Raw genomic sequence first — 72,089 nt, 5'->3', positions numbered from 1 at the left:
ATCAAACACATTAAGACCATATATAAACACATCAACACATGTCATTCATTAGCCATCCCAATGGCTAATTACAACCAAACATTACATTGCCATCATTGGTCATATTTAACCTATACATGCCATTACAACCAAAATTAGTTTGCTATATTTATATAGAAAAGTCCGATGGATAGTGTGACATAGCTCCGACCAGCTTCCAACCTTTACGAGCCTCTGAGTACTATAAAACAGAGGAAAGAAAATAGAGTAAGCATTTAATGCTTAGTAAGTTCGTATAACGGGAAATTAACTTACTATTCATTTACATTTAAGGTAAACATGCAAAATTCATCAAAAGAAATTTGACATTTAGCCTAATCACATATAACCTCATTAAAAATGTTAATCATTTACTTTATGTAAATATCAAGAAGCAAGTTGAGCTCATCATATAACCATTTCCATGTAATTCCAGGTAGACACAGATAATATTTCATCCAAAACTTATCTTAGCTTATATCGGAACTTTGCATGTTAACCATATGAAATATCGATGGACATACAGGTAGTACACGCGAAGTGTACGAATCTGAAATTCGTCAATTCATATTCGGGAGGATGCTCCGAAGAGCTATTAACGGAAAGCTCGCAGGAACCGTATTTCAGGAAGCTTGAGAGGGCTAATAACGGGACCCTCTTTCGAGTTGTGGTGTGTCCGCAACATATGCAGGACCACAACCAATTCGAGAACCCTATATCCATCGAATTTCATTTATTCAAACAAGACTTAATACTTATCGGGCATTATTGGATATGTGATCAATTTCATATATATGGCATGTATACAATTCACATATTCAACATTCAATTTTAACATATAAATATACACAATTTAGTTACACGAACTTACCTCGATAAGTGTTCGTGTATGCAATTTCTACTAATCTAATACTTTTTCTTTTCCACGGTCTAATTCAGTATTTGGTCTATCCGGATATATATGAGTAAATTTAACTCAACTTAATACAATTCATAAACAATTCAATTCAATTCACATCCTAGCCAAAATTACCATTTTGCCCCTATACTTTTTATTTAATTACGATTTTATCCCTAAGCTCGGAAAATAAAATTCTTAAAATTTAATTCTTATTCCAAGCCTAAATAATTTTTACATATCACAATAGCAACCCATGTATTTCATAAAATTTAGACTTTTTCCATGAATTTTACGACTTTTCAATTTAGTCCCTAAATCATAATTTTATCAAAATTCACATTACAAAAGTTGTTTATCTATCAACAACCTTTTATTTTCTACCATAAATTTCATAATTCATGCATATTCATCAATGGAAAAATCCTAGTACTTTGATAGTTTTACAAATTACTCCCCAAGATAGCTAAATTAAGCTTTTGCGATCTCGAAAACATAAAAATTACTAAAAACGAGACAATAATTCATATCTAATTGAGCCAAAACAACTTGTTTGAACTCAACGCCAAAAAACTAGGGGTTTCCATGTCTTTTAATTGGGAAAGATGATATAAAATGATGATATTAGATATTTACTTTATTTATCATCTTTTATTTATTTACTTTCCAATTTAGTCCTTTTCTTTTCTTCATTTTCCATGGATGAATCATCATACGTATCTACTAACTCCTCTTAATGGTCTATTTGCCATATAAGGACCTCAAATTTTGAATTCCATAGCTATTTGATACTTATAGCTACTAAAACTCAACTTTTGCATTTCATGCAATTTGATCCTTTTATCAATTAAACATTTAATCGGTAAAATTTTCTTAACGAAATTTTTTATACGATATTCCTATCATACGGCATACCATAAAATAATTTTAAAATAAATTTTCTTTTGGACTCAGATTTGTGGTCTCGAAACTAGTGTTCCGATTTCACTAAAAATGAGTTGTTACACACACGACCGTGTCACCTGGCTGTGTGTCACGCACGGTCGTATCACTTGGCCGTGTGTCACACACGGTTGAGATACACGCCCGTGTCTCTTCCCGTGTGGTGAAAAATAGGTCATTTCCAAGCCACATTTTTCATCCAATTTTGTACCAACCTAAACACAACAATTTGCATGTTAACAAGCCATAAAAAGACATTCAAATCAAGTAAAAATCAAGTCCTAAACATGTATTATCACAACATACAACCAATATGCCCTTAGGCACTTCAAATGGCAAATTAAGAGCATGTCAACCAAATATCCATATTTACCTAGATAACCAAACCAAATGTATATATGCATAATTGTACCAAATATAATCATCAATATACCTAAAAGTTTTCCATCATTCAACCATATCAAACACACATTAAATATGTTAAGACCACATATATAAACACATCAAAATATATCAAACGCAAGCCATTCAAATGGCTTGTCTTAACAAAACATTTATATACCAACATTGGCCAAAATATCTTACACATGCCATTATAACCGGAATTAATTTACTGAAAGTACCAAAAGAGCCGATGAATAGTGTGAAATAGCTCCGACCAGCTTCCAACCCGAATGAGCTTCCGAGTTACTATAAAAAATGGAAAATAACTCAGAGCAAGCATTTAAGCTTAGTAAGTTCGTATAATACAAAATTTAACTTACCATATTTCCATAAAATAGGTAAGTAAACATCATATATCACCAACATATTAGCCATGAAAGTCACATATAAAATCCAACACACATGGTTGAATTCATCAAATAATCATATTTCACGTATTTGATGTATATACCGATAATAGTTCATATCAAACTCATATGATTTCATAACAGAACTGTGCATGTTAAACCATTTAAAATATCATTGGATGCACGGGTAGTACACATGAGGTGTAATGAACTGTAATTTGTCAATTCATGTTCATGTATGCTCATACGAGCTATAAATATTAAGCTTTTTTGAGCTGAATAACGAGAAGCTCATGCGAGCTGAATAACAGGAAGCTCATAAGAGCTATGGTATGTCCGCAACACATGCAGGACCCCAACCAAATCAATAACCCTAATGACACGTCATTTGTATCCCATGAATTTCATAAAGTTCAAACGGGACTCGGTAATCGTAAAATATACAACTGGTATTTTTTCATGGAAATTGTACAATTCAAAAACAATAATTCAATATAACACAATTTAATGTACAATTTAATTACATGAACTTACCTCAACAATGTACGTAGATATGAATGCGACTAATCCGATATTTTTTCCGTACTAGGTCTAATCGAATATATACAAATGAATTTAACTCAATTCAATATAATTCATATTCAATTTAGTCCAAAACATATTTTTGGAAAAATTTCTATTTTGCCCCTATACTTTTAATTCATTGCAATTTAGTCCCTAGGCTCGGAAAATAAAATTCATACAATTTAATCCTTACTCAAGCCTAGTCGATTTTTATACCTATTAATAGCAGCCCATATATTTCATAAAATTTACAAATTTTACCATAAATTTATCATCTTTTCAATTTAATCCCTAATTGATAATTTCATCAAAATTCTCTTTATAAAAGTTGTTTATCTAACAACAACCTTTCATTTTCTATCATAAAACTTCAAAATTCAAGCATACTCATCAATGGAAAAACCCTAATACTTTAACAATTTTGCAAATTAATCCACGAGCTAGCTAGATTAAGCTACTACAATTTCTGAAACATAGAAATCAGTAAAAACGGGACAATAATACATACCTAATTGAGAAAAACAAGCTTGCTAATATTTCAAGCTTCCATGGCTAGGTTTCTTTCTTTTTTTTTTTTGGTGGATGATGATGAGAATAAATTATTTTTACTTTATTTATTTTAACTTAAATCATTAATTTCCAAAATTACTCTTAATAATTCATTAAATTTCCAATTATGACTATTCATGCTTAACCACTAAGCATTTTAATGGTCTTTTACTATATAAGGACCTCAAATTTAAAATTCTATATCTATTAATACCAATAGCTATTAGAATTCAACTTTTACACTTAATGCAATTCAGTCATTTTCATGAAATTAGGTATGTAAACTGTAAAATTTCTTAACGAAAATTTTATACTATATTTCTATCATACAGTTGAACATAAAATAATAACATAAATTTTCTAAAGTCAAATTTTGGTCCCAAAACCACTGTTCTGATTTCGCTTAAAACGGGCTGTTACATGGTTAGTGAAGATGGTTGTGAAGTAGAGTTTTCTTCTAAAAAGGTTTGTTTTACATCTGAGTATATATCGACGGTTGCCAGAGGGTATGCTGATCAGTCGTAATGAAATCTTTTACTAGAATGTCCGTGGGCTGGGGAACCCTCGGGCAGTGCGCAGGCTTCAGCGGATGCTGAGGTTGCATAAACCCCATATGGTCTTCTTGATGAAGATAAAAATTGATAAAAAAATAGTGTTAGTTCATCAACGATGTGGTTTCACATAAGGTTTTAGAATGAGCGCAGTATGAAGTAAAGAGGGGTTGTGTCTTGCTTAGAAGAAGGATATCCAAGTCAAGCTAAGAAGTTTTTCAAGTTCCTTTATTGATGTGCAGATTTGTTGTTCTGATGTTAGTGTTGATTGGCGATTTACTAGTTTTTATGGTTCACCGTATGAGTCAAATAAGGTGGGTTCTTGGAATGATTTACGAAAGTTAAGATTGGACAAGTAGCTACCATGGTTAATATATGGTGATTTTAATGAGGTATTGTATGTTTATGAGAAGAGATGTGGGCTTCCAATGGATGAACAACACATAGAATAGTTTCGTAGTGCTTTAGAAGATTGTGAATTGTTTGATTTCGGTTATTCGGGTCATTGGTTCACCTGAGAGAGGGGAAATTCTATAGTGAACAACATCAGAAAGAGATTGGATAGAGGAGTGGCAAATGGCAAATGGATGGAATGTTTTACTCCAACATCTATTCAGCATTTAACGCATTCTTATTCTGATAATTTTCCTTTGTTAATTCATTCTGCAATTCAATCGGCGTAGGTGAGACCCAACTTTTTCAAGTTTGAAGCTTGGTGGATTTTAGAGCCATGATTTGATGCAGAGGTCGTGGAAATTTGGGGTCAATTTTTGGGATCTCTTCCTTCCAAATTAGAGAGTCTTCGCCTTGGCATTTAAAATTGAGCTCAGAAGAAAAGATTTGAGAATTCGGACAGAAAGAAGGAATTGACGCGATGTCTAAAAGAACTTTTGGAGGTTGAACATGATGATGACATTTTGAGAGAAATTGTTAATATTAAAGTTTATTTAAATTGTGAGATAAAAAAGCAGAACAGGTTCTGGAAGCAAAGGGCAAGGGAGAATTGGTTGAAGTGTGGATATAGGAACATAACTTATTTCATAAGTGTGCATATCAGAGGAGGGGGGTTGATGGCATTAATGCATTGGAAAACAGGGACGGAAGTTTGGTTACTGGTTATGCTCAAATGGCACAAGTCACATTAAGGTATTTTGAGGATCTTTTTACTTCATCAAATAGTTTAGATGATATATCCCACATTCTTTTAGGGGTGGATTGATGTATAATAGATGAGGTTATCTCAGATTTGAATAAGCCTTTTACTGAGTAAAAGGTTTTTGGAGCCTTGAAAGGAATGGGTCCAACGAAGGCTCCGGGTAGATATGGTTTTTCGGTAATATTCTTTTAGAAGTGTTAGCATATTGTGGGGAAGGAGTTAGTAATTTTTGCCTTAAGGTTCTTAATAACGGGATGACCTTGAATGAGTTAAATGCTACAAGTATTGTCTTGATACTGAAAATTGCTAACCCGATAGCAATGGTTAATTTTCGGCCTATTGGTCTATGTAATGTTCTGTATAAAATAATTACTAAAGTTGTTGCTAACTGTTTTAGCAAGTGGTTAGATAAGTGCATAGATAAAGCCCAAAGCGCGTTTGTACTAGGTAAGTTGATTTTGGATAATGTGTTGGTTGCATATGAACTTTTGCATACATTCAAACAAAAGTGGATTAGCAAAAAATGACTCATGGCGTTGAAATTGGACATGAGTAAAGCCTATGATATGGTGGAATGGGTTTTCTTGAGCAGTATGATGGAAAGGATGGGCTTTTGACGTCATGGATAACTTTAGTCATGAAGTGTATAACAACAGTTTTATACTCGGTTAATCTAACTTGAAAAGGAGGCCTTTTTTCCAACCATCAAGAGGCTTGTGGCAAGGGGACCCTCTTAGCCCTTTTCTTTTTCTTATTTGCAGTAAAGGATTATCCTCCCTTATGGGGCTTGTAAAGCGTGATGGACTCTCTCGAGAGGCTAGGGCTAACAAGAATGGGCCGTGTATAACTCATCTCTTGTTTGCGAATAGTTGCATTTTATTTGGTGAAGCTACTCCTAGGTGAGCTAAGGTACTAAAAGATGTCTTGAATGAGTACAAGTTGAATTCGAGACAATTCATTAATTTTGATAAGTCTACAGTATTTTTTAGTACCAATACAATCACAGCAGTTCGGGGATAGATTACGAATGAGTTAGGAGTTCGGGTGTCCAAAAATTCGAAAAGGCATCTAAGCCTGCCCAATTTGGTAGGAAGACAGAAAAAGGCCTCGTTCCAATTGCTAAAGGATCAGATGAAGAAGAAAATTGAAAACTGGAGTACACAGTTTCTATCGCAGGGTGGTAAGGAAGTTTTTATTAAAGCAGTTCGTCAAGCTATCCCTACTTATACTATGGCTTGCTTTCTCCTTCCTAAATCTCTTTGTGATGAGATGGAGAGTATTGTGACTAGGTTTTGGTGACAAAAAGCTCACGGTAAAAGAGTAATTCATTGGTGTAAATGAGGGAAATTGTGTGTCCCCAAGGACGAAAGGGGTTTAGGGTTTAGGAATTTTGCTAGATTTAATGTGGCTTTGTTGGTTAAACAGGGTTGTCGTCTTATTACTAGACTTGATACTTTGTTATTGCAAGTTCTAAAGGCGAAATGCTACCCTACTAGTGATTTTCTTTGTTCAGATTTAAAGGTTGGTGCCTCTTACACTTGGAGAAGTATTTGGGTGACTAAAAAAGTTTTTAAGGATGGGCCATGTTGGCACATAGGAACAGGGGATAGGGTGTCTATTCACAATCATGCATGGATCCCTGGTTCTTTAAATTTTAATTTGATTCATCCAATTATTGATAGTCGATTGGAGTTAGTAGCAGACATTATTGATAGTGACAAAAGAGAATGGAAGAGAGATGTAATTTTCGAATCCCCTTGGCATACTTTCCCCACAATGATGAGTTGGTTTAGAGTTGCGATCAGTCAAGAGAGTTCTCCGTAAAAGGAGCCTATAAAGTATTAAAATTCAGGTATTCTAACCCTAATTTAAATAATTTACAGGCCTCATCTACTATTTTCTACAATAAGCTATGGAAGCTAGATCTACCTACAAAATTTAAGATTATAATCTGGCGTATTTCGAATAATTTTGTTCCAACTATGTGGAATTTAATACGAAAACATTTGGCTTCGGGTGGTGCTGGACCAGAAACCTTGGGGCATGTGTTTTGTCAATGTTCTGTATCAGTAAGTGTTTGCGGGTAGCAGGTATTCAATGGGTTATGTCTGATGGTGCGTGAATGTAGGGAATGGATTACTTGGGTGTTCAAGACTAGATCAATAGTTCAATCTCGAATATTTTGTTGCACCCTATAGTTCCTGTGGACTGAGAGGAATAAAAAAATCAATGAAAAGATAGTCAAAACCAGTAGTGAAATAGCTAGATTTATTACACAGTTCATTATCGAAATAGATAGATGCAAAGAGCAGAGTACTACTAGTATTAGAAGGGCAGAGGACTGGGTTCCACCACCATCAGGGGTGTACAAAGCCAATTTTGATGTAGCTTTCGATCAAGTAAACTCCAGATCTGGCTCTCGGGTGGTCATCCGGAATTCAATGGGTCAGGTTTTAGCCTCTATGGCAATGTTGCATGCGAATATCATCTCTGCATTTGTCGTAGTGGCTCTTGTATGTTTAGATGCAGTAAGAGCGTGCGAAGGATTAGTTTTGAGAAAGGTTATTGTAGAGGGGGATTCCATCACGGTCATAAAATAATGCACATCAGCCCTTAACGACAAATAAGTTATAAGCCCATTTATCAGATATGTTATGTTAGTGAGTAAGTTTAGCAAAATCCAATTTCAACACTCTCATCGGAATACAAATAAATTAGCAGATCGATTAGCTACAGAAAGCCTACAAAGGGATGAGGAGTTTTACCTTCTGGTTTCAATGTCGAGTTTCGCGAAGGCGATTCAGGTCGATAAATCCATCAGAGAACTTGACAAATTCAGAAAATCCATGGATAGAACAGGTTTCTTCCTCGAGGTGATAAGTTTCATGAGAAAACATGGTGAATCTAGCAAATCTAGAGAATAAGGTAAATGAATAGTTTTGTGATAATAGGAAATGAGAACTGTCTGGGAAAAGTTGTTGTAGATCTTGGGTGTGACGGGCTATCCGATTTTCAAGGGAGTAGGCAATGAATGTTAGTTATTATTAAGTTTGTTTCTTTTTAGTTTCCTTTTATTTCTTTGTGTTTTTATTTTAGTCCTAGGTTTATTTGTTTTGCTTTGAGCCTAAGTTTTTTTGGTTACTTTGTTGTATAAGTCCTTACTTTGAATTAATAAAAGCCTTGCTCCTGTTTTATTTAATAAAAAATTAATTTAATCTCATATTTATCTTGATAAGTATTATATTAATTAAATATTAAAATGATTAAGTTTAATCATATTTAAACTCTATAAACTCTCCCTATATAAAGAAAGTCTTGGGTTATTATTTCACACACTCGAATTCAAGAGAAAGTTGTAAAGAGAAAATTATCTAAAGAGATTATTTTAGAAAATTTCTAGAGATATTTTTCTTATTTATAACTTGGCCCAAAAGTTTTGAGAAATTGTGAAATTAACCCATTGGTAATTTTTGTTAAAATTTTTTTGATTCGAAGCAAGCCCACACTCGGTAGACTTGAGCTTGAGGATAGCGGAAAAGACTACTCGGTCGAAGCATTAATCCTAGACGAATAAAAAATGTATAATTTTGATTAAGTGTTTATTAGTTTAGATATCACAACCAAGTTCTTGTTTTGGAAACAACTTTTAAAACTCTGGTTTTTTCCTAAATCTATTTTTCGCTATGTTTTCCAAACCTGATTTTCCAACACAAGCAAGTTATCAATCCTACCTTATTTCATATCAATTCATATGCCATACACATTTCAAGCATATCAATCAAATTATACCGTTTCAACTAGGCATCATCAATGTTAAATCATGCATAATATACTCATTTACCATAAGCAACATAACATACCAAGTTATTCAATTCACCACAACTTATATATTAGGATAACATCAAAACACCTTATAGTTACATGTCACAACCCTAGACTCAAAATGATCACATAACTACCGATTCAGTGATAGGATAGTGCGAGCTTCAGAATGATCCCACTTGACATGTTCTGCAAGGTGATGATCTACAAGGAAAAAGGAAAACTAACTAGGTAAGCTTACAAGATGCTTAGTAAGTTCACAAGGAATAAAAAGAATAAGGTATTTACAAGTTAAAACTTACCTTATCTTTCAATTAAAAAGAATAAGGTACTTATCTTGACATAGTTTGGCTAGACATGGCAAATCACACATCAATAAGGAAAGTTTTAACTTATAAATAAAACATATGATACCACAATCACTTATCATGCCAATTCATGTCAAATTGATTAACAAATCAATCGTGAAATGATAAAATTGCATACATGCTAAAGTCAATATTTCAATACCTTATTCAAACTCATTTCAATTTATCAATTCATGTAAATTGTTTCACTCGATGAACCTTAGTAAATGGACTCGGATACATAAGTATCTACATCACACCAATTGCCCATCCGAGCTAAGTATATTTGTGTCATGTTACCCTTCCGGGCTAAACCTTTATAACAATACATTCGATTGCTTATCCAAGCTGAATATATATACATGTTAGGTTAGCCATTCGAGCTTAATCCTTTAAAGTGACAATAGGTTGCTCATTCGGGCTAAACTTGTATCACGTGTATTTGAGTATCCGCAACAAATGTTGGACCTTGACAATCATCTATAATCAATCCTGTACTAGTACACACAAAACCCTATTAGCATGTCAATCGTATCCTAACCTTTACTTAGTTCACACGGGCCTATTTTTCAATTATAATAATCATTTTACAATTTAGTCCAAATCTCACATTTCATACAATTCACAACCAATTCATCACAATCCAACATAGTTACACAAATTAAACACATAACTATTTAAATACATAAATACCTTATGAACTTACTTGGTCAACACAACAAACAAGTTGAATCTTCAAGGACTAATCAATAATTTTAGCTTTTTCCTGATTATCTCGGTTTTATCCAATTCTTGATCTACACAATTATTTCATTCAATTCATCAATATTAAACATTTATACATTATATCATGATATTAATGAACCTATGAAACATTTATACATTATATCATGACATTAATGAACCTATGAAACATTTATACATTATATCATGACATTATATCATGACATTAAATAACCATATCTTTCAATTTTGAGTCTCAGTTTTAGAATGATTTCAATTCCATTCATTACAGTCCCTCTAACATCTATTATCACTAAAATTTCACATAAATTTTACAATTTATTCACTTTAGTCTTATGCACAAAACAAATAATTTAAACATTACAATCTAGTCCTTTTTCATATGTAAGCTTAAAATCTATAAATTTAACACCAATTTCTTCAAAAATCAACAATGAAAACTATCAAAACTTCAACAATTTTACAAATTGGTACATAAACTAACTAAATCATGCTCCCATGACCTTAAAAACATAAAAATTATAATAAAATGGCTTAGTTAAGCTTACCAAATAAGGACTGAAACTTTGAAACTCATTATACCTTTTCTTAAACACTTATGGTAGACGGTTGTGTTGAAGAAGACAAGAATTTATCTTTCTTTCCACCACCAAATAATATATATAGTTATATTAAAACTTATTTTAATTAATTAACTAACTAAAGTTAACATTAATCAAACTTAAAAGTTCTCAATCTTACCGTCCACTATAACATTTCTAAAACGGTTAATTGCAATTTAAGTCCCTAAGTCTTTGGCAAATTAAAACCCTATAGCGATAAGACTTTTACAATTTAGTCTATGTATCCTAACTAAACAATTAATAGACAAAAAAACGAAGGACCAAACTTTAATAAACTTTTATACAACTCCGTAAATATTAATATTTAATATTTACGAACCCAATTTACGAAAATGGGTTTCAAATTTGTCTTTTTCTGGCACCATTGAAAATCAGGTTGTTACAAGGAGAATGAGGAAAGTAATAAAAGAATTGTAATGCTAAGAAGTTGATACAATATATGGAATTGCTAATATGTATAAGAAGTTAAAATGAACTTGTGAAGATTAGATTGACCTTTAGTGAAATTTTAAGCTTGAAAAGTGACTAAGAATGTATGAAAATGAAATAAGGATGTTTAGATATTGTTTCTGCAATGTTTACAACTTGATTTATGGATCCCTTGTTCTAGGTCTCAAGACATAAGAGTCGAAGTCTCGAGAAAGGTCAATTTTGAATCTAAAATACTACAATCCTAGGGTCATGTATCGAGACATATGCACTTTTTTCTCGAGACAATCAAATTTCAAAACCAAATTTGCTACAGTACTATAGTAATATGTCTTGAGACATGTAGATTATTGTCTCGAGAAATACAGACCTTGACTGGAAATTTTCTTGTTTTGCTTTAAAATGGACCCTAAATGACCTTTACTCGAAACCAAGTCCTAAGAAAAGTTTACAGATGGAACAAGAACATTTAAAAAAAACCTTAAATAGGCCTGAATGATGAGTGGGACATGAATGAATAACTTAGACTTTGGTAAAGTGATTTACTTGAAAATGGGACATTCATTGTTCAGGTTTAATTATGAGCTCGGGTAAAGAGTGTTACAAGCATTGTATTCAAATAAGCTTAAAATCAATTAATATAACGCACAATTGATAAATGATTTAAAAATTTGACAAAAAAACTAGAGTAATTAAAAAAACCCAACAAAACCTACACAATATTTGCATTTTTAAGGTTGAAAGTTATTTTTCAATCATAAAAACAATGCTAAATGGATAAAATATTTTGAGAATCATGACTTTGATTAATCAAATTAAAATATTAATAAAATAATATTTTTAGTTTAAATTACGTTACTCTTCTAAAATTTTCAAACATTTATCATTTTAAACCTAATTTTTTTATATTTTATTTTGGGATTAAATTTTCTCTAAATGAATGATGTTTGAATCGGATTGAACTGATTGGATTGAAAATTAATTGAGATATTAGTTTGGAGAACGGTATCGAACCGATTGGATTAGAAATCAATACAAACTAATTGAATTGGTTAAAAAATCAGTTTGAATTGACGGTTGAACCATTTTTTTTTATTTTTAACATTTTAATGATTTTTTAATTGAACCGATTGGACTGAAAAATTGATGACTTAACCAGTTCAATTCTAAAAACCTTGGACTTCAGTAGGTTGCTTAACCCAAATGGTTAATCTATACTATTATTTAAGTTCCTGATTAAGTTGGTGTCATGAGTTAATCACGCACCAAATTGGATTAGTAAAATCAATTAAATATATTCTTGTAATTAAAATAAGTTATATTATTTGATGGTACTTTAGTCTCTTTATTTTACAAAAACTAATAAAAATATGTATATGATGGGATTTAAACCCATGCCAATTGGATTAGTAAAATCATAAATTTACCACTCGCCAAACTTCATTTTATTTTTTATGAATTTTTATTTTAATATACACAAGTTATTATCTTTTAAATTGTATATCTATACTATTGTACGAGTCAACTGAGCACCAACGCAATCCTGGAAGTTACCAATAAAAAATACACTTAGAGTGAGATTTGAACACACAACAATTGGACTTGTAATACCTTAAATTTACCACTCAACCAAAGTTTCATTTTAATATTTTTCATACGTTTTTATTTTAATATGCACAATTCGTTACATTCATTAGTTTGTATATATTAATAATGTTGTTAATTGAGTTGACACCAGCTCAAATTTAATGAGAACGACATGAAAAACAGTTGTACTCATATGGTATTATTAATGTGGTGTATTTATGTGTTTAAATTTCGTTTTACTTGCAAATTAATCAAAATTTTCCTATTTCAATATTCTACATATTTAACATGTTATTATTAATTACTTTCAAATGATAAATTTTATTATTTCTTGTATGTTATTTTAAAACACACTTTTATGTTCTAGATACGTTATTTTTACACACGATAGAATTTCTAGTTCCAATAATATTATTATTCTACTTCGGGCAATTCATGCAATAATCAAATTAGGACTGTTAACCTCTGATGGTTGTCGATTCCACCAATATAATCCTAAACTTAATTTGCAAATTTGAGCAGTATAGGGAGTAGGGTCGATCCCTCAGAGACTGAGTTTACTGAAAATTGTTTCTCTCTCGACCTGATTTATGTTTGGGCAGTTGCCGTGCCCAATAAGTTTGGGGGGATAAAATATGAAACCTGAAATAAACAGAGAAAAAAATGTGTAAAAGGTAAAAGCTGAAGACAATTAAATAAGAAAAACAGTTAAGTAATTTTGAAGAAAAATCAATTAAATTTAGCTTAGCTTCAGGCACGGTTTTTCGTCTTTGAACCGATCCTCAAAATTAGATGAACTCCTCTTTTCCAATAAGCTAGTTATAGCTACCAAGGACGCCTCGGACACCAACTTTTCCTTGTGTAAATTAGTTATGAAACGTCCTATAACTAACCCTTGCCGATCGAACAACCTACGAAACGTTCGTGATTTAGAACTCCGGCAGCTTTACGCTCTAGAAGAGCCTAGCTCGAACCAATTCCCTCAACCGCGAAGACATTTAAATTCGGTTACTACTTCCCTTGACGGAACCATACAACAATCCCCACTTGGCATGCCAATATGTTCACGAAAAACCGATTAGACAATCGATCTTTTTGGAATTCCAATTGTACGTCTAACCACACTAACTCAAACAACATCCTTTTTGACTTAGTGTTGATTTGACTTTGTGAGTTGACGAAATCATACTCTTAATCCCGATAAATAATAAATACTAGAATTTAGGAGTTAAATTGCTCGGGTTCGTAACTTACAGGTCTTGACGAAGTTAGCATCAACCTAAAGTTGAAATGGGTTTAATTGGCTAAAGTTTGGGGCATATGGGAGTTGGGCATATCTGGAGAGGGTTGGATAAATGAAATAGGGTTGAAATGGATAAAAGTGGGTGGTTTAAGTATGTGGCTGGAATTTTGTTTGGGTATAAAATGGTTTTAGCTTACTAGGAATGAGAAAAATGTTTGAAAAAGAAAATGTAAGTGGTGTAGGTTGGTGACAAGCTGGAAATTAATAAATTGAAAGTAAAAGGAATCAAAGACAACAAATAATTTCGTGAGAAAGAAGGAGAGATTATATTCAAAAGATGAAAGTTTCATTCTGGAATGAACATAATACCACCTATTTATACTAGTGGCTTTGAGCCAACTTTCCTAATTTAAAGCCACTATACATAGAAAGTGCATAAATTTAGGGAAAAATATTCCCATGAACAAAATAAATCCCTACATAATCTCTTACTAAGTCAATCAGAAAATTTCAGCCAATTACATCTTTTTGAAATTCCATTTCGACCCCCTTCTTTTGCTTCTTCATTCAATCTAGTCCAATTATTTCCTTTTTATTCTATTTAGCCCCAAATTGCACCCCTGTATAAAATTTAATATAATCATGGAAAAATTAGTGGTGCATTCTCATAAATTGACCAATTTAATTACATAAAATAGGTAACTTCAGTATTTAATCAAATCCCCCTACTTAGCTGATGCTAGTCCTCGAGCATTTTGTATGTATCTGCAAAAGGAAAAAATTCCTCCATAATAGGACTTGAGCCCCATGGTTTGCACAATTCAACAATTTACTCATTACATATTATCATCTAAAATAACCTAGCCTAAGAAATAAGAAGGACCTACCCTTCATTTTATTATTTGTATTTATTTTTGTACTTAGAAAATTTTCGAATTTTTTTACGCGAGACATGATGACAACCCAAGTACCATGTTCCAATTACTCGATTCAGAAGTCTCTAGCCGGGTTATTTCGCCCTACTCGTGATAGCCTTTTAGCGGAGTGAGTGCAAAGAAATTTGACAGCCACACGAAACTTTTTACATGAGTTGTGATGACATCTCAAGCACCACATTCCGGTTACTCGATCTGGTGTACAACCCCAATTTTTACTCTTAACATTCGTATCAGAGGAGTATTATTATTCTTTTTTTTTTTGCATTAAGTCAAGGCTATTGAAAAGTTTATATGTAAAGAACTAAATAGTTAGATAGGTCAAACCACAAGTGTATCATCCCAATTTATCAAGGGAATTATTTACCTTTCGCGAGAAACATGCAAAAGCGGCGACAACGGATAAGCAAAATAGAACCAATATATGTTCCCTTCCCCCTACGTATTTTACATTGTCCCAATGTAATTTGAATTAATTAAAGGATAAAAAGTAAAAGTAAGTAGGGAAAGGAAAAAGAAACTCCTTATGTATTTCAACGTCGTGGAGGGTTGCCTCGTAGGTGTGTGAGAATGTTTGTCACTAAGGTGCGTAAAGAGGCGAGTCCTTCCTCGATTCGGGTTAATCAAGTTTCGACAGACGTGGGAGGCTCTGTTCCGTGCAGCTGCCTTTGTCGAAACACTCTATGTATCCTTCCTCGTACTTAGAGGGACAAAATAAAAAGAAGGGGTACCGACAAGTAACCCCATAGAATCCAAGCAGTATGTATCTAAAGAATTTAAAGAACTAAAATTGATAGCTTATGGATTCAAATTGGAGGCTAAATGTGTGACGTATGTGCCAAAAATGAGCGGCCGATTTGACCGCAAAATATGCTGAAACCAAATAGCAAACCAATAACCTAAATTTACCAAGCAAGCGAAAATAGACAGTGTGAGGTGTGTCCGCGGTGTTAAATGGTAGGTAGGTGGATTGGGCCTTAGCTGAAATTAAAGGAAATTTGTGGGCTGACATGGGGGCTTCAATTTTGTCTTGGAAAGTCTACCTGCAAAATAAAATAAAATAGAAAGAAGAAAAAATAAAAATAAAAATAAAATAAAATGTGTAATTTTTATTTCTCGAATTTATAACTTAGCTAATGCTATGCTTAATATTCAAGAAATAAATTATTAAAAAACAAGATTATGGGATTTAGTAAAATAGTTGTGATAAATGCACCAGGTAAGTTCCCGGGAAAGAAAGGTGAGTCACAATGGACATTAAGTACCAAGTCTTTCCTTAGACAGAACCGATCCTCGACATGCATTTTCACTTTACATTTTACCTTCAAAAATTTTATTTGCATAAAGGAAAGTTTTGGGTTGCCTCCCAACAGCGCTTTGTTTAACGTCATTAGCTCGATGACATGTTATTCAAGTTCTAGGCTTCTCGAGAACAATCTCCTCAATTGTGTGCGTTTGAAAATTCTCGTAAAAGGGTTTCAGTCGTTGATTATTCACCTTAAAGCACTTCTGAGTTTCTTCGCTTTGAATTTCCACTGCACCATTCGAGAATAAATTAGTAATAGTAAATGGACCTATCCATTTGGATCGAAGCTTACCAGCGAAAATTTTTAAGGTGGAGTCGTATAGGAGAACTTTTTGTCCTATAGAAAACTGCTTCCTAGTGATTAACTTATTATGAAACGCCTTCGTCTTTTCTTTATAAACTCATGCATTTTCATATGCATCGTTTCTAATTTCCTTAAGTTCTTGGATGTCCAACTTCCGAGCCCTTCCTCCAGTCTCCATCTCCATATTACATTGTTTAACTGCCCAAAGTACCTTGTGCTCTAATTCGACCGGGAGATGGCACGGTTTACTGAAAACGAGTCGGTAAGGTGACATGCCTATTGGTCCCTTGTAAGTTATTCTATAAGCCTAAAGTGTGTCATTTAGTCTCAAACTCCAATCCTTTCTGTTAGGTTTAATAATCTTTTCCAAAATAGACTTGATTTCACGATTTGACACTTCAGCTTGCCCGTTTGTTTGTGGATGGTAAGCAATGACAATTCGTTGAGTCACTCCATATTTCTCCATAAGTGCACTTACGAGCTTATTGCAAAAATAAGTTCCTTTGTCACTGATTAATGCTCGTGGAGTGCCATACCTGGAAAAGATAGAACTTTTAAGAAAGTCAACTATAGTCTTAGCATTATCATTGCGAGTGGCTTTTGCCTCTATAAACTTAGAGACGTAATCTACAGCTAAGTGTATATAAAATTACCGAAAGACGAAACGAAAGGACCTATAAAATCGATACCCCACACATCAAAAATTTTGCAAATATGAGATAACTCATCCCACGTTGTAATAGAACTGGAGGGTAAGTAAAATAACCATTCTCTTGCTGTATCAACTAAAGAAAAAGGAAAGGCCCGAAGTTTAATTTCATATTCGGTTACTCCCTGTGGTTTCATGCTTGAGCAGACCATATAGAATTCTCTCAAGTGAGTGTGTGGATTTTCATTCTTTAAGCCTCGAAAAGTGGGCAAAAGGTGAATCAGGCCTGATTTCAACTCGAACAGGGTTTTCCCAGTTGGATAGTTGATGCAGAACGGTGTTTGCTCGTTAGGAGCAGCGGTTAGTTGCCGAATGGTTCGGTTTGCCATCCTTTCTGGTTCATTGAGGTTGTCTTTTGCTTTTTTCGTTTCAAAAAGTGGTTCGGTCTCAGGTTCAACCACTTTAACTTGTTTCCCACGCCAAATTGCCTCTGTACGAATTACTTCGCTCAACTTCTCGACATCAGATTCTAGGATCCTTTGTCCTAGCTCATCTTTTGCTTTACTTGCAAGTTTAAAAGCTTCCGTCTCTTTTCGTCATGCTTGTGTCGATTTCTCGATCTCTAGGTCGTATTCGAGATCTTCGGATGAAAATCTAGTCATGAAGACGATTTAAACAATTGTAAATGTTGCCAGTCCCCGGCAACGACGCCAAAATTGATGGTTGTCGATTCCACCAATATAATCCTACACCTAATTTGCAAATTTGAGGAGTATAGGGAGTAGGGTCGATCCCTCAGAGACTGGGTTTACTGAAAATTGTTTCTCTCTCGACCAGATTTATGTCTGGGCAGTTGTCGTGCCCAAGAAATTTGGGGGGATAAAATATGAAACCTGAAATAAACAGAGAAAAAATGTGTAAAAAGTAAAAGCTGAAGACAATTAAATAAGAAAAATAGTTAAGTAAATTTGAAGGAAAATCAATTAAATTTAGCTCAGCTTTAGGCACGGGTTCTTCCGTCTTTGAACCGATCCTCAAAATTAGATGAACTCCTCTTTTCCAATAAGCTAGTTATAGCTACCAAGGACGCCTCGGACACCAACTCTTCCTTGTGTAAATTAGTTATAGAACGTCTTATAACTAACCCTTGCCGATCGAACAACCTATGAAACGTTCGTGATTTAGAACTCCGGTAGCTTTACGTTCTAGAAGAGCCTAGCTCGAACCAATGCCCTCAACCGCGTGGGACATTTAAATCCGGTTACTACTTCTCTTGACGGAACCAAACAACAATCCCCACTTGGCACGCCAATGTGTTCACGGAAAACCGATTAGACAATAGATCCTTTCGGAATTCCAATTGTACGCCTAACCACACTAACTCAAACGACATCTTTTTTGACTTAGTGTTGATTTGACTTTGTGAGTTGACGAAATCATACTCTTAATCCCGATAAATAATAAATACTGGAATTTAGGAGTTAAATTGCTCGGGTTCGTAACTCACGGGTCTTGACAATGTTAACACTGACCTAAAGCTGAAATGGGTTTAGTTGACTAAAGTTTGGGGCATATGGGAGTTGGGCATATCTGGAGAGGGTTGGATAAATGAAATAGGGTTGAAATGGGTAAAAGTGGGTGGTTTAAGTATGTGGCTGGAATTTTGTTTGGGTATAAAATGGTTTTAGCTTACTGGGAATGAGAAAAATGTTTGAAAATGAAAATGTAAGTGGTGTAGGTTGGTGACAAGCTAGAAATTAATAAATTGGAAGTAAAAGGAACCAAAGACAACAAATAATTTCGTGAGAAAGAATGAGAGATTATATTCAAAAGATGAAAGCTTTCTGAAATGAACATAATACCACCTATTTATACTAGTGGCTTTGAGCCAACTTTCCTAATTTAAAGCCACTATACATAGAAAATGCATAAAATTAGGGAAAAATATTCCCATTATCAAAATAAATCCCTACATAATCTCTTACTAAGTCAATCAGAAAATTTCAGCCAATTACATCTTTTTGAAATTCCATTTCGACCCCCCTTCTTTTGCTTCTTCATTCAATCTAGTCGAATTGTTTATTTTTTCTTCTATTTAGCCCCAAATTGCACTCCTGTATAAAATTTAACATAAACATGGAAAAATCAATAGTGTATTCTCATAAATTGACCAATTTAATTACATAAAATAGGTAACTTCAGCATTTAATCAACCTCTAAGGGGAGAAAGAAACTCACATGATGTCTGAAATTCATTGGTATTGTAAACACAAGGTTACTGCTAAGATTAAATAAGAAAAAATGAGGAATCGAAAATTATTTGAGTTGAGGTATTCGAATGGAATAAATGTTAAAAATAATGTTTACTCAAATCAATCCAAATGCTATTTTTATTTAATTTATAACTTAAAAATTCTATATAAAATTAATTGTTATTAAAATATATCATACTAATTACTTTTTTTATTTATCTGGAAAAAGAAAATTAAACTATTTTATTAAAATAAAAAGAATAATATAAAAAAAATGAGAACGACACAAAATCAAACTATTAAGAAAATTAAAAAGAAATATATATATTGTTTTTTTTTATTCCCGCCAAGCGCAAATCAGAATTCGCTCTCTTTTTCCGAGTCTGAACTCGAGTTTAGCGAGTTGAGTTTGGCATTTTCAAATTTCTCATACAGTGGAACTCAGAGTTTAAGAAAGAAAAAGGAGGCGATGGAGCTGAGTCTAAGCGACAACGCTCTCAAAACCTTTAGTCGTTCGATCACGTGCCTCGCACGTGTAGGCAACGAGCTCGTCATCCAAGCTTCTCCTTCTCAGGTACGCTTTCCCTATCATAACCTTCCTACTCTCTACTGCCGAATTTATTCTCTTTAGTTCAATTGATTTATAAGCAAAATAAATTGAATTAAGTGATTTATTTAGTTGGTTTAAGCATTTAAATTAGGGTTTTGATGGGGCTTAAATGCTAGTTTATTGTATTGTATTGTTTGGTGATTGGGAAAGTGAAGGGAAATGATACGTTGATTTGGTTGCTGTACGGCAATGTAGTAGAAAGGATATTCGATATTTGTTTGTAAGATTTTGAAATTTTCCTCGGCAACTAAACAAAATATTATACTCCCTATTCTGCATATCGGGATTTTTATCCATGTATGTATTCAACACAAATTGACTGAAAACTTGGCAATATTTGCAGCTCGCACTTCATACACTCAATTCTTCAAGGTCGGCCTACCAATCTATTACGTTTAAGCCAAACTTCTTTGATGCCTATAGAACTTCTGGTACTCAAGTGCAGTGTAGTGTGCTTTTGAAGGTATGGTTTTTGTCTTTCGCTGCTTCCATGCTTCTCTAAATATTTGTTTGATGAATCATGAAAAGGTAGCATTTCAAGTGACCTGGTGCTTTTAGGCTGTTTGTTCTGTTTTTAGGACACCTATTGCAAGTATTGATCACTTGACTGTGAAATTGGCCGATCCTGATGCGTCGAAAGTACAGTGGGCTTTGGCATGCTATAGTGGTAAAGTGCTTATTTGATTTTCCGATATATTTTTCATTCATCTTCAAATATAGGAATGGGAATGAGACGAAGGGTTTCTCATGTATGTTAATAATCTCTCAATTTGCTATATTTTTGAGTATGGCAACCGTCACCATGCTGTGCTGTTAGTTTTAGCATTGGGATGCAATCAATTTATTGTCAATCAATTTATTGTCTTTTATATGTACCTATGAATATACAAGTTCAATTTTATGCTCACTAATCCAGCCACAAAGCCAAAGTAAATTGGATTTTTTCTGGGAAGTCATGAAAATCTAGTTTTTCTGCTCGACGTGGCAGTTATGAAAACTTGGGAGCTGCCCCTTGAAAGAGTCATTCTCACAAGTTTTCTGATGTTGCACATAAATGGATTTATTTTTTTTAAAAAATATTTTCATCTTATATGCTTGACAGGTATGAAAAAATCATATTGGATTACCTGCAATGTTGAACCAGACATACAACACTTGTCTCTTGATAGGAGAAGATTTCCAAGTAACTTGGTAGTTAGGCCTCGTGATCTAAACAGATTGCTAGCTAATTTTCAATCATCACTTCAGGAAATTACCATCATTGCAACTGAGACAACGTCCTTACCTTCAGATGCTGCAAGTGAAATAGGTGGAAAAGCTGTTGAGCTTAGAAGTTATATAGATCCAACAAAAGGTACGCAGCAATATTGATTTTTTCTATTTCACGTGAAAAAAGAATTTACTTTTTCCATTTTCTATGTAGAGAATGATTCCACATTGCACACTCAACTCTGGATAGATCCTTTGGAAGAGTTTGTGCAGTATACTCACATTGGAGATCCTGTAGATGTTACTTTTAGTATGAAGGAATTAAAGGTATCTAATCGAGATCCAGAATGTAGATTTTGCAGCAACTTGATTTTCTTTGCTTTATAAATCCAACTTAATCATGGTAATCTTTATCTGGCCAAAAAGGAAAAGAAAACATGGAAATCTTTATTCTTCCATTGAAGCTCTTTCATAAGCATGAGTTGTCATCGGTGTGTTTGCATTACGTTACCTGAAAAGACAAACTAAAATGCAGGCATTCCTTACTTTTTGTGAAGGCTGCGAGGTTGACATACACTTGTTTCTTGACAAAGCTGGCGAGTAAGATATTCTTTTAGTGATTTTAGTTCTCCATGCATTAGTGCAACATTATAGATCTGTTTTTAGCAACTCATAGAACAACTTGTTTTGAAATGTAAAATATTTCACATCATCAGGTGATTATATCCTAACATTTGCAATTCAGATAGCCATATCTTATAGCAAGTTTGTGTCATCTGTTTTTGTTGCATCAATTCTTCTTCTAATACCAATCATTTGCTACAAGATAGCTATCTGAATTTCCAATGAACTATTAGGATTTTAGAAGTTTATGAAACTTAACCCAAAATGTGTACAAAATTTTGACCAGTTCGGCTAGGACAAAGCAAAATGCACAGATATGAAAATTACTGATTGCTTTTATCAGTCTTACCTACTTGCTAAATGCCATTGTCACAATAAGCAAAAATGTCTGTTTGATCTTTAATAGATGCTTACTTGGAAACAGGCCGATTTTGTTGGCACCCAAATTTGGCCTAGATGATGGCTCTGGCTCAAACTTTGATGCTACACTTGTACTTGCAACCATGCTTATATCACAGCTGCATGAAGGCAATCCCTCTGAACCTGCACCAGCTGCTACGACTGTACATAATCAGGCAATGCACAGGACAGGGTCCGAAGCACAAGAAGAGAGGGTTAGGCCAAATGTACCTGAGCATCCATCGGACCACACCAGAATATGGTCTGACCTCTCAGGTAACCATTCACCATCATTCTATGATGCTGTGTTCATGCTGAATCTCATGCATTATAGTTACCAGGAAGTGCAGCAAAAAGCAGTAATGAGGTTGAAGAAAGGCAAGTGAAAGGACAGCAGAACTTGAATGCTAGTGAACAGAGGGATATTCAAAGGATTAGCATGATGCATATTACAAAAGATGCACCGATTAAAGAAAGTGTTCCTGCTGCTCCTAGTTTGTATCCTGAATATTGCTGTTAAATATTCTGTGTCTCTATTTAAGCTTAATCACTAAGTCCTCTTATTGGCCATATCGTGCTCGTATTTTTTCTTTCACTATGTATATGTATGTGCAGTTCACATTGGTGTTAATGTCAGTCTGCAAGCATACCTCCATTTTTTACAAATACTTTAGTGAACAGAGTATAAATCCCAATCTGTTAGCAGTCATCTACAGACTTAACTGGATCTTATTTATGGTAAATTTCATCACAAGCAATTTTGTTTTAATACTCCTGTTGGAAATCTGTAATGCTGAACTTTGATGATTTTCCAGTTCTTATAAACTCTACCGCAGGAATCTCTTAAGTAGAATTGCTTTTGATTGTTTTGACTGAGCTTTCTTAACTGTCTATAGTACCCGCCACCAAGTAGAAAAGGACCATGATGCTGGGGCACAAGGTTAGTCAAAAGACTAGTTATTTGTACTTTTATAATGTTTTACTCACTTCCAATGTAATTGACAATACCCCCGCTTTCTTTGTTCTGCTCAGGTAGGAGCCAGATTAATGTGCATGGGTTATCACAACGTCATCCGAGTAATTGGGTAGATGCAAATGAGGAGGAGGAGGATGGGGATGATGAGAACGAACTATGTGTTCAGTCAACACCACCATATTATGAAGAACAATAATAATCGGTTAATGACATATACCTCTTAATGCTAGGTGTTACTTGTTTGATTTCTCCAATGTAAGTGCATGTCTTCTTGTAAGTCATACCCTTCTTTCTCATTTAGCTTTCTGTCCTTGAACTAATTCCAGTAGCTTTTCTTTTCCTATAATTGTTCCGCTGTTTGCATAGAAGGATCTATAATCTGATATCCTTCAAAATGAATTTATTAGAAGTATATTTTTTTAATATTTGATTGTGTATATGTTTGCGGGTAGTGCAATCAATTCAAACATTCGGTGATGTAGATTCCTTCAGTTTGTTAAGTCTTTCTTATAGCAATAAGTTAGTCAAAACATCAGGAGCCGGAGAATAACATTTTTTACCGTGTCATAATATCTGTCTTATTTTTTGCCAGTTTGCTTTTATCTGTTTAAGATAAAAATACCATTTATGGTATTGAAATGAACTAATGATGACTTTTCGATTCACTAATAACCATGCTTTTATAGAATAGACACCGAGTACTAATATTCATTTTATGGTGCTTAGAACCTTCATTAACATTACAATTTATGTGCTGTAGCTTATGAACTTATCAACTTAGTGCAGAATCCAGTTCTATTTACTAGACCCATCTTCAGATTTTCATAGTGTTTTTGGTAGGGAATAAGAAAATTCTCCTCATAATTACTTTAGAAAAGCAAACTAGACATCAAATCACATCATCTGAAAATCAGTGAATATTCTCTTCCATTTAGTTCCATCCACCAAACAACGTTACATTTGACCTAACGTTACAATTGGCATGTCGGTTTCAGTTGATATGGTATTGTCTAATCAAAGATTTCTCTTTCTAAAAAATGGATATTTTTAGATTGGCATGTGGTCCGAACTTAAATGGTAAATGAGGTGAACTGATCCCGCTCCCAAAGTTATACTAGTAGAATATAGGATTGGTAAGTGATTCTAGAATGGACCTGGGTTATCCATCATTAAAACTTTGCAGTCACTATAGCTAGTTATTGTCTGTTATAAATGTGAAGCAAACACCTCTGATCTCGACTTTTGGTGTTCATCCTTGATAAAGTTTTCTGAACTTAAGGACATTTGTAGTTTTGACCATTGCATTAAGCCAATAACTACTGTGTTTTATTTTGAGAAGAGCATTAGACCACTGAGGTTCAAGGGGGACGGGACATTTAAAGAGCTGCCATATGCTTAGATTGTTTTGACTTGGATTGCCTTTATCATATCCACTAAAGTACTTTCTAGGTTTGTCCTTAAAAGCTAATGGTATCCACTATTTGGAAATCCCATTACTGGAAAAAGCTTGAAATGGTTGTTGAACTTTTTGCCACTCGAGTTTAGAGTATCTGTTTGATTCAAACATGTTTCCTATTATATGTATTTAAAAGATTTTATTTTGATATTCATATCTGAATCTATACGCATACACTATATAAATAATGTACTAGATTTGATGATACGATATTGCCACATTCATCTAGACAAGATTTAGACAGTTTTAAGCACTGGGTTTAGGATATTGCGTTTATGGATGTTGATTCCAGAATCTTGGAAATCTACACATAGATTAGGGTCTGGTGCACTGAGAGTTTTCTTTCTTAAGGTTTTTTTATAAAAATGACCCCAAAGTTTTGATTATTTATGAAAATGACCCACATTGAAAATCATGTACGTAAATGACCCGTTTTGAACGCTAAACCTTGGTGCTACCGTTGCCATTGGCAGCACCATCATAATCACCCAATGATTGGCCCCTTGGAATAAAAAATGATTTCTTTGGGTGGTGTTGTTGACATCAATATAAGTACATATATACCCACCCATTTAAAATACCCGTATTCTTTGAAAAAATTATTTTTTTAAATAGGTGCCACCAATTACAACAGTGGCACCCATGTAAAAAAATGATTTTTTTTTGTGGTGCCGTTGACATTAGCATCACCTATTAAAAAAATGATTTTTTTCTAGGAAATACAAGTATTTTAAGCAGGTGGATACGTGTACTTATATTAGTGCCTTCAATGTACAACACTCAAAGAAATCATTTTTTAACGCCACAGGCCAATCATTGGTTGATTGTGATGGGTGGTGCTATGAATAGCAATGGTAGTATTGTGGTTCACGGTTCAAAACGGATAATTTACGTATATGATTTTTAAGGTGAGTTATTTTTGTAAATAATAAAAACTTTTGGATATTTTTATAGAAAACCCTTTTTTTTTTTTCAATTATTATAATAAACTGGGAGACCAGAATGGATTTTATTTTTAAATAGATAAAAGGGAAGATTGATAAGAGCCAGCTAGCCTGGCTCGAAGTGTGTATAGTTTTAGGACGGTCATGGTGATCTGTGTCTGGCTCTACATTTTCAACGGCTACGTGCTGATTACGTTGAAGCCAACGTCGTTTACATTTTTCTTTGAATATTTTGTTGCTTCAGAAAATAAATTTTAAAATCATCGATCCCATTGTTGAGGATGTAAATGCATGGTTACCACAATGCTTTTTTTTATTCAACTATGCCTCACCATATTTGAATGTTGGACCTCAAATTATCATCAGTTTAGCGCATGTAAGTGGACTTCACGATAGATTGTAATTTTACTTATCTTCAGTATTGCTTATTTTATTGTTGGGGGAATTAGGTTAAAAAAGAAACTTTGGGAAGTGAAACTAATTGACATACCAACTATCGTTTTGTTTCATTGTTGGAGGAATTAAGTTAAAAGGGAAACTAATTGACACACCAGGTAACGTTTTGTTTCACTGTTTGGGGAATTAAATTAAAAGAGCAACTTTGGGAAGTGAAACTAATTGCACTCTACCATACATGCTACTATAGCTATAGTAGACACATAAATGATTTCGAGTTGGGGAATTAAATTAAAAATATATATCTTTTAAAATTTTAAAGTGGTGCTATCAGGTGGCATCCATAAAAAAATATTTTTTGTTCCAACGTATACCAAAAAATATAAGTATTTTTTTAGAATCTATGTTGATGCTGCCTATTTTTTTTACAAACCTATGCTTGGTTGATGATGACTGAAAAAGTGGGTGGTATCGCTAGTTAATCAGGCGGCATCGATAATTACTGTAGTTTTCATATCATTCTCATAATTAATCTGTTTTCCACCCCATTTATGTAATCAATTTTTTTTAAGTTTTGATTATATTTTCAGTTTTTAATTTGGTCACAATTTGTTATTTGATTCTTTTTTTTTTATCTCATTATAGTTTCTGCTCTTTTTGATACAAAGCCTAGAACTACCCATAAATAGGAGGAGAATGTGCTTCAGCGCACTTGAACCCACGTCCTCCTGCATTGATAACAATACCCATACCTATCGAATTAAAGCTCAATCTATTAATCCCTACAATACAATTTTACTCTTTTCGAGCCCAACTTTTCAAATCCCTAACTTGATATGCCAAAAATTTTAATTCCTTTTATACATTTTATCAAAATATGCTAAACAATTATTAATTTTGAAAATTTACAATATTTAGTGATATTATAGTAATTATATTGAGATAAGTGGATTTTTCGATTTTTTTACCTATATAATACAAAATAACCAATACCATTATTTACCAAAATGGTATGTTTGAGGGTGGAAGGCATGGAAGAGGCGGCACTTAATTTTTTCGACTTGATCATTGAAACATCATTACAAAATGATGTGTATATATATATATATATATATATATATATATATATATATATATATATATATATATATATATATATTAAGGGTGGAGGGTGTGAGAGCGGCACTAGTATTTTCTCCCAATACACGTGTAATCTTTGGGTAAAAATACGGGTTTAATGGGGTGGAAGGTGAGAGAGGCGGCACCCAGTGGTATTTAAGCAGTGTTCTCTTAATGTTTTTTTAAAGATAAGAATAGAAGAGGAAAAATTTTGGTTGTAGAAGAAAACAAAGAAGAATTCATAAGGTTAATATATATGAATTTTATTTTTTCCAGATATTTTTTGGAATAAAATATTTAGAAATTTAATTATTTTTATAAGTTTACTATTGAAGATGGTAATCAATTTTTTGTATGTGTTTATATCGATGGAGTAATCTTGACAACAACAGTTAGATGTACATTTGAATGTTGCCAGCAAATAGCAATAATATTTAATAAAAATGTATTGGTTGATGATATGAAAAAAATGATTAGTGCAAAAATTGTTAAACATTGTGGGAGGAGGATTTCGAGACTATTCTACAAATTTTCAATTTCGACAGATCTTATCAAATTTACCGAGATAGAACTTGTAGACGATGAAGACGTGGAGACAATGATCACACTTTATTGTCGAGATTAGAGTGGCCAAACTGATCTGATTCAGTTTTTTACTGAGTTAGCTGATGTGGATCTAGCTAAAGATTCCACTTTATTAGATGAAGAACATGGAGTTTAAGATCTGTGTACAGTGGTTCCGAGAGCATACGTTGATAGGCAATTGATTGTACGCGGTATCGACATCGATATTAACACTCCACCTGCACCTGAGAACCTTAACTCGAGTCCCCGCTTACAAATACATCCGGTGGTGATTGAGACTGATGCGGATGGTAATGATGAATATGATAATAATGGTTCTTCTGATCACAAGGTTGAAGACTATAGTCATCCCGATCTAGATGATGTCCTGAATGATATCGATGACGAATGCACGAATGACGATGGGAATGTTAACACGTCTTCAGTTGGGAACCCGAGTCGAGGCATTGTGGTACACAATGATCTTGGGGCACATATATCGATCATAGATCCCGATGTAATGTATGCATCCGAGTTCTCGGAGTACCCTGATATATTACCTACTCACCGATTTGTCACAGATTCCAAACATAAGAAGTTGTTTGTGGGCCAAAAATTTGCAACCAAGGAAGAATATATATTTGCCATTAAGCAGTATAGCATGAATGTGTCGGTTGACTACAAAGTAGTTGTGTCTAAACCGACATTTTATATTAAGAAATGTTAGAGGTCAACAGAAGGCTGCAATTGGCGGGTACGAGCTGGATTTATCCAGAAGTCGCAAATGTGAGAGATAAGAAAATTTGTTTGGCCTCACGCATGCACTTCAACACTATGACGCAAAATCACCGCAAACTTGATTCCAAAAATATCTGCACATGCATTATGCCAATAGTGAAAGACATGCTGACCATTCCTATTTCGGTACTGATTATTGAAATGCAAGAACGATTCCAATATAGAGTGTCATACCGAAAAGTATGGATAGCTAAACAGATGGCAATGGAGCAGTTGTACGAAGATTGGGATGCGTCGTACAATGAGCTATAAGGGTGGATAGCCGCTATGCAGGAGTATGTGCCAGAAACTGTCATTAAGTTACAGACACGACCTTATTACAATTCAAACGACTAACTACAACCGAGAAGAAGAGTTTTTCACCGGATGTTCTCGATGTTTGATCTAAGCGTACGGGCATTTCTCCACTACAAGCTGGTTGTACAAGTTGATAGGACCTGACTATATGAAAAATATACACATATCCTACTTATTATGGTTGCTGAAGATGGGAACCAGAACTTACTCTTAATAACGCTTGCCATCGTTTTGAAAATGAGAACATGGAGTCATGAGAATTCTTCCAAATGAACTTACAGAAACTGGAAAAGAAAAATTGTGAAAATGAGTAAAATTTAGTTTCAACATATGTTTTAAAATTTATTAATACATCAACAAATTAATTCGCGACTATTATTTGTCTTTCTTAATACATATACAACATACAAGCTAGAGCCACACCTTTTTAGGCAAAGGATGACCAGACTTGAAGGTGACATGCAAGGTGAGACAAATACTTCTTTTCGAGAGTGGCAGGGTACCATAGAGTCGTGGTAATGGGCTCAAAGTTTTGATGACAGTGTTTGATATGGTCATATAACCACCAACCTGGTAGAAGCAGTTAACTTCGTATTGAGGCGAATACGGCATCTTCCAATTCATCTGTTTTCTCAGCTACGTTTTACAGGTTGGCAACCTTGATGCCAAGAATAAGGCTGAAACAAATCAACCAGATAGAGGCGGGACACATGTTTATCAAAGATTTCATGAAGATAATGGGTGCAAACCGTTGGAGATTGAAGACGATGAATGTAGAAATATATTATCGACATTTAGAAACTTTTCGAGTTACGGAGTCTATCGGTCGTTGACCCGGTATCCCACTTAGGTCCTCCAGAGTTAATCTCTAAAACAGACAGTGCGATTACGAGAAGTTTTAGTCACTTTATTACCCCTGTACGCACGTCATTGCAACTTGTGCCCGCGCCTCGATCAATGCTGAACAATATATTAATGAGGTGTACACTCTCAAACACACATTGCGTGTTTGGGAAAATGAGTTTCCCGTCCTACGTGATGTGTCTACATGAGAAGTGCATCTGCTTACTTTCGAGCTTGTCCCAGACAATGGGTTACGTATGAAGCCAAAAGGTTGCCCATAAGTCACCAGGATTTGTAATGAAATAGACATGAGGGAGAAAATTGACGATAAACTTTATGGCGTGTGTAGAGTAGCTAGTCATAATCGAGTTAAATACCCGCATCAAACCTAACATATTGGACAATCATCGTGATCGAGTGGAATATGAATTAATGTACTTCATGTTCAAGCTTGTAACAAAAATTTTATGATTATGATGAAATTTTCATATTTATATTTTGGCATGTATATTGCTTTAAAAATTTAAAATTTTATTAAAAAAAATTAACCCATAAGTTGTGTTTTTAAATGTAATATTTGTAGTGGATACAAGCTTGAAAATTAAGTCGAATAAAATTAAGTCAAACAAGCTTGGAAATTAAGTCGAATAAAAATAAGTCAAACATTTGCTATAATTAAAACCATATAAGCTTGAAATTTAAATTACAGTATAAATGCAGTAAATATAATGTTACACCTCTTCAAATTGATGATTCAATGCCGTCGTCATTGGGGTAAATCGTTGTGGTGCCCGACATTGACATTAAGGGTGCCCGCGACGGTCATTGTTACCCTCACCCGAAAATTATTCACATCATCCATTGGCGAATCTTGGGGTGTGTTAAACAAACTCGAGAAATCGTATGTCCCAAAGGTTTGCCCAGGTGGAGTCAAATACTAGAGTAGTAATGAGCTGAAGGTATCAAACGTCATCGATGATCTCGGTTCCGGATGATTAGAACTGGAACCGAGAATTTATGACTGATATGCATAGCCTGACGATTCCAGAAAATAATCATCAACCCCCACGTCTGGATGATAGGAACTGTTGGGAAATGTGCCTATATTGTAGTAAACATGTAATTGTTTTCTATTTATTTGAACGATGAATAAATAAATAAAGCTAATTTCACATTTCACTATCATGTCTTTTGTATTTCTATCTTTTATATTTTTCATGCATTGCGAAATTGTGACAAGCAAATATTAGTTCATTGATTGTCTAAGTTCAAACTGAAGATAAGTGACATTGTAAGAAGATTTAAATTACGAGAAAAATAACTTACTTCAGTAGATAATCTAAACGAGTCCGTAATCCCTTAATCCCAAACTATGAATAAGACCGCTCGAGTTCGAGTGTAGGAGACGAATGTGGCATGCAGTGCGAGAGGTGCCCTACTCGTTGTATGTATGGAGGGACTAGCATCGTTCGCCCACCAAATAAAAAAGTTTCTCACATGCCATGTACCAGAGTTGGTACTCCTCTGAGAGTCGCAAGTCAGATGCATAATCAATCCGAGCTCTCCGTCCCATTCGGGCATTCCACAAAACAATATATTATTCATGCTCTATTTCCCAATTCTTGTCATGTTTCCCATTTTTGTTAATTAAGTGTATATCCCTCAAACTCCGTGGAACATCTAGGATATGTTGGAAGCACCCAAACTGTCGCAGTATTCAATCCACATTAAACCACTCAACTGTTGAGAAATTCAGTAGAGGTGCATTAACGCACCACAAGTATGAGTGGATGTAAGCAGATTGGGGAATAATATCCGCAATGTCTGAGAAGGAATATGGCAATCAGATGAACTGCACAATTAATAACATCATTATAGTATCACAAGTCAAATAACATAAATAAAATAATTAATTGTAATGAATATTAGTAAAAATTATCCCTTCCCAGCGTTTGTCTCAATCATCTGGCGGTAAATCGGAAGTGTATATTACTTCCCGATACTCAGAGAAAAACTCCATCTACAAAAAAAGAAAACTTGTTAGAACAAATTTTCATTAAAAAAATAAAAACAAAATTCTTCTTGTAATGGTTAAATTTTATCACCTATTCATAAGTGGGAAAACGTATGTTTAGTGAGTAACTGATGTCAAGGATGATATCCTATAAAGCGCCCAGGACTGCAGCAATACCAAGTATTTGTTTATTTTCCCAGCATTACACTTTGTCGTCCGACAAATCTCGCGATACAATGTAGCTAGTACTGTTGAGCCCCAATTGTACGAACGAGCAACATATAAATCAAACAACAGGGGCAAGTAAATCAAGTGAACCTTGTTGTTTGCATCTAGCATTAGTACACCCCCTATCATATGCATTATATACGCTCGAGTGGCACACATCACCTTTCGCTTAGTGACAGTACTCGGTAAATACTCGAAATTCGCCTTCAACCATGAAAATTTCAAAGTCATTAATTTATCACCACCATCATCGAGCAAGCGTCCTAGTAAGTCATAGCAAAGGGTCGTCAGATCAGACAATGTATTGACACTCGTGACCGCAATACCGTTGTCTGAGAGCTTGAATTGCAGTGCAATATCTTCAACAGTGATAGTGCACTCCACACACAACAAGTGAAATGTGTGGGTCTTCGGATGCCACCGCTCGACCAAAGTCGAAATCAACTCGTACTTCAAATAAAAAATGTGGATCATTATAGTTTATCTGAATTCGAATGCCTCCAAGTATGGTATAAGACGGGGACCCAACAGATAGCCCACACCGTTGACGTGACCCCTCAGTACGCGGTGTGGACCCTGAACATATTAAATTACAGCAATAGTTAATACATCCAAATTAAATAAAAAATGACGTCGAACTTTATAATATGACCCGTGAATAACAAACAACAATTTTATTACCACCACATTAATCGTATTTGACGTGTGATTCATTTTTGTAATTGAATGAGTCATTTGAATATCTGCAGTGTCAAATACAAAATTTAATCATCACCTGAACAAATAACGAAAATGAATTTTATACAGTTTTGTTATTTTTTGAAGAATTACTAATATTTTTACTCATAGAAACAAATCAGTAACAACATAATTTGAGATATATTAATGTAAGTCAATCGCTTATTTTTTCAAAACTATCTCATTATTTAACATTTGTGAACTGTAATTTTTTTATACGTAATGATATTCAATATTTGTGAACTGTAAAAATTTTAAAACCAATTCAGTTCAATTAATTAGTATTCAATTAATTTAACGGAAGATGTAAAAGTATTTTTATAATTTCTCTATTTGAGGTGAAGACAATTAATTTATGACATATTTGAGTTTTTTACCACAATAATCCAAAAGAAATATTAAATACCAAAAAGGGTCACCGTAAAAATTTGAAGCAAATAACCCATTTCGGTATTTCTTTTGTAGCAAACGACCCATTTCGGTAATTCATTTGTACCAAACGTACCATTTTGATAAATAATCTATTGGGCATACCATTTGAGTTATTAATTTTTATTTTATTTTTGAGATAACAATAACAATAAACAAATACATAATAATTACAAATAAAAATTAGAAAACATCACATTCTTGGACATAATAATCGTCTTTATACTAGTTAAGTAAATAACAAAATAAAACTCTCCAAAATACCTATCCCCTATCCTCAACCCCATCTGACATTACAAGTCTCCATAAATTCAATCGTATATACATATATTCAACCGGGTTTTTTAAAACCCGGTTATTAGTGTCGCCTTTCTCACACCCTCCACTATTTAAAAATATTATTTTTTTAAAACACATCATTTTATAATGATATTCAATGATATTTCAATCATTTTAATAAATAATGGTATTTGCATGCCATTTAGGTACTGAATTTTTTATTTTTGAATTAGTTTACTCTATTTGGAAGAAGTCTATTTGAGCAAAGGGTTGAGTGGGTGAAGGAAAAGGGAAGACAATGTTATATAAAGTTTAGAAATAAGAATAAGATGCTACCCTAACCGAACCTCCACTTCCCCTCTTTCCTTTCCCTTTTTCTATTTTTTTTTTACTACTATTATTAGTACTCCTTTCTCCGCTAATTCTTCAATTTCTTGTTTTTCCCACTGCTTTCTGTTTAATATTGAAATTTGATACTAGAATTTGACATTTTTTTAATTTGGTATCTAAATTTATTAAATGTAATACAAATTACATAAAATACTAACGGTGTAATTATTTTTGTTATGCTACAAAAATATTGTCATATTAGAGGAAATTCATGTTAAAGAAAAAGGTATTGAGCTATGCTTAACTAATTAATATTAAATAAGAATTTTTTTAAAACCCCAAATTAAAAGAAATTCATTGTTTTTAATTAATAAAATAATTAAGTAAATAAATAAAATTAAAAGTAATTGAACATATAAAATACAAAAAATATCATATCATCATCACATTAGGAAAAAAATGTCAAATTTGGATATAAAATTAGACCAAAATAAAATTTAAGTATAAATTAAGAAAAAGTGTTAAGTTCAAATACCAAATGTTATATTAAGCCTTTTTTAATTTGGTATCTAAATTTATTAAATGTAATACAAATTACATAAAATACTAATGGTGTAATTATTTTTGTTATGCTACAAAAATATTGTCATATTAGAGGAAATTCATGTTAAAGAAAAGGTATTGAGCTATGCTTAACTAATTAATATTAAATAAGAATTTTTTAAAAACCCCAAATTAAAAGAAATTCATTGTTTTTAATTAATAAAATAATTAAGTAAATAAATAAAATTAAAAGTAATTGAACATATAAAATACAAAAATATCATATCATCATCACATTAGGAAAAAATGTCAAATTTGGATATAAAATTAGACCAAAATAAAATTTAAGTATAAATTAAGAAAAGTGTTAAGTTCAAATACCAAATGTTATATTAAGCCTTTCATAATCGACGTGATTTATATGAAACTAGGCTTAGGTAATTGATTTTGTTATGTATTGATTTTAGAATAAAATGTAACTATTGTAAAATATTTTAAATTTTAAAAATCCAATCAGAACTGTATTTAATATAAAAAATAATTTAATTTAATTTATTAGGATTCTAGACCAATTCATGAGCTGGGTTATTCGTCCAAAATTTGAGAGGGTTTGGACAAAAATATTAAGTTCGAAAAATGGGCTTGGGCAAAAAATTAAACCCGTTTAAAATATGAGTCGGGCTTGTGTTTGAGCCTTCAAGGCCAAAGCTCGGCTCAACCCATTTTTAAGTTAGTAATATTTTATATTATGTTATTTGTATATATTATGTAATTTATAACACAAAAATTATATATATTGTATACTACTTTAATGTTGTTATATATTTGTAATCGCCAACCAATATATATGACACTTGACCTAGATGAACCCAACTCAGAAGAGGCGTATTCGCCAAGACAACTCGCAAGAAGAGTTCGCGGGCACACCTCACAGGATGGGGTCACGAACTATATTCGCAGGAAGGATTGCGAGCCCTGTAAGTAATTCAGACTCGTGACCAACGGGTACGGAGCTCACTAAGGATGTCAGCCTTAGGATCAGAAAGGATCGCGTGCTACGTAGACACGCATCCAACAAGCAAGGGGGTGTGCAGAGAATGTCAGCACCAGAGGTAGGGAACGTCAGCACCAGAGGCCCCAAGGCCGCGACAAAATGGTGAGCCCAGTTATGAGTTGTAATAGTAACGATAGGAGCATGTATAAATACCCCCAACATTCCTCTCAAGGGATATGAGAAAAACATGGCTCAACAAATGTAAACATTAAAAAAATATTAAAGATGATTATATGTAAAAGTTTAGTAAATAAACAAGTTTTTAAATATTAAATTAAAAATAATATATATTTTTAAAAAAATAATATGGATGGGTCTAAAACAGATTCGGGTTAACTATTTATAAATATAGACGAGCTTGATCAAAATGTTAGGCCCATATTTCGGGTTGGGTTAAGTTAGGCCTGGACAAACATATCATCCATAAGTCTAACCCGAACCAGGCTTGATCTGGCCATGAACACCTCAAATTAAGATTAGTTGAATTCATCAATTTTAATTTTTATAAATATAATTAGCATATAATATAAATTTAATTTAAATAATTGCATTTTTTTAATTTTAGTTAATAATAAAATTGAATACATTTAAAAAGAATCCAAATCGAGTTGAATAAACCGAATATAAACTATAATATAAATTGATTTTTATTTTTTATTTCTATATTAAGTATAGTTGAATAAAAACTTGTAATACATAATTGAAAATAAAATAAACTGTTTAAACAAATAAAAATGGATTAGTTTAATTTAATAATTTATACTGTTTCTAACTTATTTATTATTAAACTGAAAAAATTTAATTTAATAAACTCAATCACCTATAACATTGATTCTAGCAGGAATATTTGTAAAATGGTATAACTGGTTCTCTTTTTTTTTATAAGAGAAGATGGTATGAAACAGTAAAATTATATTTTTTGATAAATAATTTTATACTGAATTTTAATATTTTTATTTAGAATTAAATTTTTTTCAAAATTCAATATGATATTATTGGTGTTATATTAAATTATTAAAAAAATAATTTAAATAATGGGACGTCATTATTTCATCCATTGTTGCCCGTTATTTTATAGTGGTGGACATGTCAGTTATAAGTGCCAACTTAGCACTTTTGTCTTTTTTCCTATTCCATTTTAAAATTAAAAAAAAATTAGGGAATTTAATATAAAAGCCACCAAACTGAAGCAGCAAAGAAGAAAGCAGAAAAAGAAAAGAAAATCAAAAGCCAAAACATCAAAACCCAGAAATAAAGATTTTGAATTTGCAATGGCGGTACTCAACTATAAGCTCGTTGTGATCTGCGCGACGCTCATGGCAGCAGCTGCGGCGGCGGTAATGACTGTTGATGCGAGTGGGGACCACCACCTGCAACACCCGATCCTGGGGTGGATACCGACCAGATCGCCATGCAAGGGCTCCATAGCCGAATGCTTAGCCGGGGAAGAGTTCGAGCTGGATTCGGAGATCAGCCGGCGCATTTTAGCCACCACCAGGTACATCAGCTACGGCGCGCTTCAGAGGAACACCGTTCCTTGTTCCCGGCGTGGCGCTTCCTATTATAATTGCAAGCCTGGTGCTCAGGCTAACCCTTATAACCGTGGGTGCAGCCGTATTACCAGGTGCAGGGGCTGAACTCTTTTCTTTTTAAACATGGTTTGTTATACATGAAAAAAAAAAAGGATATTGGTTGGTAGTGAATCTGGTAATTTACTTTGATTTTGCATATCTCTGCAAACGATTATTGTTACTATTTACTTAATACTTTTTTTTTCTTGCTCACAAAATCTCTTTTTCTTCTTCTTCTTTTTTCCCTTTACTTTTGGTGTTATGGGTAATTTTAAAATTTTATTCAATGGTTAATTAAGACTTGAGATTTTAGTTGAGCATGTATTATATTCTGATTTATGGGGTTTAAGATTCTGTAATGTGTAACAGTATAAATTATATAAAAACAAAAACAGAGTATATTTTGTTGCTCTGTTCTTGGATGATTAAGGTTCAAGGTTTGTTATTAGTGGTTTTTTTTTAATTTGGGGAGAGAATCTATTTATTATAATTTTGGCTAGTTAGTGAGGGAGGGTGGATGCTTTTGAGTTGTCGATCAATAGGTAAAAGAAAGGGAAAAATAAATTATTGTACCATGAAAGTTTTTAGAGGACATGGGCAAGAAAAATAAAGGTGAAAATGGTTGTTTTTTTGGGGAATCTCTTTTGAAATGAAGATAAATATTCAAGGAAAAATCCATAAATTTGGGTTTTGGAGTATAATCTTGTTGAGTGTGGAAGTCAATTTCTTATTTATATGGGGCGATTTAATGATTTGATTAGGTAAGCCCCTATGGAGGTCAACATGTACCCTACAATAGGATCAACACGTGTTTCTTGGATAGTGGTTCACCTGCATAGTGATGCGAACTCATGCAGGTGAGCTACATACCAACGAACTATGCTTCGTTGACCGAGTTATGAGTCTGTATGGGAACCGGGTCAGTCGGGTCGAAGTGAATATCATAACTAGTCTCATTTATGTTTCAATGGTTTTATTTTACGATCATCTTTTGATTATTTCAATTGGTTATTCCCATTCATAAACTCAATTGCATGGGATTTGGTACATTGAAATTAATTTCCTTCACATGAAGTAGATGATTGAATGAATAAATGAATTCAATTTTTCAAATATAAAAATTTATATATAGAGAGAGAGGTTTGTTGTTTTTTTTTCAAATACAATTGTGAATGCCGTCGTTTGCATGGCATTTGTATGTTTGTAAGGATGGGTTTGTTAATGAAGGATGGCTCCATCATAGTAGCAGCCTAACATTTAGGCAGTGAATCAAATCAAATCAAATGCCATTTCAGTGGTCCCTTTGGACCAACCCACACAAGTTATGCTCAAAGGGTCACTCTCTCATTTCTTGCTTTTATATTGTTTTCTTTTGATTCTCAGTGTGTAAAATTTGATTACAATTGCCTATTGAGTATTAGTTCGATTGATATTGGTATTATTGTCAATGCAGTAGGACGTGAATTTAAGTGCGCTGAAGCGTATTATTTTCCTATTTAAGGGTTGAGAATGAACTATAGGTATTTTTAGTCATTGTATTAAAAAAAAATCGATTCTAGTTAGGCTTGTTTAAAGGCTTAGGTAGAATAGTTAACTTGATTGATTATCGATTATTGACAATTATAATCGAATCGATTAACTTAACAGACTTAATATTATTTTAATTTAGATAAATTAAAATAAGTTCATTTGATTAAGAACTATTAAAAGTTGATAAACTAAATCCATTATGTATGAAAAATTGACTAAAATAATAGCCCTTACCCCAAAAATTGATAGTGTGACAACAATTTAAAGTATATGAAGGTCACAAGGAGAAAATGTGAAGTTCAAAACAAAGAACACACCACCTATTACTTTCTTTATTGCATATGGTGTAAAAATATGAATTACAAGAAAAAAACATTTTTTTAATTATTTGAGCTTCCCAAAAGGCTCAATAAAATGATAGGGTGATATATTTATATATGGTAGTTGACTGTGCCAGAGATAACATTAATTTTGATTGGTACATTATAAATTGTGAATTATTTTAATAATTGGTGGGGTATATACCCTTCCCATTGCTTGCAATTTTCAGCATAATTACTTATTTAGTCCTCAAACTTTTATAAAAAGTTATTTTAGTTTTTATTTAATTTTTCGTCTATTTTAATCTTTGAATTTGTTTTTTTGTTAAATCACATAAAAATGGATGAAAAATTAATAATTTTTAACTTTGTTGATGTGGCATACATGTGGATTGCCACGTGACACATCAACATTTAATTAATTTTTTAAATTGTATAAATTCAAAAATATATATAATTATTTTAAAATTTAAAAATCATTAAAATTATCAAAAATTATATATATTTCAAATTTAAAAAATGATAAAATGATGTCATGTCATCCATGTAGCAATCCACATGTATACCACGTTAGCAAAGTTAACAAACAACTTTTCATCCATTTTGGGGTGATTTGACAAAAAATACATGTTCGAGGGCTAAAATAAATGAAAATTTTAATGAAGAGCTAAAATGATTTTTTTATTATAAAGTATACCTTTATTTTTTTTAATGGACCTAAATATGTATTTTTTTAAACATCATCCAGATGGAAAAAGACCTAGAAAATTTGATAATCTTCACTTATAACTTCTATCCATAATCCAAGTTGAAATCAGGGTATTCATCCTCGATGGGTGCTTCTTGAAGAGATAAACATGTAGTCGTAAAATGTGTTTCAATTTTATAAATAAGGGCCGACTGCATGATTAAGAGATGAAGTGCGTAATCACTATGTGATAGCTTATGATTTAATAAACATTTCAAATATAATTTGCAACACTTTTCCTTACCCAGTTTCAAATATGTTATAATTTGAAAAAGATATCTCCAAAAGCCATTAATTGAATCTTATCGATACATGTCACGTTATGTTACTTTCACTCCAATTATGTTCATAATCACATTAAAAAACCAACCATTCATCAATTCAATTATTAATGGATTGTTGCATTTTATTTTTCGTTTATTTCTCACATGTAATGTACAATATCTATATTATTATTTAAACTTTTGATCGAGTTGGTGTCATGACTCAATTGGGCACCAATTCAATTAAAATTCTGAGAATGCCCTTTCGTAATTAAAATTAGTAATATTATTCAAGACATTTTAATATTTTCACTTTAAAAATCAATAAAAATATGCATATAGTGGGATTTTGCACCAATTGCATTAATAAAACATTTAATTTACTACTAAACTAAAGCTTTATTTTAATATTTATATACATTTTAATTTTATTATACACACTTTATTACCTCTATCAATTATATATATATATACTACTATCATTTAAGCTTCTGATTGAATTGGTGTCATGAGTCAATCGAGCATCGACTCAGTTAGGAAATTACGGGAATACCATTTTGTAATGAGAATAAGTAACATTATTCGAGGGTATTTTAATCTTTACACTTTTAAAAAATTAATAAAAATATGAATATAGTGAGATTTGAACCCACGCTAATTGCATTAGTAAAACCTTTAATTTACCAAATAACTAAAACTTTATATTGATAATTTTATATTTTAATTTTATTATGCACACTTTATTACCTCCATCGTTGTTGTATACATTTGTGATTTCACACACATATGCGTGTGATAGGATTTCTATATTTATAATGTATTTGATTAAGTTAAAATCACAAGTTAAGCTAACATCGACTTAAGATTAATGACATCACCATGATAAACCATTTAATCTAATTTTTTCATTTTAATAATGTACATATTTTATGTACTATTATTAATTAGTTTCAAACCATGAAATTCATTATTTATCGTATTTTATTTTTAACATATATTTATATTTTAAATTTATGATTTTTACACATATACACGTATTATAAGATTTCTAGTATTAATTTATTTTTCTAAAAATATAATTAAGTGACAAATACTATATAGGCTGAACATCGGAATCTATATAACTATAGACCATCCGCCTACTTACACGTGGCAACTCATGCTTCCTTCATTTCCTTTCTTTTGCTTTTTACCAAAATGATTAAATTTCAGTTTTGGTCCTCTAATATGTTTAAATTTTATACTTTAAATTTTAACATAAATTGGTCTCTATATACTTATAATGTTATTAATTAGTCTGAATGGTCACTATCGTTAACTTTTTGGTTAAAATATTACAATATTATATTAATTTGAATACCTTAAGAGTCTTAAAATTGCCACGTGATTTCTTATATCTTTTAGATTTGCATCAATCCTACCTTCTTCTTTTTTTGCAGTTATAGAAAAATGTTAAATTTTAATTTTGGTATTCTATTATACCTAAATTTGAGATTTAACCACTACATTTTAAATTTGATGTAATTTGATTACTATATTTTATAATATTACTAATTAATCCAAATAATTAATATCATTAATTTTTTGATTAAAATCTATATAACTATATATGAAAGGAATATCAAAAGACCTTCCTTCTACTTACACGCGTGACACACCCAAACCATATTTCCTTTCTTTTCCTTTTTTTTTCATTTTACCAAAATGGTTAAATTTTAATTTTGGTCCCTCTAATATGTCTAAATTTGAGTATTGATATCTATACTTTAAATTTTAACATAATTTTGTCCTTATATTTTTATTATGTTATTAATTAGTTCAAATAGTTAATCTCGTTAACTTTTTAGTTAAAACGTTACGTGTTTATATATAATTTAAATACTCTAAGAGTCTTAGAGACTGAGACATGGTTTCCTATTTTTTTAGATTTGTGTCGATCTTATCCCTTTTTGTAGTTTTAGAAAATGATTAAATTTCAATTTTCATCCCTTTATTATGCCTAAATTTGAGATTTAAGTGCTACACTTTAACTTGTAATGTAATTTGGTCCATGTAATTTATAATGTTACTAAATACTAATTAGTCCAAATAGTTAATATCATTAATTTTTGAGTAAAATATTATGTGATTATATATAATTTGAATGCCTCAAAGGTCTTGGAGATAGATACGTAACTTCCTATTTCTTTTAGGTTTGCCTTGTTGCTCTATTTTTTTTTACATAATAAGACAATGATCAAACTTCGGTTTTAACCTTATACTACGCTAAAACTTGAGATTTAATCTATATACTTTATTTTTGACATAATTTGATCTTTATACTTTTATAATGTCAATAATTTGATCTTTATACTTTTATAATGTTATTAGTTAGTCAAAATATTTAAGATTATTAATTATTTCAATCAAAATGTTGACATCAATTTTCTAAAAATAATATTTCAACAAGAAAAATATTTTATCATGACAAGTTCGAATGAACGTTTTTTAAATTCATATAAACATTTTCAACGTTATTCTTATTGTTACTTGATTATCAAACCACTTTTTAATTTCAAAATATCACATCAATAAATTTAATAGAAGATTTTGGGGTACTGTTGGACTATTTTACTTAATTATCTTTTTGGATATTGATTTGAAAAATAATTTATTTTTGAAAACGCAATTTAAATTTAAATTTAATTATATTAAATTAAAATTCATTCAACACAATATAAGCATGATTTGTAGTTCAAAATTTGAGCATTTCTTTGTTTATACTTTAAATAAGTTTAAGATTATACTCTAAAAATATAAGTTTTAGGATCACGAATCGCGAATCAAAGTTCGTGATGAATTCACATAGAATATTCTATAGAGATCAACTGATTAAATGAGGCTTATTTAACTCATTTAAACTGACCCGATTCGTGGAATCTATAGAAAAACTTATCTACTTGAAGTTTTAGTGGTCCAGTAAAACACTAGTAAAATTAGAGTGACCATGGTTTGTAATCACTTCATCCTCTGTATTCCATTCAAAGTAAGAGAATTTCCCTTTTAAATTCCTTCATCTTTCTTGTGGTTTTTTTTTTTGATTTAAGGTTATTTATCTTTTCAAATTATTTTCGCATCATTTTGGTATCTCAAAATATTTCCTTTTAATTTTCATTATTCGAGAGTTAAAATTGACTAAGACGAATTTAAGAAAAAATTATTTAAAATACGCAATTTGTCAAACTAAAATTTTAATCCCATAAACTAAAACCCAAATCCATTTCTACTAAACTTGGAAAGAAAAATTGTGAAAATGAAAACCAATTTGAGTCATTCACGTTGAATGATCATTTTGTCCACAAGTTAAAAACTTTGTTATTTAAATCGAGTTGATGTTAATTTTATTAATTTATAATTAATATAATTATTTATATTATAAAAATATTTTTATATTAAAATTTGTGAAAATAATTTAAAAACATTATTTAAAAATTAGTAAAATGAGAGTTATTGGTTTTATTATTTATTTAAAATTATTAAAATATCTTGAAAGTTTATGTACACTTTACAAATTTAAAATTTAATAATTGTACATTTATTTTTAAGAATTTGATCTTTTGCTTTTTAAACTTTAAAATTTAAGAGCAATTTTAATACTATTATTTTTAAAATTTTATTGGTACGATATTTTAAAATAAATAAAAACTCATTTAGTAATCATATAACTAGCAAAATATATTTTAATTAATAATAAAATTTAAATTCAAAATTTTAAAATATAAAGAATAAATTCTTAAAAATAAAAACACATTGATTAAATTCTAAATTTATAAAATGTAAAAGGATTTATATAATTTAACTTTTTAAACAATTTAAAATTTTATAAATAATATGTAAAAATTCTAAAATAAAATCAAGAAATGAACATGGGATTCTAAAAATCAAAAATGGAAAAATTGATTGGTGAACTCAGCCTCCACTTTCTTTTTTCTTGAAAAGGACCCAAATATGTCACAAAAAAAGGAAAAAAAGAGGATCCAAATCGATGGTGTAGGTTTGTTGGTTGACGTCACATTTTCCTTAGCTTGGTAATGTACGGTTGGGTTAGCTTATCCCCGAAGGATCCTTCATTTTCAAGCCTCGGCTTTGACCACTCTAAACGGCCCTTAACCCACACGTTCCTTCACCTCTTAATCTCCACCGCCCATCTTATTCTGCCCTATAAAACCACCCCCTTTTCCACCCTTTTCTTTCACAATTCAACGCCGAAAAAGAACCCAGTCTTCTGATCTCTGCCCCAAAGCAAAAAGTTCTCATCTTTTACAATCACAACTACTGGTTTTTTATTTTCATGGCTCAAGGAGATTCTAACTTCCAGCAAGACATGGTATTTTCATTAAAGCTTTCTCTCTCTCTCTTTTTATTTGTTCTTTTGTTGGGTTTTTATGTATTTTGAGTTTTCCTTTTTTTTTATTTTTAAATTGATTTGTTTTTGTATTGTTTTTTTATTTGAATTTGAAAGGCTAAAGAGGAAGAAGAACAGAGGCTGAAATACTTGGAGTTCGTGCAAGTAGCCGCCGTTCACGCCGCTTTGTGCTTCACCAACCTTTACCTTTACGCTAAGGAAAGATTGGGGCCGTTGAAACCTAGCGTCGAGACCGTTGAGGGAACGGTTAAGAGTGTGGTTGGACCGGTTTATGATAAATACCATGATGTCCCTGTTGAATTCCTTAAATTCGTTGATTCCAAGGTAATATGATCTCTTCGTTTTTATTCAATTTGGTTTCTTTCATTTCATAGGCAATGGCTATAAGTAAATTCTGTGTACATAACTTTGAAATTGAAATTCTGGGTTGGTGTTGGGGTAATTGTCATATGGAACATGCCTTTCAATATTTGTGATTCAAAACTGGTAATGGTTTAGTTGCAAAATTGTGGGCTTGTTAGTTTTGATTCGAACCTGAAAATGGGATTAATGAGAATCCAAATTCAAATGCCTTGAAATCTACATCCAGAATAACACAAACTAGAGTTGAAGCAAATCCAAATTCAAAATGAGTTTAATCCAAAATGATTCAAAAAATTTGGAAGTTTTAGTACCTAAAATTACTGAAAACTATTTTTGCTCAAATCTTTGATTGCCAAGAAAAAAAAGGTAGTACCCAAAGATTGATCCTTTGTTTTTATTGCAGGTGGGTGAATCAGTGACCAAGCTTGATCGTCAAGTCCCTCCAGTCATCAAACAGGTCTCAACCGAAGCCATCTTGGCAGCCCAAAAGGCTCCCGAGGTTGCTCGTGGCGTGGCTTCCGAAGTCCACCGTGCTGGAGTGGTGAACACCGCCTCAGGATTAGCAAAATCAGTGTACACCAAGTATGAACCCACAGCAAAAGAGCTTTATGCGAAGTATGAACCCAAAGCTGAACAATGTGCGGTTTCAGCTTGGCGTAAACTCAACATGCTCCCGCTCTTCCCTCAAGTTGCCTCGGTCGTTGTCCCAACAGCTGCTTATTGCAGCGACAAGTATAACGAGACAGTGGTTAGCAGTGCAGAGAAAGGGTACAAGGTTGCCTCCTATTTGCCTTTGGTTCCTACAGAGAAGATCGCTAAGGTGTTTGGTGAGCAGACGACTGAAATGCAGCCGTTGGTTTCTGAGAGTTGATCTGCTTTGAATCCTGTTTATGTGGGCTATGACTTGTGAATATAATAATCTTGACCTGTTTTATGTTTTTACTTGTGACTGTCTCTTGTGATGGATGGAACAATGGGTTTTAGTTTTCATGTTTGTTTTTATTGTATTTTATTTTTATTGAAATAAATTTGTTTTTGATGGGAATTGTTTATATTTTATGTTCTGGGGTTTGAGTCTGCAAATTTGTTCTTAGTTTGATCAATTTAGTTTGACTTGCTTGAATAGATGCTTCCTTTTGATTTGTTTTGAAGCCCCTTCACATATATGTTGTGAAATGTATTTGTCGTTACTTCACGTATATGTTGTGAAAGTATGTTCTATAATTAAAAATAACGTAGTCTCACCCCCTGTAGATGGTACTCGGTGCAATAATCTAAAAGGTGGAGACTATTCTCTCAAATCCTGCTGTTAAAACGACTAGAGATGCTATTCCTGGGACCAAACACCTTATAAAAAATTAAGCTCTTCGCGTGGAGGCTGGGGCATGATTATTTTTTACCGACGTGGTCGTCCTATAATCTGAGGTATTGAGCATACCGATAGAATGCCATACATGCGTTGAGAGACTGAAAGGTTTCTAATGGTAAGTGTATTTACTGGTTAGAGAATTCTATGAGATTGTTAGACAGTGAGGCTTTTACGAGTTTTGGTAGTCTTATTACGACGTATATGGAATGTTAGAGCTTAGAAGCAATAAGCTAATACATGGGAAGTTTACACTCCCACATAAAGGCTCGCCGAAGGGACTTCACGGTACGTAATTTGAGTAGAAGAGTGATGCTTCCGCACCAGGCAACAGTTGTTAATTTGTAGGCATCTATTAGATTGAAGGTGAAGATCAATGTTAATACTGCTTTCATTGAAAAGGAACAAGGTGCGGAATTGGGTGCTATTGCGATGAGCTGGTCATGTCATGGGTGGCGCATGCAAGTGTTACGGGACTATAATTTTAATCTAGCAAATCGCGGACATTAAACGGTTCTTTTGCTTCAAATCCGCCTCTCGTAAAGACAGTGATTTGAATTAAATAGAAAAGCCACAAGAAAATAACATACAAGAAATTAAGGGGAGGGTTCTATTTATAATTGAACTCCTTTAAATCCAACAGTATCTATCTATGGTTTCACGAATTGAGTCAGTTTAAGTGAGTCAAACGAGTCTCATTTAATTAGTTATTCTTTATTGAACACTTTCTACATGTGTTTAAATCTACAATTCGTAACACAAGTAAGAAGTGATTTGAGGTATGATGTGGTGACTAAGCTTGTGGGGTACTAAAGATTTAAAGTTTAGAGATATTTGCAATTTTTAAGCTTAAAAATTCTACTCCAAGACTTGTCAATATTAGAAACATTGAATGGGGATGAGTGAAAGAGGATGGAACATGGATGGGGTTACGAATAATAAATAAAAGTTTGGTTTTTAAATATAAGCATTAAATTTTATTTAACATTTATAAATAATTAATCTAAATTCATTTAGTTCTATTTATTATTTTTAATTTTTAAAATATATTTTTATTTAATATTTTCTTCATAATATTATATATTTTAATCTTTATATGATATAAATTTATTATTATATAAAAGAAAATATCTTATCATAGAATTGAAAATAAGTAAAGCTACAACCTTAAATACTAAAATTCAATTTCACTTTGTATTTTTTCGCTTTGAGTAATTTTTTCTTTAAAATTTTATTTTCTTCTGCTTATCTTTTATTTTCTTTCTTTCTCCATCTCTTTTAATGTAAAAGAAAAAATTAAAATTTTCAAAACGAAAAAAATTAAGAACCAATTATATAATTTAACTTAAAATTTTTATTTGAAATGATGATTTAACGTGCCACATCAATTTACTATTACACTATTAATGACAATTAATACTCAGTGGTTAAAATGTTACAACATAATAACATAAGTGACTAAAACATAATATTCTAAATATAAGTGATTAAAATGTAAAAGAGAAACAAAAGTCACTATTTTAATAATTTACCCTATAATAATATTAATCTCCGATATTTCAATTCCATGACAATGTCACGACGACAACGCCGTAGAAAATGACCAAAAGACTTAACCCCACAGTCGGAAAAGGGTTTTTTTTTTTTTTGAATGCGTGCTTGCTTCTTGAATCTTCACTCAACTCATTGTTTCACAAACAAGCAAGTCCTTTACAGATCATCTTTCTCTCTCTCATTTTCCACTTGAGCACTTTATTTGCCTTTTCTTTTTTTTCCCCTTCGGAGTTTGCTTTTTTGCAGATCAAGGAAGAAAGTTATGGCAGAAGAAGAAACTGAACTGAGCGACAAGCAAAAGAAAGAGATCGCCAAATGGTTCCTCCTCAATGCTCCCGCAGGCGAAATCCAGTACGTTGCCAAAGGTCTCTCTCTCTCTCTCTCTCCAATGTCGTTTTGAAGTGTTGCGTTTCCTGTTTCCGTTGCCTTCTTTCTTCTCTCTTTTTTTTATTGTTCAGTTTGATGAATTAGTTCTACTTTCTATCTCGTTTTCTGGATCCACATTCGATTTGTATCGATCGATTTCTGTTTTAGTGCTTTCTTCTTGATTTTTACTTTTTTTTCTTGCAGATTTAAAATCCGTTTTGAATAATGATGACGTCTACGATGAGGCGGCATCGGAAGCATTTCCTGTTTATAACAAATCTCACATGATTTGCCTCGAAATGCCTGGTAGATTCGGAGATGTCAGTCCTGGAAATCCCTACTATATTCTGTTTCACTGTTAATAATTTGTAGCTTAGAGTTAGGTTTCCAGTAAAACTAAGTCAATTCAGTTGGATAGTTTTCAGCATTGCAAGTGGCTAAGTGTATTTGATATGTTATAAGTAGGACTGCTAGAAACAGCTTTCGTTTACTTCGTGCATATCGTTTTCGTGAGTGACATATGTTATCGGGAATTGCCTTCCTTTAGTGTGTAGTTTAAGTTGATTACGTGTGAGAAATATAACTCTTCTTAATTGGTTTATTGCGGTAAGGCTCTTTCCGAATGCTGGAGGTTTATATGGCATTTTACTACCTTGATTGACCATTACCGCAGTGAGTATCCATCATTATGCTTAAGGTTCTTTATTTTTAAGGTTTCCCAGGTAGGATTTTGGGATCTTTTTCACATGGTTATGGTCCATAAATCATCCAATTAACTCAATTTCTCATGTTGGCTTGTTATTCTTATCGAATATGAGAATGGTTTCGATATCCAGTCTGTTAGTTGAGATGCCGATTCCATGTAGTTGGTTTTAAAACAGAGCTGATTGTTTCAATGCTTTTTTCCAACGAATTCTAGGTGCTGGTTACATCATATGGGGAGCTTCAGGGTAATGAGTATCTAGACCCCAAGACTGCCCAAGTTGCTATAGTTGACCATGTCAAACAGGTACCTTTTCGCCTTATGCATATTGTGATTGAAAACTATCAATGCCATTTAATAGCAGAGAACCTTTGCTGTGATATCATTTCCTGAACTTGAAGTTTTTAATATCAAGAAGATTACAGGATGGGGATGACCCTATGGATGTGAAACTTAGCAATTAATGTGTATGATTTAGTTTAGATGTTTATATCATGTTGTGCTAAATTGGTTCAGGTTTGTACAGAGGTTAGACCTGCCACTGATGAGGAACTTCCCACTCCATATGTTGAGGAATACCGGTATGATTTTACCGCTGTGGTGGCATTATAATATCTATAATTGATTTCTTATGAACTAATTCAAGTATCTCTATCTGAAATCTAATTAGTTGATTAACTTCTCCATCGATCTAATTTAATCCATGTTTGCTTTCACCAGCTAGCTGAAACTAGCAAAATCCTAAGTTCCTATTGACATCTAGACTTGTCAATTCTGACGAGGACCCAAACCTGACACAACTTGATCTGACCATAAAAAGTCAACACCACTACTTGCTAAACCCAAACCCAAACCCAAACTGATTCGTTCCCAAAATAACTTAAACAAGTAACCTGAAATGATCCAAACCAAGAAACCAAAGCCTCAGATTGACCTAACCCAAAACTGCAAAATGAAAAGGACCCAAAATTTTAGAATTGGATTAGACCAGTTTCTGCTTGATCCAATCTAAACCATCTGACCTGCTCAAAATGATTTGTTTGAGGAAACTATGTCCAATTCCAAGCTTTTAGGATATTACCTTTTTGTTACTGTTGGTCCTTTGCCTACTTGTCAGAGATGGGATAAATGTCTTGGAGTCTAAGGTTTCAGGGTTTTAGTTTTAGATGGGTTTTGACTGACTCCCTTCCTGGATTGATACTTAAGACTGTCCGAGGAACATAAACATGTATTTGGTTATTTTATTGCCATTAATAAGTTCAAGAAGTTTACATTATAAGGAAAATTTCCTACCCATTATGGTTTTCATCATCATTGCTGAAAGTAGCATGCTTCATGAAGAGAAAAAAATCCATAGTTTCTGCTTTTATGGCCTGCTCTCGCTCTCTTGTTGGAACTCATAGAAAATGAATGGGATTAGGGCTCACTTCATCATGTAGTACTTTAATTATTACTTATACTTAATTCCAGTTCTTGGTTTACAGATGTGCTCTGGAAGCAGAAATGCTGAAGTATGTTAGTGAAGCTTATCCAAAAGGTTCTTGTTCAGTTTACTGCATTAATGGAAAAGATGTGGAGGGACCCGGAAATGATTTCGAACTTGTTGCAGTGATTTCTGCTGCTAGACTTAGCCCACAGAATTTCTGGTGCGTAAGATCTTTTAGACCACAATGTAGTAGTAGCTTTGCTACAGCAATTGCATATTGTATAATTGACTAACAATTTTTATTACCCATTAGTATTGATCATGTAGGAAAGTATGACTGTTTATCATCTAATAATGCTTTTTGGCATTTTGTATAGTACTGGAAGTTGGCGGTCGATATGGAACATTGAGTGCAAAGATGATATTCAAGTTCTGGAATTAAAAGGCAAATTGCAGGTATTACAATATTTCTCATGATTTAGTGCATGGCATATTTTTGTTCTTGTTTCTTTAGCTTCATCATTCGTTCCTCCTATACCTGTCATTTTCCTTGTATTATTTACAAGTGATATTCAAGCTTGTGCCCCTATTTCTTCCTGCATTTCTGATCTGAGCTCACAAAGTTACATAAACCTATAATAAGTCAGTTCTCTATCTTTTTAGGTGGGTGCGCACTATTTTGAGGAGGGAAATGTGCAATTAGATGCAAAACATGAATGTAGAGATTCTACAATGTTTCAGGTTAGTACAAAATAACATGCTCTTTTAACATTGTTTCTGATTTTCACCACATTATTTTCTCCTTTGGTTCATTCTTCCTTGCAATAGAATTTGAATTCGTTCTTTCCGTTTTTGACTATTTTTATCTCTCATTTAACCATTTTGATATAACATATGAGAATGGTAATTGTCCTGAGCAAATATTCCTATGCGAAAGCTTGTGAAGGATAGAAGTTCTTTAGTCATTATTTACAGTGGGAGTTTATGATTTGTTGGCTCAGTGACTCCTGTCCCGTGTGATAGCAAAAACGATAATTGGTTTCATATGGTTAATGCTATTTTTAATTTTTCTGTTTGTTTCAGTCCCCCGATGATGGTGCAATTGCCATAGCCAGTTTAATTCGCCACCATGAGACAGAGTACCTGGCATCTCTTGAGGTTGTTTTCAATGCTTGGTTAATTTCAATTCCTTGTGCTTCCTATCGTTATCTACTGACAGTTGAGGCATAATGCAGGCATCCTATTTGAATTTGCCAGATGCCACTTTCAAGGTATGTCTGAGGAAACCTTTGCAATTAAGTTAGGTTATTTATGCCATTTGCAGATTCATGTTTCACCATTAGATCTGTTATACGTTGTGTTTTATTTAACGTATAGTTAATGCTCACAGTCATTCTAGCTTACGTCATGTTCCATATTATACATTTGGTGTGCATGTTCCCATTGGTAAAACCCTAATATTTTTTTTTCTGATTTTCGTCAAAAAGTAATATGGCCTCGGTGCCCTACTTGGAGTTATGCTAATATAGACAATTCTAGCTTATAATATGCCCATATGGAACTTTATTAAGTCTCTACTTCAGGAATCCTTGAAAACAGAAACACTGCTCTTAAAACTTCTTATATGCAATGCAGGATCTTCGAAGGAAACTTCCAGTTACTCGGACCTTATTTCCATGGCATAGCACTTCTCAATTCAACCTGACAAGAGAGATATCAAAAGAGCTTGGAATCGGGAAGTGACTATACCATACCTGAAGGCATAAAGTGCATTCTTTTATGCATAAAATTGAGTTCTAGGAATCCTCATTCAACGGCCCGCCTGTATGGTTTGTGCAGTTTTGAGAGTTTACAACTCTTCTTTGCCTGCCTGTATCCTTTTTTTGGTGTGCAAGTTATGTTCTCGCCTAAGAGTGAAATATGTTGGTGTGCTATACCGCCTCATTCTTTACAAGCCGTGTGTAGCATTGCTTTGTTATAGTTCCTACCTTTTCATGTACTTGTGATGTTTGTGGAAATTTTGGGTACAGATACAAATGCCTGAAATTGTATGCTCAGGTTCAGTCTTATAGACCCATGGCAAAGTAGTTACATATTAAAATGTAGATTGTATCATTTTGGTATTATCAAGTATTAATTCACTGGCTAAAACAAAACAGTAATAATTCAGTTATAGAATAAAGATTTTTAAAAAAAATCAATAAGAATAAAATAAAGGAAAATGCAAAAAAAGAAGAAGAGAGAGTAGGAAATAAAATGAAGGAAGAAATTGCTAAGTATAGGAAATGAAATAAGGAAAATGCAAAAAAAAAAAAAGAGAAGGAAATAAAATAAAGGAAAAATTTCAAAAAAGTATAGGAAATGGAATAGGGGAAATGTAAAAAATGGAGATGTAGAATAATGATTTAAAAAATGTAAAAAATTAAAGAAAAACATTAAAAAGGAAAGAGGAAAAAATAAAACAAAATTATTTCCATTGCCGGGAATTGAACCCGGGTCTCCTGGGTGAAAGCCAGATATCCTAACCACTGGACGACAATGGATTACCGAGAACTTTTATCCAAATATAATAGATATTATAAGAGCTGCTCCTAGTTCACCCGGCCGTCGCGGACGCTACCTCGATCGAACCAGCATAAGCCTACAAACACCATTCGGCCAACCTTTGAATTTTTGGCCTGAGATTCACGTTTCTGGCATTCCAACACTACCAAAACTCTTTTCATATCTTGTTGCATATCTTCACTTCGAAATTCCGTTCCCGTCAAGTGCTTGATTAAATGCCCACGCCATTCCATGGCACGTAAGACCAAGCACTTAGCATCCAAACGAAAACGGACCGGTGGTGAGTCGTCACATACTCAACTACCAGCCAATGCCATTTGATAGGCGCTTCGAAACCCCACAATCTCGAGAGTACTTTTACGATTTTTATGCTCAACTAACAGTGAAGCCAAGTCGTGTGATTGACTTTACATTCTTCCAAGCCTTTGGATTCTCATTCTATTCCCGCCAACGTACTAATGGATGGAGATCAAGCGAGCCTCCTTCCAATGCACAACCCTCGCATCTTCTTCGACCGTTCGGCACAAATTAAGTACTCTACACTCTGAGATCTTGAGTATTGGTGGCTTAATGCCATCCGAACAGGTAGTCATCCTAACCTTGCCTATTTCATCTTCATGGACATGCTCCGAATTGTTCGCCGTCAAGAACAAGCATTGGTGTTTGGAATGGTTCTTACTCATTTATTTCACCAACTTGCCATGGATAAACACCGTACATAAGATAGGGTACGAAGAATCCAATGAAGCTGGAGTTTGGGTTCGAATTCGTGACGAGCAACACGAAAACCATGAGGCTCCTCCACCTCTCGGAGATGATCTATCACCATCCAGCGATGCACCACTCACTCCCGTTGATCCTAAAAAAAAATTGGGAAATAAAGAAAATCTGCATTTGCTCATATATTGCTTATGAATTTAATGTGCAAATCTTGATAAATCAATCATGCATGTTTTGCTTTAATGCATAGACATTGTTGAATATAAATGTGGAATATTGTTGGATTAGTTATCGTTGAATGGAATTTCAAGAATGATTAGTAGTTTGAAAATATCTAAATGATTTAAGGGTTTTTTTTTCAAAGACTTTCTTCTAATTAACGGTAAACTATCAAAATAGTCACTTTTATTTGCTGCATGTTACATTTTAGTCACTTATGTTATCGTTTTGTTACGAAATGGTCACTCTGCTGTTAAGATCTGTTACCTTCCAAATGGCAGTCCGATGTGGTAGTGAAAATGTATTTTAAATGCCAACGTAAATGTCTAGTTGGGATGAAATTTTTTTTTTATGAAAATAGAATACAAAATTTTAGGATGTCCAACATGAATTATTTGGGTTTTAGGGCAAATTTTATACTCTATTTTCATAAAAAAAAATTAACTTTTCTCATCTCAGCTGAACATCCATGTTGGCATTTTAAATCCATTTTAATTGCAACGTCAAATTACAGTTTAGGAGGTAATAGATCTTAATGGCAGAGTGACCATTTTGTAACAAAACGATAACCAGGGGAGAAGATAGAATTTTTTTTAGAAGGGGCTGAAATGAAAATTTAATTTTTAATAGTCTAAATCTTTATAATTTTTAAAGGATTAAATCAAATTTTTATAATTTTAGGGGGCTAAAGTGTAATTTTACCTTTACTAAATTAAAATTCTGAAATTTCTAAATGACCTAAATAACAATTTTCCATTTTAAGGAGGCCGGAGAACCTGCTAGCCCCCCTAGATTCCCCTTTGACGATAATGTAAGTGATTAAAATGTAACATTTCAAACATAAATGACTAAAATGTAATTTAAAGCAAACAAAAGTGATTATTTTAATAGTTTACCTTTTAATAAAAAAAATTATATATAAAAAAAAGTCTAAATTTGATTTATCAATATTTTGATATAACAATATTTAAAATTAAAATTACAAATAAATCTTTTAATCATTTTAGGAAAAAAAATCAATAAAAAAAATTTATGGTATATGTTTAAGCCATATAAATCTCAAAAAAACATTTTAAAATGATTTTTTTTTATCTTTCCATTGTTTTTACGATAATTAAAGTGGATTTTTTTTTATAATTTTGATTATATTTGCTCTTTTTTTAACATAATACCTAGAACTATCCGTAAACCCTCCTCAACCCATAAATAGGAGGATAATGTGCTTTAGTGCACTCGAATTCATGTCCTCTTATAATGGTAACAATACTCATACCAATCGAACTAATATTTAATAGACAAGTACATTTTTTTTATCGAAGAATGCAATATGTAAACCTTATCAACTCAAACTAATTACATTTAAGGTTTTGCTATATAAAAATAATAATCAATTCAAATATTTGTATAAAGAGTTATATAAACGGGTCAAGCCTTAGGTAAGATTTTTTTGGTCGGGTTTGAATTTGTAAAAAGAAATATTCTGCTATTTTCCCATTGTTTTGCTACTATTTCACAATTATATTACAACAATTTTGTTGTTATTGTTTGGATATTATATAATTCTTGTTTTATTCTTAATTTTGTTACTATTTTAAATGCATTTGCTTGTTAAGTTGCACTTAACTTAGTGCTATTTAAGCATAAAATTCTTTTTTAATTTATTTTCAATTTATTAGGAAATATTTATTTTAATATTTTTAGTGTATTTGATGTATTATATTTTTAAATTTTTTATATAAAAAATTAATATGATCGGGCCAGACCAAGCCTAGGTTTTAGTATTTTTATCTGAGCTGAACTTGAGTAAAAATTAGGCCCATTTATCGGGCCGAATCTAGACTTGATTTATTGTTAGAACCCGAGCTGACGCATTAACAACTCTAATATTAATACACTGGTAAAAGAACAAAGAGAAGAAAAATAATAGTTCTGTTTGGATTTGGAAGGAAATTTAAATTTATAAATGGATAGTTGCTACGTCAAGTATTAATCCACTAGTATTTAATGGTTAAAATATGTTATTAGTACAAGTAATTTAAATAAATTTGAGATTTAGTCCATGTATTAAAAAGTTAAAAAATTAATATATTTTTTCAATTTAAAATCTTAGTTCAATTGTTATTATTATTGTTAGTTTCTATTAAAATTTATCAATTTAACTTGTTTAGTTTCCATTAAATTTATTTTCCACATAAGGAAACTTAATCAATATGCCAAATTGACAAATTTTGACCAAAAATACTTATAATTTTAATGATTAGACTAAAATTTTAAATTGAAACAGTTGGAGGACTTAATTTCTAAGTTCTTAAGTACATGGATTAAATTCTAAATTTTGTCAAAATATAAGGACTAACAACATATTTTCTATATCTAGAAATTTAATTTGGATTTATTGAGTGAAACCCAAATATTATAACTAGGGTTGAACAAAACTCAATTCGATTCGAAAAATCAAAAAAAATTTAAATTTCGAATTAATCGAATCAAGTTATTTGAGTAAACTCGAATAAGTAATTAGAGTTTCGGGTTCAAATCGAGTTAAAATTTTACAATTCGAATAACTCGAATAATTCAAATAACAGATTGGTGTGAATACTTTTTTGGACTTTGTCAAGTTTAAAATGAGCAAATTGATCACTCTCTCAACAAAATTACAAATTAATTTAAAATAATTTTCAAAAATTCAAAATATTTAAAAATTACCAAATTTATATTTTTAAAATTTATAAAATTTATAAAAAATTCTAAAAATATATAAAAATTAAAAATTTATAGATCAATAAATTTGTGAATTAATTATACTATAACAAGATTTTATAACATGCAACACTAAGGGCTAGTTTAGCAATACTTTTGAAAAGTATTTTGAAAAGTTTGATTTAAAATTTGAATGTTTAGCATTGTTGTCAAAAATATTTTGAGAAATAAAATATTCATTTTAGAGATGTTATTATCAAGTAACAAATATACATTTAAATAATATTTAAATTAGTTAATATTATTATATTTTAGTAAGAATATTAAAAATTATTATAACTTGTTGTTAATATTTTAATATATGAAATATAAATTTTAAACATTTTAAGCAATAAATATTAATTAATTAAAATATATAAACTATAAGTATTAAAAAAAAGAGAGAAAGTACTATATTATTGAAAGAGTGAAAAATAATGAAGTAGCATAACTACTTTTAGAGAGGAAATGCTAAAAATTTTAACTTCTTTTCTATAGAATTGTTTTTCAAAGTATTTTTTTAAACACTACTAAAAAGCCCAACTCACCGCGTTTCAAAAAAATATCTAAGCTCAAACCCTATTCCACCCCGCAGTCGCCGACATTCGTGATAATGGTAAGTCAAAAGTTACTTTCTGGAACTAAATTTCAGCTTTCCTTTTTAGGTTCCGCTGATTCAGGTTTTGGTTATTATTAATTATTACTCTTGCATTTTGTAAGTTTGTTTCAAATTCAGCTTCCTCTTCCCTTGTTTCAGACGGAAAAGTTTTCACTCTTATATTTGTAGTTAGTTCTGTTTAATCTTTAGACTGTTTATATATTTATGCTATGATTTCTTATTGAATCTTGCAATTTTAGGGACTGTAGTATTTATAGGAGCTTAAAAATGGGGAAATTTTATAATACCCATTTGGTTAATTTTGATACTTGGATGAACTTCCATATTAGGGGTTTTAGAATTTGGATGATATCCTGTAGATACCCGTTTTTGGTTATTAATTATTCTGTCAATAGTAGTATCGGGAATATTGTTCCTTGCACAATCACTCCATGTTGAGAAGGTTGTGGAGCTAAGCTTAAGAAGGTTGGCAGGATGCTTAGGTTTGCTCCATTGTTGGGATGTATTGGAGGCTCAGATATGGATATTGTTAAGAATCTACTTCTTAACCTTTCTTTGGAGCACCAAGTGTTGTTGTTTTTTTCCCCATCTCATTGATCAAATTGTGCACTTGCACTTAAGCTTGCAAGTAGCAGTCTCCTTGTTAAAATAAGTTTCATGAGTATAACTTCCACTAAACTACCATTATATCCACTATTTTCATAACTTTTCTCTCATTACCCACTACAGGTAATATGAATGTGATTTCATTCATTTTCATTGAACACATTGTTATGAATTAATCCACATCTCTACTACGTTCCATTAAATATGTCACTTGTTTCATAACTGTTATTTGAGATGACTTCCTTTCCAAGGCCTATAAATAGAGGTTTGAATGTCTTATTTGGGGGCTTTTTTTGGATCATTTATCAAACTTTGTAACTTGCTTTCTATAATCAAAACAACCACTCTAGCTCTCATCGTTCTCAGTCCCTTATTGTGTCCATCAAAACTGCTTGCCATCGCACTTGTTCTCCATAGTCTGCTCCGATCTTCTTCTCCGTCATCTCTCCATGACTTCTCTTTTAGCTAGATTGTAATGTGTCCTCACCTTACTAAAGGAACCCTTTGCATTTTGGATGATACCCCAATGTTATGTGTGTAACTGCATTTGCTTTCTTTGCCTCTGGAATGATGCTGCATTAGCCAAATCAGACTTTTTGATGTGCTCCATAAGGCATCAGCTTCAAAGCTATTTTCTTGATGTGTTTTTTATAAGCACAACGGTTACCTCTTAGTAACTCTAATCTAGCTTTGTATGGGTGGCCTTTTGTTGAAGTGCATTCTCTGACGATACCTTCGGGATTGGTTGCTTGTCTGACCAGAGTTGTTTTCCTTTTTCTCCACCCTTTATTATGATTCTTCATATACGTTGCAAATGTTACATGGTGACCGAACATATGTTCTTTGGAACATCAATTCCGGAATCAACTATAACATGCAAATCATCTGCCTTTTGAGTTCGAGCAATGGTTCCTTATTCAGCAAGTGGGAATTGTTTGATGTGCAATTTTAAGTTATATTTCTGCAGCTCATTGATATTGTATGAATGTTCCCTTGCTATTCAGAGAAGCTGGCTAATAGTGTTTAATTATTGCTTTGTGATGCTACTAATGCTACTATAATTTCATTTCTTTGTAACAATCTTTGCAGCTTGTCCATATTGTTTGTGTTTCTGCTTCTCTTGGCTCTCAATAATGAACTAATGACACTGGATTTTCCAACTATCAGCATGTTTCAACCTTCAGCTACTCATTTTTGCCCAAAACATCATCCTTTTTATTTGCATTGAGCAAATTTGTAGTGTTCTTTTCAGTAGTTGGAAGAAATTTGATAAGAAACAGTTTGGCAGACTTGAAGCATTCCGTTACTTTTATGAACTGTTTAAACGGAAAGCTCTGTTGTGCTACCCTGCTGTTCCGAAGACGGTGGGAGGAAGATTACTAATGGAAAACAGATGCAGTGTTGTCTTCAACTTGTTTGGGCTTTGTTTTGTTGATGTAAAACTTTAGAACAAAAAGTGAATTTGCTTTTTTCAACTTTCTATTGGTTAACTTAAGCTATGAGTACTATGCTGGAACTGCAATTTCCACATTTGGCAAAATTTAGTGTTCTTTTATTTAATTAATCCCCTCAAATCATGTCAATAACAATTCTATGGCTGTTGGCAAGAAGTTGGAATTTGTGAAAGATAATCATCTTATTGTTGATGTTTTCGAGACTTGGTTAGCTTACAAAGAAATGATAGACCCTCAAAATCGACACTCTTGGAAACAAGTGCTTGTTGCACTAAGATCATTCATGCCATTGATATATTTGCTTATTTCAATTGGATAAATTTTGTTTGTGCCGTCCAAAAGCCTTAACCCATTCTTGTTAATTCTAAATTTTGAGTATTACATTGACTAATCATATTAAACATGTGATCTTTGTTGGCCTTGTCATCTCCTCAAAACATCGAGAAACCTCCGAACAAACTGTAGTCTCTAATCAAATGTTCACCGAATTGTTTTCCTCCGTCGTATTCAAGCTTCAATCCTTTCTTAAGTTTGAGGATTTTAATCAAACTTTAACTTCAACCGAAGTTGACATTGACTCTCTTCACTCAAAATGCTTTTTGTGAGCATGGACTTCTTCAAATTTTGTAGCATCGATCGAGTACGTAAACATCTTCAAAGATTAACCCTAAACAGGATTTAAGCTTAACATTAAACTCTACTTACGACTAGTCTAGATGATATTTTCATACTCAAACAATGCTCCAATACTTGAAAAAGATCATGGTTATGAAAAACATTAGAATCGAGTGAGTCAAGGTTTTCTTCGATTGAATATAGAGTTGAGTTGAAACCCTTGAACTTAAAAGGAATTGTAGCTTGAATAAGTTGGAAGGAAATAATTTGATGGAGGTTTATCAAATACTTCAATTTAAGATTTAGGAAAATGAGTTATGGTTTAAGTTAGTGGGTGGTAATATTTGATAATTTGTATGAGATTTTGTTAGGAATCTTAGGAAAAGAACTTATTTTGCTAGGAATCCTAGGAAAAGAACTTACTTTGAGACCTATGGGTATCGGGGTCAAGCTAATTTATGTCTATCATATAAGGATTTGATATTTTAAATTTTTCTTTAAATCTCTAAAAATAGCTTGTAGGGGTGTAACTAAGGGGTAGGAAAAGCATACTAGAGATTGTCATGTGTTATTATCGGATTTATTTTTCAAATGCATTTAAATTTAAACAACCATCTGTTTAGGTTTATTCTTAATGTGAAAAAAAATTATATTTTTATTAATTTATATATCTTTAAAGTTTTTTAATTTATTTTTTCATGTGGGAGAGACTCCATGTGTCATTGTTGGATTGACTATCCATGCCATGTCAGTATAAATTAACGGTGTTAGTACGATGGTATCAACTTAGTTGATGGAATACAAGTTCAGATGTCAACTAGATCTAAAGGAAATTAGGTACCAACTAGGTACAAATGAACAAATCTAAGGGTAAAATATATATTAGAAAAATAATAAGGCAAATTACACTTGTAGTCACCCAACTATAGGTTTTTTTTTTGTTACCCAACTATGAAAAGTTACAAACTGGTCACCTAATTATAGGAGTGTGCATTTTTCGGTTTTAACTAAATTAACCAGCCGAACCAAATTAGTTCGATTAATCGGTCACCCATCGAATTTAATTTGATTGGCGTTAGTTAAAGACTTTTTAAACCCACCTTTCTTTATTCTCTCCATCTTTCTTTATTTTATAACATGTTATCAGCACGATTCTCAAATTTTTTTTTCTAAACCCACCTCGTTCTTATTTTTCATTTGATAACTCCTCAAAAATTTTGAAACCCATACCTCAATTGCTTTCTATCCTTTTCTAATCCTCCGTTGAATTACTTTCATTATTTTTCTAATCTAGCATTCAAATTGGTTGTTTGGCTACCCAAAATTGACAAAAAAAAAGAGGGGTTTAAACTTGTGCAGCGATTTGCTTAAAGTTCTTGGGAGGAATCGAATTTAATTTCTCTATTGACTTAAGGTAATCCTAAATTTTATATCACAAATTATTTTATGTTATTTCAGTTTTTTTCTTAAATACATTATTATAATTACATTTGACAAATAATATGATTACTATTATTTTACTAATATTTTTTTAGGTTTTTTTAGTGATTATAATGTCAAATCTTGCCAAACTTGACAATACGTGAAAAACTTGACATGCGTCTAATGGATGCTGTTACTGTAACACCCCTATTCCCGGTTTGACCCAAGAAACTTGATATAAGAATATTACATTTGGTGCCAAAGTGATTTTATCTAATCACTAATATATTTTAACATTAAAAAAATAAATTTTTATAACTTATATTTTAGTCTCTACTACTTGGAACACACTTGATCTTCCTAAGTACATGCCATTCTATTCAAAATTTTGAAACATACCCTCTTGGCACTTGGAGATGAAATGAGATGGATGCTCACAACCTCAATTACAACTCTTAAAAATCACTGTACCTAATCTGCGCACGGAAAACAAAACCGTACGCTGAGTAAAAATCAGTGGTATTTCTATAATCCGAATATTTAAAGATAAGAAATTACAAATATACAATTGAAATATAAACATATATTAATATTTAAATATTACAACAACCATATCATATTTCATTTATTTCACAAATATCTCAATTCTCATACTTGCTATATAAATAGCTTTTCACAATTTATTTCACATTTCATTATACAATTGCATTATCCATTCCATATTTGCAACATATTTCACATTCTATTTTCAGTTTACTATTTCACTTCCTTTCTCATACCATGCCATTTCAATATCAATTATAAAACTTTATTATTCATTTACCCCTATTAACACGACTCGGATTCGGACAGATGCACGGATCCAACCAAAACACACTAGTTTGGCACCTAGTGCCTGATCGGATAATTCGAAGTAATAAATTGACACCCAGTGTCTCATCGGCTAAACCGAAGTAAATTGACACCCAGTACCTCATCGAATTAATTCGAAGTAGTAAATTGACACTCAGTGTCTCATCGACTCGAAGTCGAAGAAATCCCTAAACTCTTCCAATCCTATGGCATGCCATCATTATCCGACTCAGCCCGATACAGTTAATAGGGTTTAATTTCACTTTTCAAATACAACAAATATTTAATTATCATATTTGCACAAATATATTCATTTCAATTCAAATAATCAATATATTCATAATATATATATATATATATATATATATATATATATATATCAATTCAATCAATTCAATCAACTTTTAATTCAATTCAATGTCAAAGTGCCAAATATTCACCTCAACTCTTGCCATATGCATTAAATAAAAAAAATACAACAAATAATAACTAATTTTTTATTTATAGAAATACAAACTAGAAATTTCGAGCTATTCGATGTCGACTTTATCTTTCCCCTTTTTAGTCGAGGATTCCGATGCGACGTTAGCTACGGAATTAAAACAATTAAAATTCATCAATATAACACAATTCAATTTCATACTAAATATTTCAATTTTTCACTCAATATTTGCCTAATTTTTAATTTAGTCCCTAAACCGAAACTAGCTTTATTTCTTTACAATTAATCCTATATTTTCACACAAATTTTACTTTAAACTAAATTAAACTCCCTATTTTCACTTAAATCCCTAATTTCAAATTTTTACAATTTAGTCCCTATTATTCAAAATTTACAATTTATTATACAATTCAATCATTTTTAATTTCTAGCTTAAAAATCTATCAATTTAGTCCCTAATACTAAAATTATTCAACATTAACAACACTTAAAATCTCAATAATTTCTAAAATTTTGACATGGGTCGGGTAGCATTTAACACTGGGATTCCAAAAACATAAAAATTACAAGAAAAAAGGACTAAATTGACTAACCAATTGAACTTTGAACAATTGAAACCTCTAAGGCCGTGGCTTTCTTTCTTCTTTCTCTTTTTCTTTCCTTTTTCTTTTTCTTTCTTTCTTTCTTTCCAATTTCGTTTTGCTTTGTTTCTTTTTCTTTTATTTATTTGTTTTATTATTATATAATATATTATACATACTTAAATATTAAGGTTTTATATTATAATATATATAATAAATTTATAAATATCTATCTTATCTTGCTTCATTTTAAGACAATGGCGTAATTGCTTCTTTAGTCCCTTTAAGTTTTCTTTAATCTATAATTCAACTTCTACCTTTATACAATTTAGTCCTTATACCTAATTACTCTTAATACATACAAATTCACTTAACTAAAACCTAATTAACTACACAACTAGAGTTTGATTTACGAAAACAAAGTCCCGAAAATGCACTTTTCGATACCCGTGACTATCGGGTCGTTACAAATCTCCCCCTAAATAAATTTCATCCTCGAAATTTACCTGAAAAGAGGTGGGGGTACTGAGATCTCATAGTTTCTTCCGGTTCCCAAGTCGCTTCTTCAACACTATGACTACGCCATAGTACTTTCACTAACGGAACTCGCTTATTACACAATTATTTCACTTCTCGTGCCAAAATTTCAACTGGTTCTTCTTCGTACAACAAAGCAAGTTAAATTTCAATATCCTCTATCGAAATAACATGAGATGGTTCTGATTAGACCTGTCCATGGTAGGGCCAGTTCGAAAATTTTTTGGTCTGACTCTTAGGCCCTACGAAATATGGGCTCGAAATTTTGCCCAGGCCGGCCCGAAAAAGAATAAGCCCGAGAGCAGCCCGATTTTTAATAAACACAAAAATATTTTAAAATAAAAAATAAAAAATATATTTTTAAAGTATTTTAAAATTAAAAACAAAATAAAAATATATTTATTATATTATTTGGTAGGGCAGTGCCGGGCCAAAAAGTTGAGCTTGAGCTCGGCCCATTTTTAAACGGCCTCGTTTTTTGCCCAAGCCCATATTTCGGGCCTATATTTTTACCCGAACCCTCCCATATTTTGGGCGGGCCGTCGGGCTGGGCCGGGCATAGGTCTAGTTCCGATCAATATCTTCTAAGCATTGAAACGTAAAAAACATCATGTAGCTTCTGCAATTTCGCAGGCAAGGTTAAACGATATGCAACTGGTCACACTCTTTCTGTGATCTCATACGGTCCAATAAATCGAGGACTCAGTTTTCCTTTTCGACTAAATCTCAAAATTTTCTTCCAAGGTAAAACTTTAAGAAACACTTTATCGCCAACAGAACAATATCTCGACGTTTCAAATCTGCATATGATTTCTATTTGTGAAAAGTTGCCTTCAATCTATCTTGAATTTTCTTAACAATGTTTTTCGTTTCTTGAATTAATTTCGGCCCAATCATTTTTCTTTCACTCAATTCCATCCAACAAATAGGTGATCGACACCTACGACCGTATAAGCCTTTATACGAAGTCATTTGAATACTCGATTGAAAACTATTATCGTATACAAATTCGGCCAAAGGTAAGAAACGTTCCTAACTTGATTCAAGATAAATAACACAAGTACGAAGCATGTCTTGCAAAATCTGAATAGCACGCTCAGATTGTCCATCAGTTTGTGGGTGAAAAGCTGTGCTAAAATTAAGTCGCATACCAAGAGATTCGTGCAACTATTTCCAAAATCTCCAAGTGAACCGTGGATCTCGATCAGAGATTATCGATATAGGAACACCATGCAATCTCACGGTTTCTTGAATATAAGCTTCAGCAAGCTTTTGAAGTGACCAACCAGTCTTGACCGCAATGAAATGAGTCGATTTTGTAAGTCGATCAACAATCACCCCAATAACATTTTTTTTACTTGCCGGTAAAGGTAACCCCGTTACAAAATGTATCGTGATACAATCCAATTTCCATTCAGGAATAGAAATAGGTTGAAGTAATCCAGTGGGAACCTGATTTTTGCTTTAACTCGTTGACAAGTTAAACATTTAGCCACATACTCGACCACATCTCTTTTTATTCCTGGCCACCAATAAGATTCTCGTAGATCGCGATACATTTTTGTTCCTCCAAGATGTAAAGCAAAAGGACTATCATGAGCTTCGTGAAGTATCAACTCTTTCAATTCAGAAACATCTGGAATGCAAATTTGGTTATAAAATCTCAAACAACCATAATAATCAATGCTGAAATTTTCTAATATACCATTTTGAACCATTTCTCTTTTCTTCGCCAACTTGTCATCTTCTAACTGTGTTGACTTGATCTGATCAAACATCATCAGTTTGATTTTTAGTTCAGCCAATAGGCTTCCATCGTCATTGATACTGAGTTGAGCAGACATTGTTCGTAATTCAATTGTTGCTTTCCTACTCAACGCATCAGCTACAACATTAGCTTTATCAGGGTGATAATCAATAACACAATCAAAATCTTTCAAGAGTTCTACCCAATGACGCTGTCTTAAATTCAACTCCTTTTGAAATAAGAGGTATTTGAGACTCTTATGATCAGTATAAATATAACACTTTTCACCATATAGTTAGTTTCTTCAAATCTTTAAAGCAAAAACCACAGCAAGTAGCTCTAAATCGTGTGTCGAATAATTGCGTTCATGCATTTTTAACTGACGAGATGCATAAGCAATTACTTTCCCGTCTTGCATCAAAACACAACTAAGACCGCTCAAGGAAGCATCATTGTAAACGACAAAATTCTTATAATCCTATATTTCCTTTTTACTCAATTTGTCTCTTATTTCTTTTCTTTCCACTTAACTAGAAGTCTTTTCTTCATTTAGATTTCCTAAAATTATCTCTATAATTCTATAGTTCCTTTCTGCACATATTTACCTAACTTATCATTTGTATTTATTCTCTATCCTTTCTTTTCATTTATTTTTTAAAACTCTACTTTGTTATACTTTTATATTCTCATTTTCATTTCCTTTCTTTTCTTTCTCTTTTCGAGGCAAACAATGATTATCCCAGTTATGGATCAGAGTTATTACTCTTAATCCAACCTCTTAGAAATCAATTGGCCTGGTCGCTGCCAACAGTCTCCTTGAGGTAACTGTTCTTTCCAAAGTTTGCCTCTTTTATTACACAATTTACAACTTTGCTATTTCTTCTTCTTTTTCTTTTTCTTCTCATTCTTTTCACACTTTAGATCGCTCTTTATTCACTAATTCTTAAAATTATTTTGTTACCTTTTTACGTTCTCTAAAGTACTTACACTATTTTTCATGGTCAATTCTATTCTTATCTTCTATAATCTATTTTAATTTTTTTTATATTCAATTTATCCTCTTATTAATACCCATTACAGACTATTTCTTGGTTTTCTCAACAATTCTGAACAACCTTTATTTCACGTCTTTTAGAGCCATACTTAAAGCATTTTTCAAAAAATATCCAATATTCACCTCAATGAGATTTTCTTTTTCGCATTTATCACAAGGTCGAATAGTTCTTTTCCTTAAACCTTTAATACTTGCCTTGGAGATAACTTGAGATCCTATTTTATCTTGCTCTTTATGTTCCAAATTCTCAAGCTTCTTTACCTTTCTTAGTTGATCGTGATAGAATTGAACTTGTCATTAGTCTTTTACCTAATTCTTTTCTCTTTTCTTCTTTTCGTACTTTTTCAAGAAAATCTCCAATTCATCTTCTCACTAGGATTTATACCTTAAAAATATACCATTGATAATTTTCACATTTTTTAACAAAATACTACGCTTCTTAACTATAATTTATCTCTATTAATACATTATAATATTATATACCATAAATCTCTTAGACTTATTATATTCTCTTCATTCAAAAACCTCTATTTTCTCTTATTCTCTTATTAATATTGATTATTTACTTAACTAAGATCTTTATTTCTTTCTATACTTCTTTCTTAAAAAATTCATTTCTTGATCTTCATAACGGAAAATATTACTATTCTATTCCACTCCTCATATTTCTATTGTCTCTTCTATTTCCAAAAGATTAACCTTATATTAATATACCAAACTTTTCATTCAAAAGCTCTGACTTTCTAAGTTCTCATTCTGTACATGTACAACTATATATATACTCATTTTCCTTCACATTCACTAGTCCTTAACTTTTATTTTATCTTTACTTTTCAACCACTTAAATCCATTTCTGCGTTTTCTTCCATCTCTGATTCTGTATCTTCTCCCGGAAAATTCTCAATATTAAGTTCTAAATTCTCTTAAAACTCATCTTCTACAATCCAATTGGAAATTCCTTAGGATCTTCTTCCTCTTCCATCTTTATAACGAGTATTGAATCTATAAATTCTCTTGGTAATTTCCTAACAACTAATTTTTCCATCCATGGCATGTCAAAGACATTTTACTTCCCAATCAACTTTCGTGAACTTACAATTTGTCTCGCTATTTTCCTTGCTCCATGAGATATTATAAAGTTCACGTAGTATATAACTATATTCCAATAAGTTCGTGGTACCAATGTCTTCCAAAGCTGGTCTAAAATCATTTGATGCTCTCGTTCTATTAATGTCCCTCTAAAGGTCAAGTATTGCACTTTATTCTTTCTAATCAGTTCATGACCCTTCCATAACACTTCTTACATCTTTCGATTTACAGTAATAAGGTGTTGAACAATGTCTTCTTCTAGTTGCATTCTATAATATTCCACTTCTCTCATCATCCTATCAACTTTCTCCTTCTGTGTTGAAGTTGTTATCTCATCAAACAATATCAGATTTATTGCCATTTCTTCCAATATCTATGACAAAAAATAAGTTTTTATCAAATTTCAGTATTTATCTATTTCCCTCTTGAGTCATTACTAACTAATTCAAAATAATTTCCTTATCAGTAACAATTCAGATTTTCAAACTTATCAATACTTCTAATATTGATATCACATCTCATCACATTGATACATCCTATATGGCATATACTTCTAGACTTATTCTTTACCTAGAAATCAGAAAACTAAAGCTCTGATACCATTAAATGTAACACCCCTATATTCCGTTCGACCCAAGGAACCTAATATTTACATTTGGTGCCACAGTGATTTTGGCTAATCACTAATATATTTAAACATTAAAAAATAAATTTTTATAACTTATATTTTAATCCCTACTACTTGGAACACACTTAATCTTCCTAAGTACATGTCATTCTATTCAAAATTTTGAAACATACCCTCTTGGCACTTGGAGATGTGATGAAATGGATGCTCACAACCTCAAGTACAACTCTTCAAAATCACTGTACCTAAGCTGCGCACAGAAAACAAAACCGTACTCTGAGTAAAACTCATTGGTATTTCTATAATTCGAATATTTAAAGATAAGAAATTACAAATATACAATTGAAATATAAACACATATTAATATTTAAATATTACAACAACCATATCATATTTCATTTATTCCACAAATATCTTAATTCTCATACTTGCTATATAAATAGCTTTTCACAATTTATTTCACATTTCATTATACAATTGCATTATCCATTCCATATTCATTTCATGAGTATATAACTCATATATTCCATATATTTGCAACATATTTCACATTCTATTTTCAATTCATTATTTCACTTCCATTTCTCATACCATGCCATTTCAATATCAATTATAAAACTTTATTATTCATTTACTTCTATTAACACGACTCGGACGAATACACAGATCCAACCAAAACACACCAATTTGGCACTCAGTGCCTGATCGGATAATTCGAAGTAATAAATTGACACACAGTCTCTCATCGGTTAAACCAAAGTAAATTAGCACCCAAAGCCTCATCGAATTAATCCGAAGTAGTAAATTGACACCCAGTGTCTCATTGACTCGAAGTCGAAGAAATTCCTGATCTCTTCCAATCCTATGGTATGCCATCTATATCTGACTCAGCTCGATACAGTTAGTAGGGGTTAATTTCACTTTTCAAAAACAACCAATATTTAATTATCATATTTGCACATATATATTCATTTCAATTCAAATAATCAATATATATTCATAATAAATATATATATATATATATATATATCAATTCAATCCATTCAATCAACTTTTAATTCAATTCAATGTCAAAGTGTCAAATACTCACCTCAACACTTACCATATGCATTAAATAAAAAAATACAACGATTAATAACTAGTTTCAGATTATAGAAATACAAACCAGAAATTCTGAGCTATTCGATGTCGACTTTATCTTTCCCTTTTTAGTCTAGGATTCCGTTACGACGTTAGCTACAGAATTAAAACAATTAAAATTCATCAATATAACACAATTCAATTTCATATTGAATATTTCAATTTTTGACTCAATATTTGCCTAATTTTCAATTTAATCCCTAAACCGAGACTAACTTTATTTCCTTACAATTAATCCTATATTTTCACACAAATTTTACTTTAAATTAAATTTAACTCCTTATTTTCACTTAAATCCCTAAATTTCAAAATTTTCACAATTTAGTCCCTATTATTCAAAATTTACAATTTATTCTATAATTCAATCATTTTTAATTTCTAGCTTAAAAATCTATCAATTTTGTCCTTAATACTGAAATTATTCAACATTAACAACACTTAAAATCTCAATAATTTCTAAAATTTTGACATGGGTCGGGTAGCATTTAAGACGGGGATTCCAAAAACATAAAAATTACAAAAAAATGGACTGAATTGACTAACCAATTGAACTTGGAATAATTGAAGCCCCTAAGGCCGTGACTTTCTTTCTTCTTTCTCTATTTCTTTCCTTTTTCTTTTTCTTTCCTGTTTCGTTTTGCTTTGGTTCTTTTTCTTTTTCTATTTCTTTTATTTATTTGTTTTATTATTATATAATATATTATACTTACTCAAATATTAAGGATTTATATTATAATATATAATAAATTTATAAATATCTATCTTATGCCGCCTCATTTTAAGATAATGACATAATTGCTTTTTTAGTCCCTTTAAGTTTTTTTTAATCTATTATTCAACTTCCACCCTTTATACAATTTAGTGCTTCTACCTAATTACTTTTAATTCATACAAATGCACTTAACTGAAACCTAATTAACTACACACTAGCTTCGTAAATATTTTTAAAAAATATTTACGAGTCCGATTTACGAAAACGAAGCCCCACAAATGTACTTTCCGATACCCGTGACTATCGGGTCGTTATAGTTACAACCTATTTGTATGGCACACTTGATAGTGAAATTTATATGAAAATCCTTGAAGAATTTAAAATTCCAGAAGGATACAGAGTTTTTCGAGAAAATTGTTCGATCAGATTAAAGAAAAGTTTAAATGGATTAAAACAATCTGGACGTATGTGGTACAATCGTCTGAGTGAATACTTGTTAAAAGAATGTTACAAAAACAATCCAATTTGTCTATGTGTCTTTATAAAAAGGTTTAGATCAGATTTTGTGATAATTTTTGTTTATGTTGATGATCTAAATATTATTGGAACTCCTGAAGAGCTCCAAAATACAATAAATTGTTTAAAGAAAGAATTTGGGATGAAAGATATTGGAAAAACAAAGTTTTGTCTTGGATTACAGATCAAGCATTTAAAAGATGGAATTCATGTTCATCAATCAACTTATACAGAAAATATATTAAAAAAATATTACATAGATAACGCACACCCATTAAGTACTCCGATGGTTGTACGATCGTTAGATATGAATAAAGATTAATTTCGTCATTGTGAGGATGGTGAAGAGTTTCTTGGTCTTGAAGTACCATATTTAAGTGCCATAGGGGTATTGGTGTATCTTGCAAACAACATAGGACTTGATATAGCTTTCACTATAAACTTGTTACCAAGATTTAGTTCTCCAACACGTAGACATTGGAATGGAATTAAACGTGTATTTAGATATCTCAGAGGGACTATTAATATGGGGTTATTTTATTCAAATGATTCAAAATCCCTATTAGTTGGCTATGTTGATGCTTGATACTTATCGGATCCACATAAAAGTCGATCTCAAACAGGATATTTATTTACATGTGGGGGTACTGTCATATCATGGCGTTCAACAAAGCAAATATTAGCTGCTGTTTCTTCAAATCATGTAGAAATAATTGCAATGCATGAGGCAAGTCGAGAGTGTGTTTGGCTAAGGTTATTGACCCAACATATCCAGAAGATATGTAATTTGCCTTTACAAGAAAATATGCCAACTATCTTATACGAAGATAATGCAACATGTATAGCTCAATTGAAGGGTGGTTATATCAAATGTGACAGAACGAAACATATTTCACCAAAATTATTCTTCACCCATGATATTGAGAATAGAGGTGATATAAATGTTCAACAAATTTGTTCTAGTGAGAATTTAGCAATTTTTTTTACCAAAGCATTGCTAACTTCAACATTTGAAAGACTGCTACACAAGATTGGAATGCGTTAACTCAAAGATGTAATGTTGCCATCTGGGGGAGTCTAAAACAAGTTGTACTCTTTTCCTTTAACCAAGGTTTTGTCCCATGGGGTTTTCCTAGTAAAGGTTTTTAAGGAGACAACTTGTAATAGAAGATTGTGTACTCTTTTTCCTTCATTAGGTTTTTTATCCCATAGGGTTTTCCTAATAAGGTTTTAACGAAGCACATTATCTACCAATGGACATCCAAGGGGGAGTATTATGAATATCTTATTAAGTGTCTGTCAATCATGATAAAGATAAAGTTTTGATGTACTTTAAATTCTAGTAATTATTAGAATTAGATCTCTACTTCTTTTATACTTCTTATGCCTATAAATAGAAACTCTAATGAAGCATTGTAATCATCCATTTTTATCAATAAAGTACATTCTCTATTGCTTTCATATTTTCTTTGTTCTTTATTCTCTCCATCTTTCTTTATTTTATAACAGGTTTTAAATTTTTAATTGATTAGGTTAATGGTAGTTTGGCCCGAGTATTAACCGTACCGAACGTTTAAACACTCTTACCCAACTGTTCAATTTTTTTTGGTCACTAATCATTAAATGGTTGATGGAAAGATGATATGGGAGCTTTTAA

At 32.1% G+C, this 72,089-nt stretch overlaps 4 protein-coding genes, 1 long non-coding RNA gene and 2 other non-coding genes across 8 annotated transcripts; 6 read left to right on the top strand and 1 right to left on the bottom strand.

The window, feature by feature from the left end:
* The first annotated feature begins 20,064 nt into the window (after positions 1 to 20,064).
* Positions 20,065 to 24,009, top strand: LOC105761047 (uncharacterized). 2 transcript variants are annotated; one of them, XM_012578711.2, is made up of 10 exons: positions 20,065 to 20,284; positions 20,664 to 20,783; positions 20,879 to 20,987; positions 21,423 to 21,674; positions 21,744 to 21,856; positions 22,065 to 22,129; positions 22,578 to 22,828; positions 22,894 to 23,050; positions 23,449 to 23,492; positions 23,585 to 24,009. In XM_012578711.2, the coding sequence occupies exons 1-10, from the start codon at positions 20,180 to 20,182 to the stop codon at positions 23,722 to 23,724; spliced, it is 1,356 nt and encodes a 451-aa protein (XP_012434165.1). In that variant the 5' UTR covers positions 20,065 to 20,179; the 3' UTR covers positions 23,725 to 24,009. The 2 variants fall into 2 exon arrangements, with proteins under 2 accessions (XP_012434165.1, XP_012434164.1); XM_012578710.2 differs by having other exon boundaries at positions 22,560 to 22,828.
* Positions 24,010 to 36,732: 12,723 nt separating this feature from the next.
* On the top strand, positions 36,733 to 37,349 carry LOC105761049 (protein RALF-like 33). Its single transcript, XM_012578712.2, has one exon. The coding sequence runs from the start codon at positions 36,832 to 36,834 to the stop codon at positions 37,195 to 37,197; it is 366 nt and encodes a 121-aa protein (XP_012434166.1). The 5' UTR covers positions 36,733 to 36,831; the 3' UTR covers positions 37,198 to 37,349.
* Positions 37,350 to 44,189: 6,840 nt separating this feature from the next.
* Positions 44,190 to 45,805, top strand: LOC105761051 (REF/SRPP-like protein At3g05500). The gene is made up of 3 exons (XM_012578714.2): positions 44,190 to 44,358; positions 44,494 to 44,721; positions 45,164 to 45,805. Exons 1-3 carry the CDS (start codon positions 44,323 to 44,325, stop codon positions 45,629 to 45,631), a joined length of 732 nt encoding a protein of 243 aa, XP_012434168.1. The 5' UTR covers positions 44,190 to 44,322; the 3' UTR covers positions 45,632 to 45,805.
* A 1,919-nt stretch (positions 45,806 to 47,724) lies between these two features.
* LOC105761050 (F-actin-capping protein subunit alpha) lies at positions 47,725 to 52,298 on the top strand. Its single transcript, XM_012578713.2, has 10 exons — positions 47,725 to 48,045; positions 48,251 to 48,366; positions 48,966 to 49,055; positions 49,266 to 49,330; positions 50,234 to 50,395; positions 50,553 to 50,631; positions 50,839 to 50,916; positions 51,259 to 51,333; positions 51,411 to 51,446; positions 51,811 to 52,298. The coding sequence occupies exons 1-10, from the start codon at positions 47,943 to 47,945 to the stop codon at positions 51,916 to 51,918; spliced, it is 912 nt and encodes a 303-aa protein (XP_012434167.1). The 5' UTR covers positions 47,725 to 47,942; the 3' UTR covers positions 51,919 to 52,298.
* Positions 52,299 to 52,646: 348 nt separating this feature from the next.
* TRNAE-UUC (transfer RNA glutamic acid (anticodon UUC)) lies at positions 52,647 to 52,718 on the bottom strand. The gene has a single exon. It is a non-coding gene; the product is annotated as a tRNA-Glu (tRNA).
* A 4,174-nt stretch (positions 52,719 to 56,892) lies between these two features.
* On the top strand, positions 56,893 to 59,274 carry LOC105761052 (uncharacterized). Its single transcript, XR_001123599.2, has 2 exons — positions 56,893 to 57,034; positions 58,733 to 59,274. It is a non-coding gene; the product is annotated as an uncharacterized LOC105761052 (long non-coding RNA).
* Positions 58,206 to 58,405, top strand: LOC128035190 (small nucleolar RNA snoR127). The gene has a single exon (XR_008191591.1). It is a non-coding gene; the product is annotated as a small nucleolar RNA snoR127 (small nucleolar RNA).
* Positions 59,275 to 72,089: the final 12,815 nt, after the last annotated feature.

This window comes from Gossypium raimondii, chromosome 11 (assembly GCF_025698545.1).
Source record: "Gossypium raimondii isolate GPD5lz chromosome 11, ASM2569854v1, whole genome shotgun sequence".
Classification (NCBI taxonomy): Eukaryota; Viridiplantae; Streptophyta; class Magnoliopsida; order Malvales; family Malvaceae; genus Gossypium; species Gossypium raimondii.
The sequence above is the reverse complement of the archived record's forward strand: the minus strand, read 5'-3'. Positions and strand labels throughout refer to the sequence as shown.

Bases quoted from the DNA above. Each gene is read 5' to 3' on its own strand.
- LOC105761047 (XM_012578710.2), top strand. From the start codon at position 20,180: ATGGAGCTGAGTCTAAGCGACAACGCTCTCAAAACCTTTAGTCGTTCG. The intron at 20,988-21,422 runs GTAAAGTGCTTA...TATGCTTGACAG, and splicing joins GGCTTTGGCATGCTATAGTG to GTATGAAAAAATCATATTGG. The intron at 22,829-22,893 runs GTAACCATTCAC...TATAGTTACCAG, and splicing joins AATATGGTCTGACCTCTCAG to GAAGTGCAGCAAAAAGCAGT.
- LOC105761050 (XM_012578713.2), top strand. From the start codon at position 47,943: ATGGCAGAAGAAGAAACTGAACTGAGCGACAAGCAAAAGAAAGAGATC. The intron at 49,331-50,233 runs GTATGATTTTAC...CTTGGTTTACAG, and splicing joins CCATATGTTGAGGAATACCG to ATGTGCTCTGGAAGCAGAAA. The intron at 50,632-50,838 runs GTATTACAATAT...CTATCTTTTTAG, and splicing joins AATTAAAAGGCAAATTGCAG to GTGGGTGCGCACTATTTTGA.
- LOC105761051 (XM_012578714.2), top strand. From the start codon at position 44,323: ATGGCTCAAGGAGATTCTAACTTCCAGCAAGACATG. The intron at 44,359-44,493 runs GTATTTTCATTA...TGAATTTGAAAG, and splicing joins CTAACTTCCAGCAAGACATG to GCTAAAGAGGAAGAAGAACA. The intron at 44,722-45,163 runs GTAATATGATCT...TTTTTATTGCAG, and splicing joins TTAAATTCGTTGATTCCAAG to GTGGGTGAATCAGTGACCAA.
- LOC105761049 (XM_012578712.2), top strand. From the start codon at position 36,832: ATGGCGGTACTCAACTATAAGCTCGTTGTGATCTGCGCGACGCTCATG.